This window comes from Bidens hawaiensis, unplaced genomic scaffold (assembly GCF_021521415.1).
Source record: "Bidens hawaiensis isolate Kalapana, Puna unplaced genomic scaffold, B.hawaiensis_p1.1 tig00015777_1, whole genome shotgun sequence".
Lineage (NCBI taxonomy): Eukaryota > Viridiplantae > Streptophyta > Magnoliopsida > Asterales > Asteraceae > Bidens > Bidens hawaiensis.
In genome coordinates this window covers 123,391-195,479 of record NW_027492410.1, presented here as the reverse complement: position 1 = coordinate 195,479, position 72,089 = coordinate 123,391, and the positions used below count along the sequence as shown (strand labels likewise).

Genomic DNA, 72,089 nt, shown 5'->3' with positions numbered 1-72,089 from the left:
TCCTTTGTGGAATCTTCATATTTTGGTGGAATCCTTAGTTACTTTTATATGCTACATGGGACCAAAGTGCTCTAGATCACATAATGTTACTCCTCACAAATTTACACACATTCTTAGCAGTCAGGTTAATATTTCAACTCATCTATAACTCCGCAGAAAAAAAAAACATGGGTTCTAAATTTTTTTTACTAGATTTACAATACTTAAGTAGATCCTTAAAGCCAATGAGCTTTAGCTCAACTAGCATTGGAGAAGAAGTAAAGGTTTTGGCTGGAGATTGTAAGGTCTCAAGTTCGAATCCAATCACAACCGAATTTTACCGTAGTGAAAGGGGTTTCTCTAAAACATAAGATAGTGAGCTTAGGTTACCTAGCTATGTCTGTGATCATGGACATATGGGTTCACCTTATACCATTGTGTTACCCCAAAAAAAGTTTTAAAAAAAGGGGGCAAATTGGAATAATAATCCAAACCTTTGTGTATTAGCCGATAGTATTCCCAACTTTAAAAATCACTACTAACGGTCCCAACTTTCAACTATTTATGTCTCAATGGACCTCCGTTAAAGTTGAGACCGCTAGCAGTAATTTTTAAAGTTCGAATTATTATCGGCCAATAGACAAAAGTTGGGATTATTTATTTCTCATTTGTCAAAAAAAAGTAGATCCCTCAAAAGTAGAGTTTCTTACCAAAACGGGTGAAGAGGAAAAAATATTTACCAAAATAGGTTAAGTTACTCTTTTCTCACTCTTACATTGCATTCTTGAGTTTTTTATTTAAGAGTCTGGAAAAGAAAAAATGAAAAAAAATTTCTTTTTTCATTCTTGAGTTTTTTCATTAAAAGAAAATAAAGAGAATTGAAAGAAAAGTTAAGATTTTTTTCCTCCAAAACTTTCCAACCAAATATGGTCTGATTCGGAAGAAAAGTTTATAGTCATGTATAATATTACTAATTTACCCTATTTTTCCTTCATAACTCACTAATAAGGACATGATTGTAAAGTTACAATTTTTTTTCCTATCTTTTCCTTTCTATCTAACTCAAGAACGTAATTAACACATTCTTTTCTATTCTTTTATTTTAACTCGATAATATCTTTTAAATATATAATTCTTTTTTCTTTCTTTCCTTATACAATCATATCATTTCTTTTCTTTGTATTATAAACCCGAGAATGCAGTGTTAACCAAGTGACTAAAAGTAATTCTCATTAAAAAAAATAAAAATGTTAAACATATTACATTAATAAAATTAAGTGGCTAGTATTTTTAAATGCCTTTACAAAAATATTGGTGATATCAGAATAAAAAAGAAAATAGCATTAGGTATTTAAAATATTTTTCCAAACTAGAAATTCTTAAATTAAATATTTGTAAAGTATTTTTAAATAAGTATATAAAATCTGTTTATCTTGTAACTAACGTAGATAGTATATTTGATTTTTTTATAAGCAGATGTCATATTATTTTTTTATATAAAGATATCAAATTATTGTTTTATATATATATATATATAGGGAGAGGATCAAGAGAAAACTCACTTTTAGAAAGAAAACTAAAAAACTCCTAAATAATTATTTTTAATTAAAAATAAAAAAATATTTTCAAAATTCTGTTTTAGCCATTATTCTTATATTTTCATATATTTCACTCGAAAAATATAAAAAAATAAAAATAAAATAAAAAAATAAAAAAAACCGGCTGTGCGATACCGTTGTATTACACATGTGTATTATTATGTATTTTTGAGTTTAATAGTGTTTTATTGCATATATTCAATATTTGTGTATTGTATATGTGTAGTAGTGTTGTATTATATGAAAAAAAACTAATAATAACATAAAAGTCGATGTGGTGCACATGTGCGTTAATGTTGTATTACACATACGTATTAATGTGTATTCGATGTGTGTATTAGTCTTATATTGCATATATACAATAGTGTGTATCAAATATGTGCAATAGTGTTGTATTCTATGCAATACAAACACTTTTGCATATATGCAATGCATATTATTACACATGCGCACTATACCGACGAGGTTACCGACAAGTTTTTTTTTTTGAACCAATAACAACATATAAGAATAATGAAAAATTTTTTTTAAAAAAAGTTAAAAATAATTTTTTAGAAGTTTTTAGGAGTTTTTAAGTTTTCTCTTTAAGAGGAGTTTTCACTAGAACCCACCCATATATATATATATATATATATATATATATGATCAGGATCATGTGAGAACTTTTTGGGAATTGAGAACTATGAGAACCATTTTGGACCACAAAAAAAACCAAAAATAAAAAAAAATCATAAAACAAAAAAATCACAAAAATAAAAAAAAGTAAAAAAACCAAAGTTCTTATTTATCATCGCGGTTTCTAAAAAAAAGCGTAAAAAAAATTCTCGGTTTAGCTAAATTATACATATACATATATGTATAATATGTACATATATGTATACACATGTTTTTTTTTATACACATATGTATAATTTAAGGTAAATGATAATGTACATATGTGTACATTACATAACTAGAGATTAAATGAAAGTATACATATGTGTATAGGTATAATACGAATTAAAAAGAAAAAAAAATTGGTTTTTTTTATTATACATATATGTATAATATGTACACACATGTTTTTTCCTATACACATATGTATAATTTAAGGTAAATGATAATGTACATATGTGTATATTACGTAACTAGAGATTAAATGAAAGTATATATATGTGTATAGGTATAATACGAATTAAAAAAAAGAAAAAATTTGGTTTTTTATTTTATTTTATTTTTTTTATGAAACCGGAATGAAATATAAGAATTTTGGTTTTTTTACTTTTTTAAAATTTTCGGTTTTGTTTGTTTTATAATTTTTTTAATATTTTTTTAGAGGGTTTTTTTAGTGGTTCAAAATGGTTTTCAAAGTTCTTAATTTGCCAATGGTTCTCTTAGGATCCTTACCCTATATATATATATATATATATATAAAGAAAAGGCATGTATATAGAGGGCTTTTTTTTTCTTTCTTGCCGTTCTAATGTAAAGTTTGCTGTTAAGAACAATATTTTCAAAATATAGTATTTTTTTTTTGGAACATAAGTTATACAAGTTGGGGTACTGCATCGGTAACTTCATGAATCAAACCGATACCAACCGAACAATATTGTTATCTGTATCGGTATTTTCAAAACCGGCATTGGTACTCGTCAATGTATCGACATCTTTTTGGACATATGCCGTTTTTATGATTGTGAGTTTTCCTAATTTCGTTATTTGTATTTAGAAAAATAAACATTTTTTTACATAAATATCCTGAAAATGTTTTTTCAAAAATAAAACCTAAATTTTAAAAATTTTGTTTAAATAATTTTTTAAATTCTTTGTTAGAAATGTTTATTTTAGTTATACGATTTGTCTATACTAAACAAAACAATTAAAATAAGAACTTATTTAAAAATTATCTAATACAATTATCTTTTGTCATAATTAAGAATTAATTAATTTATATATATATAAAGAAACTAATGTATTTTGAAAAAGTCGTTTATTTTTTTATTAAGAATTATTTTTTTTTCTTTTTTCAATAATGTAGGAGTGAGCAAAAAAGTAGTTTAACCTATTTTTTGTAAATACATTTTAAATTTTAAATCATCTATATTAGTAAATACTTTTTCTCTTCAATCTATTTTGATAAAAAACTCTCAAAAGTAAAGCAGATCCAGAGGATAGATTCACAAATATTTGGGATTCCTAAAAACATTTGGAGAATCTAATTTTTTTTATATTGGGTCATTTTCGGGAATACATGAATCGGCGAAATTCGACAATTATTATTTTTTTTGCTTAAGAACGTTTTATTTGTTTAAATTGTGTAAACATTGAACATTGTTAACTAAGAAATTTGATAATTTGATATTTTAAGTAAGTATATACCAATCATGTTTTCGAAGTTTGTGGCAAAATATACTACCCGTGTGGTGTGCTTGTTAACCACTTATTTGAAAACCAGTTGAGACCACATCATGGTGACACATCAATTCTGGTGTCTGGACCATGAAATGGTGTGGCTGTAATAGGTTCGATTGCCTTGGGACGGATGGTGATGGAAATGGAGGCGTTTCTTGTCTGTTTGTCTTTTAATGTGAACCTGAAATATATTTTAAATAAAAATATGATACAAGTTAATTACAACATGAGATAATGTTTGACAATTATACTCGAAACATTATTTGGTCGTTTATTTTGTGTGCACATGTAGCTACTTCTGGCAATCCAATCCCCATCACAATTTGCTGCCTTTTCTTATGGAGTAAATGAACTCTACATGAATAGGGTTGAGGATTGAATTTTAGAGGTTTGATGAAAGAAATTTTGTTACACTATTACGCGCTGTTGCATTAAACTATAAACTTAAGCGCATTAGATTTTATACTTTTGTCTGAAGTTGAACCCTTAAGCTCGTTGATGATCCTTTAAATACACCTAGATACCGTAAACCAAATAAGTACCCGATAATATCATTGTTACAAACTCTCCATAATAAAAGTTTCAAGAAATTCTCTCAAAGATCCCCTAAAAAAGTTATTTTACTTCAACCGATTAGTCCTCTAAATTCTTGGCTTTAAATTCGTTGCAACGATTATAATTTGTTGCAGTGGTTATGGTATAAATACCATAAAACCCTTAAACCCCGTTTCCACCATAGTCTCCTACACCTCCACACACACACACAACATCTCTTCCTTCTCTTGTTTCGGATTCAAGCAAGGAATAGAATTCAAGATTTCTTCGACTTTCCATATCAATAACAAGCATTAACATGGTGTAAGCTCATTCAAGGTTCAAGACAAGAAACGGTTCCATCTAAAGGTATGTTCTTAGCATAAAGGTTGTTCACATGACATTAGATTGCCATGAAAGTTTGTGAGCTAGTAGATCGGATGTCAAGGATTGATAAAGTTATGAACTTGATGCATTACGAGATTAGTGATAGGTTTTGGTTGAATGGGTAGGGTTCGGTTGCCAAAACTAAGCCCAAGGATATAAGCATTTTCAAAGACAAGCTAAAGAAGCTTAAAAACCAAGTTGAAACTTAGTATATGACTAATTGAGTAATGTGGGTTATGAAAGTTTTAGCTTGAACCAAGAATCGTTGAGGTGGGCTAGACCACAAGACATCTGCAAGATAATAGGCCTGAAAGCATGCGGAAGAACCATGTACTCGTAAGAGATGGGCTTATGCGGATGAGGCTTATACTCGCATGGATTGGGCTATGTGGATACGGGATTAAGCCCAGCTTGCGGATGGCATCATGCGGATACGAATAGAATCTGTTGGGCCAGGTCTTGCTATTAGTCTATGCGGATGAGCCCAAAGCGGTTAGTCCATGCGAATAGGCCCAAAGTGGTTAAGCCTATGCGGATGGAACCGTGTATTTGTAAGAGATAGGCTTATGCGGATGAGGCTTATACTCGCATGAATTGGGCTATTTGGATACGGGATCAAGCCCAGCTTGCGGATGGTATCATGCGGATACGAATAGAATCTGTTGGGCCAGGTCTTGCTATTAGTCTATGTGAGTGCACGGATTTGGTGTCCGCAGCTGTTCGAATAGGATAGGGGTTGTTTAGTCTTTATATTAATGTATAAAGGCACATTTGCTAAGGATGTTTAGCGAATGGGCCTCATTCGTTAAAGACTAGGCATATTCGTTAATGTAAGAGCTCATTCGTTACTACTGTGTAACGAATGGAGGCTCATTTGTTAAAGTAATGCCCATTCGCTAAGGATGTTTAGCGAATAGGAGGTCATTCGCTATGGGAAGCCTCATTCGTTAGTGATGTTAACGAATGAGGAGGACTGCCTATAAATAGGCCTTCCCTAGTGAATGTGCATAGAGATCTGTGCCATATTTATCCCCTGTAACGTTATCATGCCGGATTCTCTCCAGGCTTAATGTATCGATCTCCATTAATGTATTAACACGACTTAACGTATCGATTTGCGACTAGATTCCTGGCTCGTAAACGTTCTTATAACGTTTCTACAACTGGTATTAGAGCCGGCAGTTGCTCGTGATACGTGTTCTTCGTGTTCTTCTTGTATAATCGAATTTGGACCGAATTCGTTGATTGAATGATGGAATTGATTGATGATTCATGTTAATCATCAAAATCCGATCGTTCGTAAGGTATTTTGGAAGATTTATAGGTCGTTTGATCGAAATCTGCCATGGATAGCCATTGATGAAGTTTGAGAAAGCTTCTGGTTAATCTAAATTAACAAGGAATCGGTGTATTATTGATAAAATTGAATGTTAATTCAAGTTCCATATGCAAATCCGAGTCTTCATGATGAATCTGGGATGTTAATTTGATGTTTAGATGGAGTTTGAGTTTTCCGGCATAGAACTCGTTTTTCCGATGAAGATAACTGAATTTTCCGGCGAGGGTGCTATAGTAACTGCCTAACGACTCATTCGTTAATTTAAATGCTCATTCGTTACAAAGGTTTAACGAATGAGTTATTCGTAAAGGAGTTTAATGAATATGGATTACTTAACGAATGAGACCTCATCCGTGTATGTTCATACGAATGAGGATGATTAACATATGGAAGACATTCGTTACTAGTGTTAACGAATGAGGGTGTTAACGTATGTGGACATTCGTTAGTGGTTTTAATGTATAAGCTCATTCGTTAACGGGTTTAACGAATGAAGGTCAACATAACGAATGAGGATACCTGGATAACAAATGACCAGGATAATGTATGAGATTCTTAAAAAAAAAAGTATTTTCGGAAAATTTTCTTAAACGAAATTTTTCTGGGATATTTTAAATATGCGGGATACTCTTCTGGCAAAATTTGGTGATATATTTTCCGGCCGAGTTTTCACGCATATCGAGGGGCCGAGGGGGAGTAACCGCTTAAGTTAACGAGACGTTTATTGAATATATTTGAAGAATTGTTCAAGACCTTGCCTAATTTGTCAAGAAAAGGGGGAGATAAAACTTTCAAAGAGTTTAAACGATTGATATCTTTCCTACATTTGCAAGGATTTCTTGAAAAATTACTGCAATTCGGGTGGTAATATGTGATTGCAAAGCTATACGGATCTTGTTATTGGATTGAAGAATCTGATCGTTCGGGATTGATTAACGAAGGTTGGAACTCTGAATCATATGCCCAAAGCATTAGCGCATCCAAGCGTATTGGTTGACGAAGAGCTTCAAAGGAATATATTTTGGGATAGACGTTATCGAGAGAGTGAAGACCGTTATGAAAGATGTGGAATGATCAGGTTGTTCATGAAGATGTGTGACGAGGCTAAACGTAAACACATTTGTACTTTACTGGTGCGACAGATAGTCGATGACTTGTTGCTAATTGATTCGTTTGATTGAATCATATCATACGCCAGCTGGATTATCGAAATGATCACCTGGACATGCTTGTTTGAGTGGGAGATCTATACAAGTCGCTACAAGTTATTGGTTTGCTTACAAAGAGTTATATTTTGTCTGTTTGCTCAAGCCCGAGAATCATCAACCAAGGGGGAGGTTGGCTGTACGACTGATGATATGCAGTTAAAGTATTCACGGTTAAAGTATTGAACTTTAACGTACTCATCGTTAACGTATTCGTCGTTAAAGTATTGGACTCTAAAGTATTGAAGACTAAAGTATTGGATGCTAAAGTATAGGAAAGCATTCGACAGCTACGGAAAAGGGGGAGTCTGTAAGTGCACGGATTTGGTGTCCGCAGCTGTTCGAATAGGATAGGGGTTGTTTAGTCTTTATATTAATGTATAAAGGCACATTCGCTAAGGATGTTTAGCGAATGGGCCTCATTCGTTAAAGACTAGACATATTCGTTAATGTAAGAGCTCATTCGTTACTACTGTGTAACGAATGGAGGCTCATTCGTTAAAGTAATGCCCATTCGCTAAGGATGTTTAGCGAATATGAGGTCATTCGCTATGGGAAGCCTCATTCGTTAGTGATGTTAACGAATGAGGAGGACTGCCTATAAATAGGCCTTCCCTAGTGAATGTGCATAGAGATCTGTGCCATATTTATCCCCTGTAACGTTACCATGCCGGATTCTCTCCAGGCTTAATGTATCGATCTCCATTAATGTATTGAACACGACTTAACGTATCGATTTGCGACTAGATTCCTGGCTCGTAAACGTTCTTATAACGTTTCTACAGTCTATGCGGATGAGCCCAAAGCGGTTAGTCCATGCGAATAGGCCCAAAGTGGTTAAGCCTATGCGGATGCGAATATGTGGCCTATGCCCATGCGGATGCGAATAGGTGGGCTAAGCCCATGCAAATTCAAGCAGGAGTGTGGGCCTATCTCATGTTCTTATGGACTTAGGCCTTTTACGGCTAGGGTTTGGCCATGGACTGAGGCCCGTATGTTTATTAGATGAGTAGATGGGCCGATGCTAAACAAAGCCCAAATCATTAGAAACTTAGTTAGAGTTAACTAGGTTGAAGTCGCTATCCCTGTTAACTCAGTTAACTTTGTTAGTCCAGTTAAGCTAGTTAGCTAATTTGGTTAACTGATAACTTAAATGTTTAACGGTTAGTCGTGTTCAGTTGTAGAAAGGATCACTATCAACTCCAAGCGTAATGATGTGGCTTACACTATACATAAATTATATGAATATTTTCTACACTATAAACAGCCATTTGGTCTGTTTTATTTTTATATATATATATATATTCGTTTATGGTTCATATTTAAAGTTTGAAGCTTTAAATAGAGTATTTTATAATAAATTTGAGACCAATAAGCACTTTATTGTTAATTATATAAAAAGAAACAAATTTGTGAATATGATTAAATTGAACGTATTACTTTGATTTGAATGGTGATTTACTTGAATCTATTGGTGATTTATTTTAAGGTCATACGGAGGACACAAGTTATAAACTATTTGTCGTAAGGCGTGTTTAGACTCATGTGGGGACCACGTGGTGCACTGTAAAGAGCTCTCGGGGTTCAAGTACCGACACGATCTGGTTAGGGATGTGCTCTTTGATATATTCAGGCGGGTCGGAATTTCTGTTAAGAAAAAAGCACCTGTGAATTTCCTGACTGACCTGTTAGAAGGAAGATCATCTCTTCGACCGGCTGACATTTTGGTGTTTGGATGGATAGGAGGAAAACACGTGTGTGTGGATTTAACAGGGGTTTCCCCTTTGGTGGGCTTAGGGAGTAGTGGTTTCGCAGTCGGTCAAGCTGCATTAAAAGATGCTTCAGGCAAGATGGCAAAACATGAGAAGGCGCGTCTTGACAACCAACATGTATTTATTCTTTTTGCTTTTGACACTTTTGGTTTCCTCGTGCCTGAAGAAGCGGAGTTACTTACCCGTGTTTAGCGGGTCATGCATAGTAATGTTATGACTCCAAGATCAGCTAATGTAGTTTTTAAAATATTGGATTTTGCAATTCAAAAAGGGGTAGCGGCGCAGCTTGTTGCTGCTTGCCTTTTGTTTCGATGTAATCTAAACATTTGTGTCTAATACACATTAATATGCAGCCCGTTTGAGGAATTTTTTTACCCTACGGTCGTTAAAAAAATAAAATAATAAAAAAAAAGAACGCAAACAACTGGAGTCTGGCAATTAAATCTAGAGTGGAGGTGCTCGAACAAAGAGTTAAATGCTGCAATTTTTTTGGTGGTGATGGAAGATTTGGAGCATTAACCATTTAACCTTATTGTTTACTGTTCGGTTTACCTTTTGGATATTGTTTCTTTTATTTCCAGACGCCGCTATGATGAATTTTGCCACTGTTATGGATTTGTTTTCATTTCTTATTATGAGTAGCTAATTTGTTATACTATCTAGACGAGGATGATTGTTTATGACGTTTAATTAGCTTTTGGGTTTTTAACGGTTGTGTGATGTCTACTATTGAAATGCTGAGTTTTTATCAATTTAATCCGTGATATATTAATTACTAGGTTTTAGGCCCCCGTGTTACGGGGGGTTTATTTAGGTTTTTGTTTTTAATCTTTTCGCTATTTTTATATTTTGTAATGATTTGTTTTATTTTTTAACGTAACTTTGTTTTAATTTAATACGTATATAGTAGTTTGTTACGTTAGTTATACTTATTTAACGTTAGGGTTCTTTCAATTGAGATTTGTAGGTTTCTTAGATTTTTAACGAACCAACATAAACGAACACGAATATGCTGATTTTTATAAAACGAACAAACATGAACTCAAAAATTTGTCTTATGAAAAAGGGGTGGTTAATGTAGGTCGATGGTGGTTGATGCATGGGGTGGAGGTTGACGATGTTGGGTGGTAATCATAAGTAAACCGGTGATGGAGAGGATCGATTGGCACCGGTAAATATGTAGTTGAGAGAAATTATATTAAGGTTTGGTGTTAAAAGGGTTTCACAAATAACGAGATCTTATAACCCGTTTGTCACCGGTTTGGTGAGACCCATGACCCGCAAAAATTATTGTTTGATGACTACGAGGTTTCACAAATAATTGAGATGTTATAATCAATGATTATCCGGGTTTGGTGGGACCCATGACCAGCGAAAATTATTGTTTGATGATGAAAGGTTTTATAAATAAATGAGATGTTATAACCCGTTTAAGGATTATCCGGGTTTGGTAAGACCCATACCCGTGAATTCGGGTCAAACGCATATGAAGCCACCATTCAGGAATGAAGCAATTTGGTGACCTGAGAGGGGGTGGGGAGCAACCACATCACGACTCATAGGATTTTCATATAGATAATTATATATATATATATATATATATATATATATATATATAGATTATACTGGTTGCTTGTTCAAATCCCGTGTTTCTTGATTGAATGATCGTTTTCGTGTTAGTTAGGTCACCAAATAGATGGATTAATTGATGTTTACACTCTCCTTGAGTCTAGCCAATATGAGATATGCGGTCTATTTGTCTAGTTTTCTTTATCCGGTTAGGTGGTCTGTTACATGACCATTAATCTGTCCCTAGTTTGGTTTACATTTCCTGCTGCTTAGAGTTTTAGAATAGTTTAAACTTAGTTATCCCTATTATCCCGTTAGTTTCTAGGATCAACTTTAGCATGGTAGTTGTGACACTGAAACCGACTAAGTGATGTGCCATTAGGATGCCTTAGTAGACCTAACCCCCCGGTTTGCGTTATTTGACCCCTCAAGAGAGTTAGTGAGATTGACCATGTGATCTAGTTCACCATTCTCGTAGAGTCGTTAATATTAGAAACCCGATTTCACATATTCTGTTAGATTCATGAGGCTTGTTAAGTCACATCGGGATTCTGATCGAGTCTAGATGGTCGTTTATGATATTTGATAGTTCGTGTGTTAGTTTCCACTGTCCGTCTTGTTTTATTTATTATTTGTCATAAGTTTTTAACTAATTAAGTAATTTTCTAAATTAAAAGTAAAATCAATGTTCACTTGAGTCTTAGTAGAATTAGGTTTTTCTGTTTTAAAAATTTAGTTGTGAATTGCATTTTTTATAGTTATTTTATATATAACTTTTCGCACATCAAGTAACAGAATCTAAGTGAGTTTCTAATCCTATTTTCTTTTTAATGTTTTAGGGTTGTGTGCATATTCGTAAGAAAGTTAAAGAATATACTTAACTTTAATTAGTGCAGTATATTGCATGTTAAGTGATATATATAGACGTGAGTGGATTTATACAAAAATTTGAATAAAATATTCCACATAAATCGGGTTTTAAAAATAGGTTTTCACCTACAACTAAACCACACATGAAAAGTAAGTATACCTATCATTTGTAATAAAGTGTCGGCAAGAATTGAGTGCCAATCCATGGACACGGTAATTTTCTAATACTAGATCTTCGTAAATGATAAACCGAACAAGTAGATCAAAGTGAAGTTTTAAGCTAACTAAACTAGCATACAATAAAAGCCAGGCAAGTAAAAAGACAAGAAACACTCAATCTAATTAAAACTACCTACACATGAATCCACTTTACTAATATGATATAAAATGGCAATGATATGATAAAACATTATGAATCTAGACATAAATACTAGATTACAATCAAGGAACCTAATACTAGCAAATAATCATCATGATGGGTTTTCAATCAAGAGATCAACATAGACTAACTTGTTTGTTAAAAAAACAAATTCTCATAATCAAAGAAAAGTTAGCATGAACAACATTCTAACCACCTAAAATTACACTAAAATAGCCAAACTCATGAAATCAATACTAACTTATGAAACTTTAACTAGCAAGTTATGAAACTTTAACTAGCAAGTTATCACCAAGTCAAGAATCATAACAACACTCATCAATTTTCCAATACCAACTTATGAAACTTAAAAAAAAAGCCTCATATCTATTCTCAAAGCTTATCCTACTTTCTCCAAATTACCCTGAATTGACTCCGACCCCTGATGATTGGCCAAAAATATTTAAGATAGACTAGCTTTCAAGATATTTTGCAAAACTTTTAAAAACGACAAGGGTTGAACCATGGACTTACATACCACACAGTTCGGACTTACATGCCACATAGTTCGCACTTACATGCCTCTCATTCAAGGTGTTTAGGACTTACGACTGTCAGACTTATTGCCCCACCACAAGTAGTTCTAATATACACCCTTTTGTTTGCTAATTATCAAAATTTGTGCTGATATTAAACATTTGAGTTCTTTCGTAGTTTTTCTGCCTTTTCATTTCAATTTCATCATTTATGAGCTGTCTATTTCTGCCTTTTCTTTTGAATTTTCAACATTTAGGAACAAAGACAGTAAATATTTTTATGGTGACCAACCATTAACGGGCTTGCGTATGACTGGATAATCACATTTTTGCCTATCATTAGGAAATATGTATCTTGAAACATGCACATCCTTTCAAAGGATAAAACCACTTAATCTAGCAAATTTTAGTTTATATCGCATAGGTTCATACTAAACATGTAAAGCCTATCGAGCACATCAGATTCTAAGCTTATTGTTCTTTTTAGCTTACCATTAAGTCAATTTCTTATCATTTTCCAAAGGTCGTATCAATTTCTCAAAATTTTATAATTTTACTAAGACCCTCTAATCAGGAGAACATTCTTTTTGAGATGTTTTTTAATTTTCTTAAAAGATAAAAATATAAACTTAAAGGATAAAATATAAAATCTTTTTGGTAAGATAAAAACTCAGTTTTGTTTTTCTTTAAAGAAAAAGGAAAATCTTTTGGGTGAGTTCCATGAACACATTTTCTCCTTCTAAATTGGTGACTTATTTGAAAATATTTACAAATTTATATACAAAAAGATAGATATTTAATTTTAATCAAAACTGATCATTCCAAGCGATTCGACAAGATATTCGAATCGGGCACGATCGAAGGCTTTAGTGAAAAGATTTACAAAATTGTAATCAGTGTGGACTTCTTCAATATTGACAAGTTTTCTGTCATAACAGTCAAGAATGAAATGCATTTGGATGCAAATATGTTTTGTCTGTTGGACCGGGTTTTTGACAATACAAACTGCTGCATCGTTATCACACTTGATTGGGGTGTTAAAGAAATTCAAACCATAATCTAGCAGATGATGCTGGATACAAATCACTTATGAACAGTAGCTGGAGGCGATAATGTATTCAGTTTCAACAGTGGAGGTGGAAACGATGACCTGCTTCTTGCACTGCCAAGAGATCAAGCAATCATCCAAGAATTGACATTCTCCTATTGTTGACTTTCGATTTAAGTTGCAGCTCGCATAATCACTATCAGTGTAAGCATGTAGCATCAAAGGAGAATCTTTTGGATACCAAAGACCCAAATGAGGCTTTCCCTTGAGATACCAGAAGATACGTTTGGCAGCAGTTAAGTGTGACTCCTTAGGATCTAATTGATATCTCACAACCGACAAACATGGAACACTATGTCCGACCTGCTTGCTGTGAGATACATTAGGGAGCCAATCATAGACCTGTATTGGTGTTGATCGACTGACTTCCCCAATAGATCTGAAGCTAACACTATTCTTGTAGCAATCGGAGTGGAAAAGGAGTAGCATCCTTGAACCTAACCTTCTGAACAATTTCATGGACGTATTTTTCTTGATGAGTCAAAATCCCATCATTCTCCTATTAAACTTGTAAGCCAAGTAAGAATGCCGTCTCTCCTAAAGAACTCATTTCAAACCGATTCCGATTCCGCGTCACCTTTGAAACCTGTCTACACAAATCATCACTCATTGATCCGAAAATAATATCATCAACATACATTTGGACCAAGATCAGATCGTCACTGAATTGTTTGACAAAGATCAGTGTCTGATTAAGAACACCTCGCTTATATCCATATCAATAATGTTCTACTAAGGTAGCCTACCTAGCACGAGGTGCTTGGTAAAGACCATAGAGAGCTTTGTCAAGACGGTAGACATAGTCTGGACAATCAGGATCATCAATACCTGATGGTTGCTAGACATAAATCTCTTCCTTCACTATTCCATACAAGAAAGCAGTCTTCACATCCATCTGATACACTTTGAAGTTCATGTATGATGCATAAGCTAAGAAGATACGAATAGCTTCAAGCCTAGCCACGGGAGCATACACTTCATCATAAACAAGACCTTCACGTTGTGAAAACCCTTGTACCACTAATATTGCTTTATTTATTATAAACACACCCTTATCATCCTTCTTAGTTTTGAACACCCATTTAGTACCGTTTGGTCTCTTATTTTCCGGCTTCTTCACAAGTCTCCACAAAATTTAACTTCTTGAACTGTAGCAATTCTTCCTGCATAGCTTCAACCCAGGAGTTCTCCTTGAGAGCAACACAATGATCTTTAGGTTCAACATGAGAAATAAAACAAGCAAAAAGACATTTGTTAATAGTCCCAAACTTGCTCCTTGTTTGGACGCCGACAGACGGAGAACCAATGATTTTTTCAGTGGGGTGTGATCTGTGAATGCTCATCTGAGGAATCAGATCCACTTGTAGCTCAACGGTCAAGTTATCAATGGGGTGGGAAACTCTTGGGGTATTGGTCAGAATATTAGTGGCTTGTTGAATTTCTTCTGGTTGATTAACCACATGTTCTAAAGCAATAGGACCGTCCCAAAGGTCTTACATGAAGGGAACTACGATTGCTGGAATTGGACTAGAATCAGTAGTGTTTGAAGCATCATAGGGAACTTCATTTGCAACACCATCTTTAGCAGTGACAGGTGCCTCATTTTCAGCGGAAAGAGGTGTGGGTATCGATTCAACCACACTTGGCTCTAACTGAAAATCAACTACAGGCTTTGTGGGAGTTGGATCAATGTTGTCTGCGACATATAAGAATTCGAATCAAAATATTCTTCATTAAGAAATACATTGGTTGTATCTATAGCTTGAGAAACTGGATTAGCTACAACTAGTTGAGGAGCTACATGTAATACATTTCCAATTTGAGGACCACCAGACACATCAACACGACCCAAACTATCTACAAGAGCATGAATTAATGTAGACTAGGATACTATAGCTGAGGTTGGAGCAATAGTAACTGAAGGGGTAGTCAGAACACGAAACTAATTGAACAAGTAGTCATAATTGAACTTTCAATCTGAACTAGTGCCAGCATATGATTTTTTAGGATCTTGCCGGTCAACATTGAAAGATTCCACCATCATACCTGCCCTTTTGTTGTAAACCTGATAAGCGGTTTTGTTGGAAGCATATCCGACAAAATAACACCAATCTGCCTTTTCAGCAAACTTGGAACCTAAATAGGCATCTATGTGAAGCAGAGTGCATGGACATCCAAAAGTCTTGAAGTAGTTGACTTGCAGCTTGGTTTTGTAGTAGGCTTCATATGGATTCTTCTTCATATGCTTATTGAGTAACACATGCAACTGGACAAAGCATGATGTGTTGATTGCTTTGCCCCAGAAAAAGATCAGCAACTTTAAGTCTGATAACATTGTTCTTGTAGCTTCAATCAAAGTTCTGTTAGGTGTTTTAGCAAACTCATTTTGTTGTGGAGTGTATGGGGCACTGAATTGACGCTCAATTCCCTTGGAATGACAGAAGTCATTCATCATTTGGTTGTTGGATTCCTTTCCATTTTCACTTCTAATTCACTTGATTCTTTTGTCAGTCTGATTCTCAACGAGTATCATGAATATGATCAAGAATAGGGTAGTTTCATCTTTGGATTCTAAAAGAAAACTCCAGCTGAAACGTGAAAAATCATCAGTAACAACAAGACAATAGGATTTTCGGCCTATCGTCAATGGATGAACTGGTCCAAATAAATCCATGTGTAATAGTTGAAGAATGGAGTCTATAGAATTAACAGTTTTGGGTTTGTGAGGGAGTTTGTGTCATTTTCATTTAGAACATGAAATACATTATTCAATAGTTGAAAAGGTTTTAACAGGAAAACTCCTCACATGCTCACCTTTGACAAGTCTGTTCATATTCTAAAAGTTGACATGACCGAGACATCGATGCAAAAGTGATGAATCATTCTCAGAGGCCTTAGATATCAAACATGAGGCAGTTTGTCGTGAATGCGAACTTCTCATGTCTAGTATATAAGCATCATTATGCCTTCGAGTGTGCATCAGAATCCATTCCTCAGGGACTTTAAAACATTGTTTTAAGATAAAGTATTCATTTTCTGTGTACAAGGTAGAGTATTTCTTATCAAAAATTTGGGATACGTTGAGTAGATTGTGGTTGATTTGTTCAACGAGAGTGACATCTTCAAAAGTTAAAGTTCTGTTTGAGACCTTTCCTCTCTTTGTTATTTTCCCACCCATGTCGCCAGCGAAAGATACGGATCCGCCTTCGAACGGTTGAACGCCAAAAAGCAAGGATTCGTCTCCCGTCATATATCGGGTACAACCACTGTCTAAGTACCAAATAATGTTGACGGGCCTCCTTGACTGACCCTACACGCCATCAGTAATTATTCAGACATGGATTCCCAAGACAAAATTGTCTCGAAAAGGTTAACAACAAAATCTCCAAATTTTATTTTATTTCCTGAAAACATTTTACTTCTAGGTGAGTTATCACAAGAAGAGAAGTCATTAGGAACCCATGCAAAAACATGTTCCTTGTTTTTAACAACTTTGTAATTTGTTTTCTTTATTTTAAAAACACAATACTCTGATTTTCCCATCTTTAGATTCCTTTTCTTTTCTCTTTTTTGGTTCTCCAAAAAGGTTTTTTCTTTTTCTTATTTTTATTTACCTTAGATCTCGCATCCATTTCATTGGTTTCACTTTCAGTTTGATTAGTCCTTGACCTCAAGCTACTAGCAGTTGTTGATCAGGACTGATTAACTACTTTTGCATATCTTTTTGTTTCTTGAACCAGTCTTGCAAGGTGAGATGGATTTCCACACACAAAACAACATTTACTATTTTGAATGCCATAATACTCATCAAAATAATAAGATTGGTGATAGTGAGGATTATGTGATCTTTGAAAGAATGGATCATGATTGTGTTTGCATCCTGATTTCTGACCACGATCATCAAAAGCATTTGTGTAATAAGACTCAACATAATTTTGTTGTCTATGACCATAGTAGTTGTTATTAGTAAAGTTGTAAGATTGAGGATTCTTTATATGGTTAGTTGGCTGAGAAAATGATCTTTTGCTAGGTGAAACATATTTACTAGATATACTAGCTTGATTAACATTCTCAAATACTTTGTTTTTAGATTTATTATACTCATTCTTAGAACTTGATGATGAGCAACTTGGCATGTTCATATCAACATTCTCATTTAAATTTACAGAATTTTCAAGACAAGAATCATTAGCTAATTCAACACAATCACATCTAAAATAACATCAACATTTTCCTCTAAAATATCATGAGCAATGACAACATCAAAATTGTCACAATTAACATTAATATCCACAGATGAGTTTAATGTATTTTGCATGGAAACAGAATTATTATCAGTACAAACAGAGTTGACATTTGATTGTTTTGAATTCACATCACACTCAAAAGGTAAATTTAAAACTCCATTCGTATCACAAATCATGCGATCTACCAATGATTCCTTATCCGCTAAACAAGATGAACTATTTAGACTTACTGGTTCACTAATTGGATTAACAGTCATAGATACTCCAGGGACAAATATTTTAGGTTTTGATACATGACCAATTCCATAGAACATTTTGTCTTCTGGAGGAGTATTAAAACTTAAATGAGGTAGGGGTGTATAGTTATGATTAAATGGTGGTCGAACAACATCATATTCATAACCAAGACCCTTCTTTTTTTTTTGACTCCCATTTCTAAACCAATGATAACATTTAACTTATTAGATGTCATTTCAAACTTATCTATAGTTATCTTTGTTTTGGAAAGATCAAGCTCAAGTTCTTCAATTTTAGCATTTAAACTTGTTACTCGTTTTTTGTGAGAATAACATTGTAAATTTGCTTCAAATAACTTTAGATGTAAGTTTGCCATGCCATCATGATGAGTGTTAATTCTATTAGTAAACCTTTTTTCAGCTTTCATATACTGCTGATTTTGGTACCTAAGACCAACTAGTTCTTCTAACAATCTAGCATTATGGGCTCTATAGTTTTCTACTTTATCTATTCATAACTGTGAGTATAGGTGTGTATGTACCTTGGAAATGACTGGGTTTGCTTGGCTACTTCCTCTTGCAGCACTCGTCTCAGCTTCATAACCATTCACGAACGCCATCCTAGAAAAGTTCATAGGCAGCATTAGCTTACCCATTTGAGCCATCCAGTTAGGCTCAGAGGATTCCCCCAATTGTGTAAGCAGAGGCTTTCTATTAACTTTGGAGCTTCCTTGACCAATTCTTGGAATCCTTGGCCTGATGAACTGCTTTGGACAATTCTTTTTCCCCCAGTTCCAGAACCATTACTGTTGTCACCCTTAGTCACATCCATAATCTTCACGTCACCAGCAGGCTTTAATGGGTTTGTGCACTCCCTTGCAAAATGCCCGTTTCATTACAATTGTAACAATGAAGCTTGTCTTTGCCAAGCCCTATGTTGTTGTTTCTGCTAGTTGCACCGAATTATTGTTCTTCCCATATTTCTTGATGAAGTTTGTGGCTAGATGAACTGTTATAGACATTTGGTACTTGATATCCATCCTCTCAAGATCTTGTTCGTTAATATCAGGCAGGTCACCTTATATGAAGGATGGTGGTAGGAGGTTTCCTTTCAACGGTTCCTCATGAGATGCCATAAAGGCATGGAACAGTGAAATATGACAATCATCAACTTGAAGTGAGGATTTGGCTTGAACTGCATGAAGGATTGTTTACACCATGAGCTTTCAGAGCTTGGTTGACTGCTTGGTTTACCAAATCTTGAACAGAGTTTTGTGTTGTTGAATCTGATGCACCAGCAGATGAAATGAAGGCTTTGTTTGGTTCAGCTTGAGTTACAGATTGAACCCCCTTTACCCCATCAACAACATGAACAATCAGGCATGATTGAGTTAGAAAAGCTGTTCCAACCCCTAAACCTATGGACACACCGACTTGATTTAGAGAACTGATGTGGTTGTTCATGCGAAGCTTGTCATCCATCTCAAATGATCTGATGGTAGAAATTAAATCCATCAGAGTTGTTGTGCTCATATCCTTAGTTCTTTTGTGGTAGTTACGTTATTGTTCCAAGTATAAAGAAATGAGTTTAATAGCTTCTTGTTGACTTTAGACATCCCCCGAATAATACTGGCACTCCTCATTTTTGTATTCAAAGCTTCCAATATTCTAATGAGTGATGTACCCGTGTCGCCTTGGACACGATTAAACATATTGAATTCTCCGTTCAACATTTCTTTTCGACTGTCCCTCATATCCAAATTCCCTTCAAACTTCTCAACCAAGGCATCCCAAAGTGCCTTTGCAGTTGTGCATTCTCTGGTGCTTTGAGTGATTGTGGTGGATAAGCACATACTGAGATAATCATATGCCTTTTTATATTCAAGAAATCTTTGGAAATCAGTTTATGCGAGAGCTTTAGGGGGATCAGCAACTTCAACACCGTCAGTCACATTTACAGCTCTATGAGGTCCATTTATTATAGACCTGAACATCCCATAGTCGTTTGTTCTAATAAACTTTTTAAACCTCCATTTCCAATCTTTAAAGTTGCTCTCAAAGCTCAAGAGTCTAGATGCTTTGTTAGCGGTTTCGGCTTCATTTTCAAGCATCAAGAAGTTCTTCATCAAATTCTTTGAATCATAAGGCATCTTTAAAGTAATCAGAAATTACCAAATCAAAACAGTCTTGAAATCAGCGGAAAACTCTGAAATTTCTAAGTATGGTGAATTGCAATTGCAATAAACAGTAATGCGTTTGCGAAACAAATGCAATGTGATTCTAACAGTAGATGCGATTATGGAAGGATGCGATTATGGTGCGATTGCGAACTGTCAATGCGAATACTCAGATGCGATTGTAATTTCCTAATGCGATTTTGAATCCGAATGCGAATGAGATTGCTATCAAGTATCTAATGATACCAAATCGCAAAGAACATTGTTTAACACGAATCTTCACAAAAAACCGTTTTCAACAAGTATGAAGCACCAAATGACTAAATTAACCTGAAGTAATTTTACACACACTTTTAAACACTAAAACAAGACCAAAATCCAAGGTCGTAACCCAAGAACCTCAACAAAACACAACCACTAAAACCAATTAAGCTTCATTGATAAAATCAACCAACATGGCGTCAAAACATGTCAAAGTTCATGTTAACCTAAGTGATAAACAATTTTTAGCTAATCATGGTCCTAAACACAAATACAAACAGAAGATAAAACATAGACATGATGAAAAACAGAACCCTGAAATGGTGCTAAAGCCTTCAAGTCTCAAAAACCGGCACACTTGCCAACCAAATGATCAAACGGATCACAAAGATTGCTACTTTTTCCCATCTTTTGCATATAACAGTGGTTAGAAGTAATAGAAATTGATTTTTTTTCTTTGGAACCGTTTATTTCTTTAAATATATTAAGTTCTAGGGGTTTTCGTATATATGGATACGACCCATATGACATCATACGGCCGTATCACGGCTGCTTATTCAGGTGTCGTCGGTGTGTTTACGTGATCAACAAGTGTAGTCCACACGACACTTATTGTGTGGTTTTTCTTGAATTTTTGCTTTTTTTTCCATTCTTTACTCCATCTTGATCTTTTAGCCCCACTTGTCTTCCAAATAAACTTTCATTTAGTGTCATGCAAATTCACTAATCATGAATTTGCACACATTTCATAAAGTTGAGTTACCACTTGTTAACATGAGAATAATGAACAAAATCAATTTATTGCCTGGGCTTAACTTATGATTCCATATATCACAACTCAATACACGTCCAAGAGTCTAATACAATTATTCAGTCGATCCTAAAACACAATTAAGTAAATCAAAATCCTAGTTATGAGAAAGGGTTGTTATTCAAACATGTAGTGTTTACAGAAGGCAGTCATGGATGTAAGAAACCTTTCAACAATTCCGGACACACAAATATCTGAAATGAGAAGAATGCCATGATTACTCGTTCCAATCTTAAACCCATTGCTATTGTATTTATTCAAATATTGTATCTTGACGTTTTATAAGAGAGACTGAAGTGTGATTTTCTAGGTTTTTGAGATCTGTTTTATATCCACATGGAGAAAATCCAGGAATAAAAATTTGAGATATGAAAAAACTGCAACGGACTTGCGTATAAGCAACAAACCCCACCCTAGTTCATGATGCACATAATTAATACACGATTCAGTCATACCCTGTATATCCCACCCATAGCTAAGCTACTGGTAGGGTCTGGGGAATGTGAGATGTAGGCAAACTTTACTTCTATCCCTGAGTATCGTCATTTTAATGTATAATAAGAACAATAATAAAAAAATAGTCATTCTTATATCAACAACTCATAAGGTGAAGTGCTAGAACATACTAGATCCTAATAAGGGGAGATTATTGGGTTTGTGGAGGCGCATTCTCCAGTTTTGGTCTTGGTTTAATGAAGATAGGAGACCAGTTATTGTCTGGATATCAAAGACAATGAGGCCTTGTGGGCCGATCCTTATTCTTATTTGGGGTTGTTTATGTTTTTTTTTTCTTTTTTTCCAAAGTTAGATATCCTGGTTGTCAAATAAAAAATGTTAACGGAATACGATAATTGACTTTTTCCAAAGTTATAGGGATATACATCATACCTTTTTTATGAAAAATAAAAATTTGATTTCATATTAATGTCTGATTTAGAATATAATGATATAAAATAATAAGATATATTATTTGCTATGTCCTTAAAACAAGGAGAAATGAAGATTACCTTTTAGAAAAAAAAAACAGGTCTTTGCTAACATTAAAACAATAACAATTATTTTAAATCAAATGGGGAAAAAAAATTAGACGCACCAAAAGATCATAGAAACTAAACAAAAGGACAGGAAAAAATGTTAGCCATGTTTGTTTGATGTTACAGTTTTGGGGGCAGAATAATCAGAGAAATATCCAAACAAACAACAAAGAAGAAGAAGATTCTTTCCCCCTTTTTTCAGATGGTCGAAAAGAGGTTCTTCCTCTGAGATCATCTTGAAAAGGGCGGCAAAATAATAATTCATATTTCTTGATTCTTTCTCAAGAATTCATTTCATTTCTATTATCATTTTCCTATTTCAATGATATGAACAATCATCATCATCATCTTCTTCTTCTTCTTGTTTACATTCTATGGTGTACTTTATTTGCACAAACATTTCTTCCTGAAAAGATTGTTTTATAATTCATTTTAGCCCCATAAGATAGCAAACCAATAAAAAACATACAATTTATTGTTCCTTTGGCCTTAATTTTTGGTAAGCTTTATTGGTACTTGGTTATATTTGATTCATCCACTTTTTAATCCCATGCTTAATCTTTTAAGACCAAATCTTTCCTAGATTTTTTTGAATAATTGATTATTCAGAAGAAAGTTTGTCACAAAAGAAAGCTGGCTCATCCGGATAGCCTGCGGTACAAAGGCGGGGTGTTGGCAGAAAAAACTGCTGCATCCAGCGTCACAAGATTTAATTATAAGTGCAATGGGGGGTAGATGGAAGACAAATAAAATTCGATATTCTCTATTCTTGATTTTGATTCTTGCTATAGTTCATGGGTGTTCTTCGCTTAATCTTGAAGGTAAATTTATCTTTGTTTTCAGAAATGAATTTCTTTTGTTTTTGGCGACTGGGATTTGTTTGTTTTAATTGCTATGATGAACTAAAATTGTACGATTGGCATTATTAGATTTTCAAGCAGGAGTTTCTCATGATCCAAATGGGGCGCTTAAAAGCTGGAATGTAGATGACCATGATCCGTTCTCGTGGTCTCATGTTCACTGTGTTTTCGGTCGTGTTCATGATCTGTAATTCCTTCATATATCATCTTTGATTATATGCGATATTCATTAGGTGTTTTATATTTTTATAAGGATCATGTATTAAATTAAACATGTTTTGATGTACTTGTATATTTTTCTTGAAGTGATCTAAAAGGACTATCTTTGGAAGGAGTACTTGCTCCTGAGTTAGGCAATCTCATTCACTTGAGACGACTGTGAGTGTCTAACAATGAAACGATTATGTTAATATTGGATTTTGAAATTTAAAATGTAAGGATTCATTTGAGGATTTTAGCAAATTTCCTATGTTGTGTTACATTGATTTTCAGTGTTCTCTCTCACAACCATTTCTCTGGAGCTATTCCCAAAGAGCTTGGTGAACTCAAGATGTTGGAGATACTGGATTTAAGGGATAATCAATTGATTGGAAATATTCCACCAGAGATAAGAAAATTGCAGTCACTAAACTTTTTGTAAGTGGTTTAGTTTTAGTTGATGTTTTAATTGATTTTAAAAACACGTCTTATGTGCGGCGAGGCGACTGAGGCTGAATAAAACGCATCAGCTGAGGTGACGTGCAGAGTTTCCACAAGAGGTTGAGTATAATGTCGTAGGCGCCCATAAGTGCTTTTAGTTATATTTGACTCAAGTGTAAATCAAAATCCTTTAAATTTAAAAATTGTTGGTTTATATAATTGTTAAAAAGACCCAAAAGAAGAATTGCTGTTCAAAATGTTTAGCAAAATCATACAATGATCACAAATTTTGTAATGATATCTTTGTGATTAGAAGTCAGAAGATCACAACTGTTGTGTTTGAAGATAGCTTTTACTTTTTTTTTGTTTATGGCATACCTGATTTTCATTGCATTTCATTCAGATATAATTTGTGGTCATGTTTATTACTTGAGTGATCTTTGAATGGTTTATGGAGAATTCACATGTATATAATTGGATTATGGGTTTGGCTAGATCTTTCAAGAGTGTAAATTTCACTTGCCTTCCATTAAGTGAGGGATTTTTGACTTTTGAGGTCAAATCTATTATTCTCAAGACTCCAAATTAATATGGATTTTATAGAAAATTATCAACAAGATTTTTTTTTATCTGCACTTGCAATATTTTTCAATATGGTTATCAATTATTCTGGAAAATATATAGAGTTCCGGATAAAATTGAAGTTGAGAAACATGTTCATTTGACTTCAGTTATTTCTGCCAATTCCAGGCTGCTTTATGACAATGACCTTGAAGGAAATCTCCCCGTAAAAGTCGAGAACCTCAATTTCCTGTACAAGTTTCTTTTTGTGCCAAACTTTTCATTCAGTGTTAAAGATGTTATTGGATTTATAAACAAGAAACTTGGGCGATGGTTAGAGGATTTTTTTTTTTTTTAATTTATAGGCTAAGTTTGCAACTTATAAATATTAACTGATGATGTTTTACTTATTGCAGCATCTGGCAAGGCAATTTTAATCACATTAGGAATGAAGATTCCACTCTAAACCCATTTAAAGAAACTACTCTTAGTTATCTCAAACCATTTCAACTGTAAGCGAAAGAACCAAATTTTATACCTCAACTGTTATGATTTTTTTAACAATTTTTTCTGTTTCTACCATTCAGGTTCAGCAAGGGCATATCACACAATTCTTATGTTGATGAAGACATAGTCCAAAATCTACACATAGATAGAAGCTTTATAAACCGTAAATTAGTCGAACAGCCTGAAAATATGTTGTCTAGATCTTTTCCTTCCATCAGAATCGAAATCAATAAACTCAAAGATGCTGACGCTCCATCATCTGATGATACTGACTCGGATTCTAGTGGTGTAGTTCATGTTAATACAAACACGTGGTTGATTATGGTTGGAGTGTCTTGTGGAGTTTTTTTTCTATTTAGTGCTATAGCTCTATGTTTCATGATTAGAAATCCAGTTGTAAAGACTATGGCTCCATGGAAGTCTGCTCTTAGTGGACAATTGCAGAAAGCATTTGTTACTGGTAATTTTCATTACTACTAATTGATATGCAAGTCTTATGTTCAGTGAGTAGTTATGCATATTTCTTAACTTTTCTCATAACTGGAGACAACAAAAACACATCCAAACATTATCTCATTTAGCCTGTATAAATGTACCTGATTATAGATTCTGATTATTTAATGTCACCTAATCGCTTTCAAAACAACATCTAAACTGCCCGAGTGGAAACAGATTTGGGAGAGGTAGAAACAGCATGTGAGGATTTCAGCAATATTATAGATACAATTGATGGTTGTGTGCTATTTAAAGGCATATTACCAAATGGAGTTGAAATATGTGTTGCTTCGACCACAATTACTACACTCAAAGATTGGTCAAAACGTGCAGATGCCGTGTTCCACAAAAAGGTTTTTTGTTTTTTCCCCTAATTTTATTCATACTGTATGTAAAGAAGTATCATTTAAGCTAACTTTCTTATATTCTTGTAGATTGAAATGTTATCACGCGTGAACCACAAGAACTTTGTTAATCTAATTGGTTATTGTGCGGAGCAGCAACCCTTTGTTAGAATGATGGTGTTTGAGTACGGCCCAGCCGGCACACTCTCAGAGCATCTTCACGGTAATCTTGACATTGCATGTAGTATAAACAAGTGGAGAATTCATTACTGTTGAAGTGATAATTTAAAGTCTGAGTTTTGTCTTTATTATTCAAGTTATGTAGTTATCTTATTAATTAAGTCGTTAGTATGTTTATCAATTAGGATTGTAATCTGCTATATATAAGGCAGATCCGTTTTTGAAATCAGATTATCTTTACTGCTGATCAAGGATAAGAATTATTATGGGAGTTGCACATGAAACATGTTTTTTTATTTATTGACAGTTCATGAACTCGAGCATCTTGACTGGAGATCAAGGATAAGAATTATTATGGGAGTTGCATATTGTCTCCAGTGCATGCATGACTTGGATCCTTCGGTGGTGCACAAGCATCTGGATCCAAACATGATCTATCTAACCGATGATTATGCCGCCAAAGTAACTACTAAATAATCAGTTTCTAATTATAGTTTTTATCATTTAAACTGGAAATGAAAAACTTCCACCTTATTAGATTGCAGATTTGAATTTTCTGGAAAGAGTTTTACCCAAAAGCAAAGAAATCAAAGTCAAATGAGTCTTTACATTCACCACACAATGATACGGAGACAGATATATACCATTTTGGTGTTTTATTGCTTGAAATCATAACTGGGAAGCACCAAACTCCGGACAAATTAGAACCTCTTGTAACTTGGGTAAGTTGATAAAGCCATCTTCCTAATCAAATTTTATAGTTTCTCATGTTGCTGAGTATTAATTAACGGTGGTTTCGAATTTTCTTTTCCCACAGGCAGAACAATTTTTGAAGAAGAAAGAAAACATCAGTCATATTATTGATCCAACTTTAAAGTCTTTCAAGCAGAATGAACTAGAAATTGTGTGTGAAGTGATTCAAGAATGTATAAAAAAGGATGGTAGCCAAAGACCAAGAATAAATGAAATAATTCCAAAACTTAGGGAAGTGCTTAGGGTTTCACCTGAGCAAGGAATCCCTAGACTGTCTCCTCTATGGTGGGCTGAACTAGAGCTTTTATCTATAAAAGAAGGAACAACTTAAAACTAATGTAACTTAGATATATTTTTTGATTCAGTTTTTGGTTGATTTTCCTCTGATCTATAATTGGATATAGAGGCAACACACAATTTAGAAACTTGCAGGGAACAAAAATCTAGGCCTCGAGCTCGTTTATATAACTAGCATTAAGTTGCTCTTTTGTGAGTATGATAGTGGATTCAAATCCTTGAAAATGCAAGATTTGTGAATTTTAGGTGAAAATAAATTGTGGTTCTACCAAAAAGTAGTAATAAGTTATGCTTTTTAGCAAGTTTTTACGCTTTAATTAGCTTTGTAGTTAAAATGCTTTTAAAAAAGCAGTAAAATGACTAATTAATAACACAAGGGTTGTGGTAGCCTCTTAGGCTAAGAGGCATACACCCCTCAACACCATTCTCCTTACTCGTCACGTCTACACCATGCTAGTTTTCTCCCCATCATTCAATATCAATCTTCACACCCTTCAACCAATGCATAGCTTATACTCTATTTCCTCATTCTTCATTTTCTAATTTTTTTTATTAATACAATTTTTATACTTAAAATATATCTTTAAAACTATAATATTTAAAAAATAAATTAAAATGCATAAATTTAAACAATGAAAATGATTACGTTAATTAAAAAAATAAAAATCATAAACTAAAAATCTAAGAAAAAAAAAACTAATAAAAAAGTAAACATAAATAAATAAAAAATAAATCTAAAAACTTATAAATTTATGTTATATTTTTAGCTAATTTTTCGTTTCATTGTCAATGTGAAGTCGAGCTTTTCTCCGTGAATAAGAGATCGAAATCTTTCCGCTCGGCCTCGTCTCTCCGCTCGGTCTTCATTAAACGGATTTTTTCCCGTTCGATCTCGACTGCCTCATCACTTATTTTTGGCCTCATTTTTATTCTCTCAATTTGCAACTGTCTAAAACTTGCAGAATCATATAAAAACCATTTTCGGGTCGTCGTTGAAGAGGATCTTGGTCCCTTTCTCTTTGCCTTGTCCCTCCCAATCGAACGTTCCGGTTTAACCAGATCGCCATCGCTAAACTCCATATTAAGAACTTGGTTACAATGTGCATCCGAACCACTCGTGCTAAACTCTCTACTTCCGGACTAATAATTTTCATTATCATGGTAAAAGATATGTTTACAATGTTACAATAGAATACATAAGTCAACCTACATATAACCAAGTACGTTAGAACCCGTGTACTACACGGGCTGGTTCATAAAATTGATAAAAATAAACAATCCCAACTTGGCTTGATTGACCAAATTACTTTAAATTACACATGATATATGGTACTCATGCCATAGTCCCCAATGACCAATAATGTGATCTAAATTCTAAATATATGCAAGTAAACTACCATTATCCAAAAAACACAAAAAGGCCAAATAATTCATAAATCTATAATTTCATTTCATCTCATAGAATGAAATTACATATTACATTACATAGAATCATGAAAATTATCAAAGTTAATAACAGTTTTTCTCTTTTTCTACAACTTACTTTTGTACTTTCAATGCTCCGTTCACAAAAAATACCCATTTCTATGTCATTGCATGCAGATGGTATTGCCTTTCAATCCCAAAAAAGAGAAGAAAATCAATAACAAATTTACCATTCTTTCCAGATTATGAATGTAGAGAACAACAATAAGTCAAAAACCTAAACATGACCGTCTAATTTTGTAATTTTCATCACGACATATCCATTTCTATGTCAACTTCTGCATCAACAGTTGGATGGAAAGATCGCATACCTTGTTCTTTACATAAACTACATATGTGGAGAAATTCTGTAAGGTAATACAGAATATTTATAAAATTAGTAGCAAAATTCAAATGTTAAATGGTCAGTCAACAAAAAAGTTAAGCCTAAACAAATTGATGTATTTTATTAAAGTGGTCCGTTTTTTACCCGAACCCATTTTAACCGAAACTCATTTTTCTAAGAAACCATATTGACCCTAACCAAATTAATTTTTTTAAAACGACCCATTTTGATATGAACCCATTTTGATAGTAACTCATTTTGCTAAGAAACCACATACGAAATCTGCAACTTTGACCCGTTTAACATTTTAGTCAAACTTATTCCTTATTCTTAATGTTGACCTTCATTTAAGATATCTTTTTCAATAATATTAAATTATGTTATCATTGAAACTGATAATTTCCTGAAATCAATTTGCTTTTTTTTGCTTCAAACATCCAAATATCCCCCATTGGCCATTGCAGTTAAAAAACTTTCTAGACCACACGTTTGACTATCGACCATTGTTGATAAATTAAAAACACACCGCTACTAAATAACTTGACTTTAATTATAAGAAAATGATAAAAGGGTGGATTTAGTAGTAAAAAGTATAATAACTTAAAAAACAAAATATGACATTATCAGAGTAATCTTACTTTAAAGTTGAGATATTTGCAGAAAATTAACTGGAATATTTTCAACTCCTACAAATCCTTTAAATTGGGAAGCTGATGTATAATACAGAAATATAATTATCAAGTTAAATAAATACATAATTTAAAAATTGCATGTAATAGATAAACAATTATGTTGCACTTTATTTATTTGTTTGTACAATAAAGTAAGAAACTTACCAATAACAACGAAAGATAGCCAAATTGCAACAACTCATCTTGCTCCATATAATATAATTATTGACTTGTTTTCAACTACATCCTACATCCCACTATGTTCAACAAATCATCATGATATAAACACAACCAAAATTACCAGAAGAAAAATATGACACTCATACCTGGCAATTTCAGTTTACGCATTCTTGCTTCTCGTCTACAAGCTTCACACACATTTATTAATAAATTATATATGACTTTTATTCTCTGCAATACGAATGTTAGTTATGTCAAGTATAAATAATTAAAAAAAAAAGTATACAAATTCAAATTAAACAAAAAGTTAAATAAAAAGTAAACTGTTAACTTTTTGACAAAATATATATCAAAACATGTACCTCAAATGATCACTCGTAGTAAATTTCAGAAATCTTCAATGGGTTTTCTGTATACCAAATATAAAATACTAAATTAAATTGTTCTAACCAAAATAATAGTTGTTTAATTTTCAAAATCAACAAAAAAATTTCTAACATCCGTTCAGTTGCTAAATGTTATGCACTTAATAATGTTCACTAATAGTCAATATTATTGTTGTTTTAGCTTAAATGGATAATTAATTAATCACCAATAAAGAACTCATTTTTCAAATGATGCTAAGATTTTTTACATTTTCAATAGCAAAGCATTTAGAGATAAACAGAACATATATGTATACACACATGAATATAATATTGTTACACAACTGGAGAAATAAAGAAAAGACACAAATATATGATGTTTTGAAAATTAATCAGAATAGAACCCGATTAAAACTTATACAAAAATTAGTATTATATGGCATATAGCCCTAAAAATAGTTACCTCTAAAATCTAAATCTAAACTATTAATAAAGTGATGTCATTTGAGTGAATCATCTCTTAGACATGGCAATTAGGGTTCGTAATGTAAATTAAAAAATCAATAGATTTAGGATGTGTGAACAACAAATCGATTTAGGATTAACTGGACTGTTGAATAGAAATTGATTTAATTCGTTAAATCGAATATCATAAAGAACATAAGGAAGCAACATAAACAAAATACCTGAACGCGGCCGAAGACGTTGATGAAATCAGGAAGTCTATTGAAATCGATGATGGTTGATAACACGATTGACTTAATGGGCTCTGAAATGTGACCAAAACACATCATCAATGTATCTTGGATGACAATTGAGATCGATTTTATGAGAGAGTAGGGTTGGATCGATGACCGACAGCGAGTTTTAGGGTTGGATCGATGATTCACCAAATACATATTTGCAATGAGGCTGCGTTTAGGGTTTTTGCTAAAGAGTAAAAAAAGAGATCTGCGTTTAGGGTTTTGTAATACAATGAGGCTGCAACAATAAACAACTATTTTCATTTTGAAAAGAAATTAAAATAATGAAAAAAACAGGTAATGCCATGGGGCAGTTTGAAGAATCCTGGTTAAATATAAAAAAGAAAACTTGTTTAAAATACACTCTTTTACTAGATAGGTTAGGTAGATTTGGTATTTGAAAGAAAAGTTGGTGCATGAAGGTTCAAAATGCCCAACTTGTCGAGTAGGGTATGAAAGTGTTGTGTCCCCAATGGTTTGGCCAGGATATACGCAATTTGTATTTTCATGGAAATTTCCATTGGCTGTATGTCCCTTGATTCGACTCGTTCTAAACAAAATAACAATCTATCCAACATGTTTGTTGCGTTCATGAAACACATGATTATTGGCAATGTGGCGGGCCGCTTGATTGTTGCAAAACAATTGTATGGGTTCGGTACTAAGCATGTTAAGTTCTATTAACAACCATCTTACTCACAAGATTTCATTTACCATGGATCCTATTGCCTGGTACTCGGCTTCTGCAGAAGAACGGGAAACCACTAACTGTTTCTTTGGATTTTTGGATATAGGAGCGCCTCCCTAAAGCAAAATATATATGGTTCTTGATCTTCTGAGATTGGCGCCACTTTCTTTGGTATGTCGCGCCTAAATGACCTTGTCTAGGGTCACTCACAAGCTGACTAAGGGCATTTATGGCATAAGCAATCTCAGGATGGGTGGCATGTAGGTAAATAAGTTTACCTATTAAACGTCGGTATTGGTTGACATCTACACATGGGTTGTTTTCCCGTTTATCCAATTTCAAATTCTGCTCCATAGGGAAATAACTAGGATGACATCCCATCATTCCACTTTCTTCAAGAATGTCAAGTGTGTATTTACGTTGGCATAACACCATCCCTTGTTTAGTTCGTGCCACTTCAGTGCCAAGGAAGAATTTTAAGGGGCATAGGTCTTTAATGCTGAATTGTTTGTCAAGGAATCTGTTTGTTGCATAAATTTTATCTAAATTATTTCCCACAATAATAACATCGTCCACGTAGATTAACGCAACAATGAATGTGTGTTGTTCTGTAAACAAAAGAAGTGAGGGGCCGGCTTTTGATTGTTTGAAACTTAGGTTTTGTAGAGAAGTAGTGAACTTGTGTTACCAATTTCTTTATGCTTGCTTAAGTACATAGAGTGACACTTAGAGTATGCAAACACGATCATCAGTGGGTTTCTTGAATCATTGAGGAATCTTCAGGTAAACGTCTTCTTACAAGTCTCCATGAAGAAATGCATTGTTGACAACTAACTGATGAATATGCTATTCTATTTTAACTGCAACTGCAAGAAGGGTTCGAACAGTAACCAACTTTGCAAACGAAGGTGTCATGGAAATCCAGCCCTTCCATTTGTGTGAAGCTACAAGACGGGCCTTGTATCTCTTTATTTCTCTATTCGGCTTGAATTTTATTTGAATATCCATTTTGAATCTATGGCATGTTTCCCTTCTGGAAGTTTTTCAAGGGTTCAAGTTTTGTTTGTTTTGAGAGCTTGGATCTCTTGCTTAATGGCTTATACCCACTTGAGGTCCTGTATGGCTTGCTTAAAATGTTTAGGATCATTATTTGAAGTAATGGCCGCCGAAAGAGCTTTATGAGTGTTACTTTTTGGTGTTAAGGCTCATTCATAAGTAGAAGATGCATAAAGCTTTAACAATGTAGTCGTATAATACCATATTATCGTGTAGAGAAAGTCCAAAGCTTTATACGAAACACCAAAAAGTAAAGTAGAATACTTAGGTCTTAACCCTCATATCGGTATTAATACACGCAGAGAGGATCCAAGACTTAAACAAAAGTAAAGAAAAAATTAAGCTGAATTTTTTGCAAAATAAAACAAAAAACTAAGTTGAATTTTTTTGCAAAAAGAACAGATACACACACAACAATCTTTTAACCTTTTTATTTTTAAAGCAGATATTAACTAAGCTTTAAGATGTTAATCCACTTGATTTGATTGGTTTTATGTTTATATTACATAATTTTTCTTACTTGTTTGTTTAAAGGCCTACCAACACAACACACTGATACATTTAATGACTCAGCCTTTTTGCTTACTTCTTACTAGACTTGAGACCAGATGATCAGTGTACTATCATCTTTCTTTTTTGCTTCAAAAACTCATTTTGAGGATCATTTTTAATGTTTTTGATTTTTTAGGCGAAGATGGATTTTTTAGGCACCAACTTACTGCTTACCTTGTTACTTGAAGTCGAAGATGGATTTTTTAGGCACCAATGTATAAAATAACAGTCATTTTTTATATCGTATAAATCGAGCTTTTTCAAGCTCGAGTTGAGCCCAAGCCTTAAAAAAGATCGTTCAGTTCGAGCCCCTGAACGAGCCTATATGCGAAGCTCGTTTAGGCTTAACGAGACTCGTAATTTTTTTTGGTTTTTACCTTTTTTGGACTTGTATGTATTAATTTCACATTACATAACCGAGCTCAAAGAGGAGTGTTAGCTCGTTTAAGGTACTACCCTAGATCGAGCTGAGCTTAGGCTTGTTCAAGGTTTTACCAAAATATATAAAAGTAATGAAAAACATATATAAATTAGTTATTATATAGTAAACAAGCCGGCCCAAGCTTGGAAAGCAATTCGTGAGCTGAACTCAAGCTTTATAAAAGAAGCTCAAACGAGCTGACCTCAATCTCGAGCTTTGTTAGTCATACTGAGCCTAGGTCGAGTTTAGTCGAACTCAGGCTCTGGTCAGCTTGTTTACACCCCCTAACTAGGATCATGAACTTTTTTTTTTAATATATTTGAATATTATAATAAAGATGCGCCTAGATGTATTAAAAACCAAACTTACTTACCTCAAGAGTAAGGGCATATAAATATGACTCAATGTCATCTTGTTTAGGGAAGTGATCGGTACCATACCGGTACCGATTTTCCCAATCCTGAAATATGAAAACATTTGGTGTCGGTACCGGTTTTTCTATATGGTACCGATCTACATATGCAGCTCACTGTAATGGATTTTGCATCAAACAAAATTTCAAGTTTGTGTACTAATGGCCATTTGAATCCATGATCTGTGATAATGTTAGGTGTAAAATGAAATTTGCAGCCATATTTTAGGAACACATGAACCATGTCAACTAATCAGAAAGGTAATAAATTAAATTTGCAGCCACAAAACATTTGTACCATAAGACAACACAACTAGTGACAAAGGGCGTAACAGTAATTTGCAGCCACAAGAAATTTACACAATATGAAGACTGTTAAGACTAAGAATCGATACCCATATGGGCATTAGTACAAAAAGAAAATAGTGAAGAGTAAGCAAGTATATAATATATGTTACCTTATCGTTGGAGCTAGTTCTTAGCATTCAAGCTGATTCACAACATCCAAACCATGTATAGAACAGGCCACTGCCTCAACAGCCTTAGAAACAACTGAATTGATTCTACCAAATATAAGTTTTTAATGTTTAAAAAAATGACATAAATTAATTTTCAAATTTTGAGTTGACCAATACCCACCGATTCATTGTGTGCGTGGTTAAAACACACAGGTGGCCATAATAAATATATAATTATGCCAATCCTTCAATTTATTATTAAAGTAAGGTTTACAAACATGACATTATCTCTTCAAGCATTTCATCGGACAGTTGGTGTGCATCTCCAAGTTACCAAACAAGACAAATTTAAAGGTGTTGGAAATGAAAAAAATACCTTGTGAATCATAATTTCCTCAGTTGCTAATGATCTTCAAATACATACATGCTCAAGAAGACATTTTGATTCAATTATTTTCTCCTATGATATTAACCTAATTTCCATAATGATCGTTAAAAACTCTTCAGCCCCCATTCCCCCGCATCATTCATTATCAGAGCACATGAACATTTTTCTTCAAATAAAATGTTATAATAGTTATTAACTGTTAAAGATGAAGATTGATTTGGTTACAAAAGAATTATGTGGGAATAAGAATTAGTTGGAGGGAATGTTAGTGAATCCCAAAATAAATAATTTTATGGAGGGAATTCGATCAAATTTTAGAGGGAATTTCATAACTTTGATAATCAGTGATTATTGCTTAAGTATTAGTAAACCGATTTTGTTTTAGTAATTTAGATATAAATCGCATATATGATTTGAGGAGAAATATTAGGCTAGAAACCACTACATCCTAAAATGAAAATCGTCTCCCCTGATTTCTATCATATTTTTTTTATTTAAAAAAATTTGTATAAATAAAAAAGATCGGCTAGAGCTTGTTTATTAAACGAGCGTTAATAAAAGCTCGAGCATACTTAAGTTTGGACCGATTCGAGCATACTTAATAGATAATAAACGGCCTGAGCCCAAGCTAGACAAACCACTCGTGAACCAAGCTCGATCATTAGATAACAAGCTCCCTTAAATTAAAACAAACCAAGCTCAGGTTCGGCTCATCTCTTTTACACGCTTAGTTATATATACTTATGTTCGCATGACAATGATTATTGTAAATTAACTATCATTTACTATGATCAACCATTATTTTGTTTTAATTAACTTTGTTTGACCATTAATTCCTATTATTGATTATGTTTAACCTTAAATTTGTACTAAGACATATGGCAAACAGATTTATATAAGTCATTACGGATTATAAGTCATCTTGGGTCTTAATGAACATAACATGTAAATGAATGACTAAATATTATGACAATGACAATGACCTATAGAATTATTTGTTTACAAATAATCGTTTTGATTTAACAAGTATTACCTAATTTTACCACTGATCATACTGTCAAGGTTGCAAAAGTCGCTAGACGGATTCTAGGCAGCTGACTGGAGAGTTGAGTGTACCTAGAGTACTCGGGTATGGAAAATATGAAGAAAAATAATTTTGGATATTATTTATATATGTAAGATATCATAAGTTTAATAAAATGTAAAACAAAATAGGGGAATATCAATATAAAAAAGAAAAATACATTTTTAAATAATAAATTATGGTGTAAAATGGCTAATCATTAATTAAAAAAATGACATTTGTTCTCTAAAATATAGAAATCCAAATTACGTTTTATTTTTTCAAGTCAAAATCGGCCCATGTTCACCAACTATATGTGAATCAGGCTGAGGTTGACCACCTTTGATCGATTGTTAGTAACTAGACCGAGTTAAAGAAACTCGCATCGGCGACGTACCTTGTAACGAGTATTCGGCCTTGTACACCTACGTTGACAACATTGGTCACTCTGCTGACGGTCACTTGGAGTCTTAATGGGCCATATAGACATATACACACCATTTTACTACGACTAACTATAATCGGCCATGATCACTATGATTGCCCATTATATAACCTACATTGACTATCTTTGACCATTAAGCATATATTGTCAATAGACTTAATACACTTTTTGATCATGAATTGACTATCGTGGCTATCAGTTATATAATTAACTCTATGGTTCCTAGGTAGAGGTGTACAAAACCATATTGTTTACAAAACAAACCGGTTTTAAAACCAAACATGTTTGGTTTTAGCATATTCCAAACGGTTTGGGTCAAACCGATTCGGTTTGAAAAATGGTTTAAACATAGAAGTAGCCAAACTGATCTGGACCGGTTCGTATCGGTTTTAAACCGATTTTAACCGGTTTAAGACAAAAAACTAGTTTTAAAACCGGTTTGACTGAAAAATACCCAACCCGCTATATGAAGTCGCGGCTTGGTTCGGTTTGGGAGCCAGTTTTAGAAACGAACCGGTTCGGTAGTTTCCGGTTAACCGGTTCCAAACTGGGTTTTTTAACACCTCCGGTCCTAGGTAACCTGTTTAATTCATGTAATACTTGAAATAAGAATCAAATAAAATAGTAATCAATATCATTATGATATTAAACATAACTAATATTGAATTTGAGTTTTTATATATAAAAAAGTTGAATGAAATTAATATTTTAAATTGAATCTTTAGAATGGATAAAGGTTAAAAATTATGATTGATATACTAACATAAAAGTTTGGAGTGAAGTCTTTCAAACCATTTTTGAGCACGTCTACTTTTCAGTTTGATCGATAGCTTCAACGAAGAAGACGCAAAAAGAAATCAACCGTCAAACAGCCGCCCCTTTTGATTCTACCCTTCATTAGTTAGTTCTTCAATTAGTTCTGTTATCAATGCTACCAGGTATCAATCAAGCATCCTTAAAAGATAGCTGATATAAACTTAAAGATTATAGATTTCTTTTTTGTAGTTTTATATCAAATACTTAAAAAGATTAGAATAATTAAGTTTTTTCCTTGGTTACAAAAGGTATAAAGGGGCTTTGATTATGATACTTTGATCCTGGTCAGCTTAATTTCAAGTTATATATGGGTTATTGTTTCAAGTTTTTTTTGACTCGTAATCATGTTAAAAAATTTCCATGGCACTTTCCGATAGTGTCATATAAAAATGAGCAAAATTAATGTTAAAGCGCTGCTCAAGTGATGTTAAAACATACATAATTTATGTATGTTTTAACATCACTTGTGCTTACATACATAATTTATGTAAGTTGCATTCAGGAGTGTCTATTCCCAAAAGAAGGAGATCTTCAAATTCAGACATTGATGAGAAGTCTCTCACTCAGGCACATCGTTATGTATTATTCAATGTTGAGTCGGTTACAGCTTTTCGAGATTAAGATAATTTATGTTTGTTATTAGATACTATTTCTCTTAACTCATCTATCACAAAACTATAGTAATTTGAATTTTCTTTAAAGGGAACACAAACGGATAATCAAAGGACAGTACCATTCTCGTCGGTTACCAGATTATGAAATGAACAAGATTCATGCCCAGTAGTTTGCTGATTGGTTCAAGAAAAGGGTAATCTAAATTAAATATTGAATATATTTTAATGTGTTATTTGGGATCTTAATGTAATGGCTAATATAAACTATGTTGTAGATTGCACGTATGGAAGAGCAAGGTGATGAAGTAACTGAAGATCTAAAATGGCTTGCTCGTGGTCCACTTAGAAGTGTGAAACGATACTCCGGATACCTTGTTAAGGGTTATCGTTTTCATACAAAAAAGCGAGAGAAATCACTAACAACCCAAAACAGTGGTGTTGTTGTTACTGTAGAAGGTGAAAACTATGCTAGTAGTCGAGATAGAAGGCCTGTTCAAGCTGTTATTAACTACTATGGTAAATTGAATGATATTATTGAGTTAAACTACTCGGGTCAAATACGAGTAGTTTTGTTCAAATGTGATTGGGTTGATATCACTAGGGGCTGCAAGATAGATAATTGCGTAACATTGGTAAATTTCTCATACAAGGCATATACGGGGGTTAAGTTAACTGATGATCCATTTGTATTGGCAGCACAAGTTGATAAGGTGTTCTTTGCCACTGATCCCAAGCAAAAAGATTGGGAGGTTGTGAGACATGTAAAAGTAAGAGATGTTTTTAACATGGGAAGTGTTGATCAAATTGGTCCTTATTCGAATGATATCCCATTTTATGTGCCTAACTTGCATACGATTGGGGATGATGGTGAAGATGGCATAGACATTACACCATATATGGAACATGAAGAAGATGTTGAAGAAGCCGATGACAACGACTTAATGCTTTTTTGATTACTTATTAATTATATGTCGAAAACCTTGCTGTAGTTTCTTTTTCAAAGTTTAATATTACATGGTAACTATTGACAATTTTATATTATACAACTATTAAATAGCAAATTGCAGCTGTCTAACACATGGGAGCATGCCGAATAACTATTAAATGCAGGTGTTTATACATCATATAGTTATACAAGTTAGTTTTGTTCATTTATATTATTTATAAAATGGTTACGGGCAGTTTTAGTTTCGCTCAGGTTCACTTCTCTACAATGTTTTCATAATCAGATCGGACAGCGAACCGAACGGGCAACCGGTTCGACCAGCTGAACCGATCGGACCAACCGAACAACTTTTGCCTCAAATATGCCTGTTAGGGCTGAAAAAAGTTTTTTTTTTCTTTTAAATTTAGTTTTTTATAGTAAATCGGTTCAACCGGCCCGGTTGAACAATTTGGACCAGCCGGTGTGATCTGGTCTCAACAACATTGCTTCTCTCTCTCTCAATTTATTTTTACATGGAATTAGTAAAAGTCAAACTTTGACTTTGGTGGATATGAGAAATAGTCAACCTCTTTTTAGCCAGTCTAGTTATAAAATATATGCCCAGATTAATGATACCATACACTGATGATGTTTGAGAAAGTTCATAATCTGTAACATCATATTTTATGTGTAAAAAATTTATTTTTATGTATCATGGCTTACTATGGAACTAAGGGCAATCATAGTCACTTAAGTGAGCAGGGGCCGTTTTGGAATAGGAAAAATATAGTTGTGTATTGGTATGGGTGGTTTGTACATGTTTGGGCTGGACCGACTAATGTGATTTACAATTGTATTGTGGAATTTTCTTAGGCTCGTCTCACCTCAACCGCGAAGTCTCAAAGTCAAACTCTAAACTCTGTTGCATAAGTTTCATATGCATTTGTGTATACGGCCTTTGCCCGTAGGTATGTCCGCAGGAAATTCATTTTCATAGAGTGGCTAGTTGGATCCAGTTATTGGAAGAATACACCAATTGACATATTTACCCCTGAAAAAATTCTGCAAGGCTACTTTCAAAAGCGGGATTATGGGACTTGTGTTGCTGCATAATTAATAATCTGTCCTATTAACTTTAAAAAGTCAGCTGTGCATTTGACTCTTATATTTATAACTAGTGGTATTTACTTGTACGATTAAGTAGCGTTAAATAGACGACAAAGTATTGCTGGAGCATTACATATTTATAGTCCCAACATCTAGATCTGTAAAACGCATGTGCTTCATTGTTGTTGTAAAAGATAGACTTGGGGTTATTTGTGTTGCTGCTGGCGTCGGTTCACTGTTGTGTTTCACAATGAGAAGTTAATAAAATTTCATATTTTTCATTAGGTTAGTCTTTAGTAACTGATGGGTTTTGTGGAACTTGTCTTGAAAAGTGTATGTAATGGACGTAAAGACTGCTTTCTTGTACGGGAAAGTAAAAGAAGAAATCTACGTCAGTCAACCTCCAGGCTTTGAAGATCCAAGTCATCCTGATTGCGTTTACCGACTTGACAAAGCAGTTTATGGTCTTCACCAAGCACCTTGTGCATGGTATGCCACACTGGCCGATCATTTAGTGAAGAACGGATACAAGAGAGGAATCGTCGATCAAACTCTCTGTGTCAAGAAGGTCAAGGGTGATCTGATTCTCGTTCAAGTGTATGTTGATGACAAATCTTCGGGTCCACGAATGAAAATCTGTGCAAGGAGTTCTCTGAGATTATGTAGAAGCGATTTGAGATGAGTTCCTTGGGGGAGATGACTTTCTTCCTGGGCTTACAAGTTGAACCAAAGAAGGATGGGACTTTGATTCACCAAGAAAAGTACGTTCATGACATTATTCAGAAATTTGGATTCAAGGACTCAATAGCTTACATGACACCAATCGCTACGCGACCTGTTCTCGCTCCTGATCCATCAGGAAACACTAGTCGATCAACACCTCTATAGGTCAATGATTTGTTCTCTGATGTATCTCACTGCAAGCAGACCGGACATCATGTTCCCTGTTTTTCAGTGTGCTAGATATCAGTCAGACCCGAGAGAATCCCACATGACGGCTGTCAAGCGTATTTTCATATATTTGAAGGGAAGACCACGTTTGGGTCTTTGGTATCCAAAGGAATCTCCCTTAGAACTTCATGCTTACACCGACAGTGATTATGGGGGATGCAACTTGGACAGAAAATCAACATCGGGTGGATGTCAATTCCTGGGAGATCGGTTGATCTCATGGCAGTGCAAGAAACAAGTCACCATGTCCACCTCCACAGTAGAAGCCGAGTACATTGCCACACCCAGCTGCTGTTCTCAAGTGATATGGATCCAGCATCAGCTGCTGGATTACGGTTTGAATTTCTATGGATCGACGATCAAATATGATAATGAGGCGGCCGTTGCTATTGTTAAAAACCCGGTCCAGCACTCAAAGACTAAGCACATTGACATCCGAATACACTTTATTCGTGATTGTTATGATCGTAAGCTTGTCGATATAAAAAAGGTCCATACTGACTTTAACTTTGCAGATCTCTTTACCAGAACTTTTAGTCGTGCCCGATTTTTGTTTCTCGTTGAGTCATTGGGCATGATTTCTTTTGAGTAAATTTTATCTTTAGATTTTAAAATTGTAAATATTTTTCAAATATGTCACAATTTTAGAGGTAGAAAATGAGTTAACTTTAAACTCACCAAAAAGATTTTCAATTTACTTTAAGAAAACCAAAAATCGAGTCACTTGACTTAACAAAAAGATTTTATTTTGCACATAATATTAATTTCATCTTTATTCCTATTTAAGTAAAATTTCAGAAAATTCAAAAAGAATTATCCCGTTTAGAGGGAGCTCCTGTTTAGAGGGAGTCGGACATTTAAAATTTTCAATTAAGAATTTGATCCGACCCTTTGGAAAGTGATAGTACATTGGTATGTAATGATCCTAGCGCATGAAAAGAGTAGATCAAAAGTCTACAAGGTCATTCATCAATGTGCAGATAGACTTGACAAACAAGTAAGTGTTGGGTGATATAAACTTAAACTCTTGCCGTTGTTAGTGGCTATACATTTAAGAACCGGTTGCATGATTCCGTTAAGGTCATATCAATGAAGGATGAAATGTAATTACACATGTCATACCCAATCCTCTCTTTACCTTATCACAGTCGTCATATGAAATTTGTGTCAATCTTTAATTTTTCTTGAGTCAAGAAAAGAAAAGAAAAGAAAAGAAAAAGAAAAATAGTCAAGAAAAGAAAAAGAAAAATCAAGAAAAAAAAAGTCGAAAATGATTCAGTCATTTAGGATTTTAATTCTGCGTTATTTCTTTATTTATTTTGATTCAAGCCTTCGGCTTGGACTTTCTCTGTTTGTAGTCATACAAGATCTGATTGTTAAGGCCCTGAATCTTCTGCTTTATTTTAACTTTTCTAGATCAAGTCAAGTGTGCAAAGCATAAAATGTCAAGTGTACAAAGTACAAAGCGTCAAGTATGTTAATAAGAGTACTGTGATCAACTAAGAAAGGTTTAAGTCAAGTTGAGGTGATATGTTAACACAAAGTAAGCCCGAGATATGATGGAATGAGTAACATGACTAATTAAGCGGGGAACACATAAGCATCGTGCCTAATTGAACCTCAAATGTATCACGTTAACTCCAAAACACTTGTCAAGTTAAACAGGTGGATAATATCTGTAGTTGATGATGAAGTTGTGTCAAAATAATATCAAAATGGAAACGCGATCTAGGGCTTTGCAAATCAATATGATTCCATGTTGCGATCGTTCTTTGCAATTTAATCAAAGAAAAGATCTATGTAAATTAATTCAATATTATTATTAATTTAGAAGGGATATTTTTTAAATTTTATTTTATTTTATTTTGTTTTGATTTTATTTTCTAAAATATTAAGTACTTGTAGAGTTTAATATTTTAAGTTTTATTTTTAATTTTTACTTTATTTTATTTTATCTTAATTTTTATTTTTATTTTATTTTAATCTTATTTTTATTTTATTTTAAAGTATAATTTTATTTTTATTTTTATTTTTTATGTTAAAGATATCGTCAGTGCAAAGGTTAACAGTAACGGATCGAGAAAAGAAAATTAAAAAAATAATAATAGTAATAAACAAGTGCCTGGATTCGGTGAGTAAATGTTTTTCAGGTTTGAATACTCGTGATGTTTAGGTGAATACTCGTGATGTTTTGACCTTATCGCGAGATAGGCTGACCCTATATATATGGGTCACTAAAATCACTTTCACTATTCACCAAATACTTTTCATCTACTCTCTCTCTTCTCTCTCACTTTTATCCTTCCAAACCCTAATCTCTTTTCCAATTTTTTTTAAAGATCCGGCCTATCCTTATCAACTATGCCGTTGAATCCAGATCCAACACCCTCGGTATAACTTCAATAACACCTTGATTCCTCCGTTCATCTTATTCTCTAGGTTCACGGAGATCGAGGCAACGGTTCATATGAACCGTCGGCTGGATCTTAGATCAGATCTTCAAATTTGTGGTGTTTTCATGTTTGGAAGCTGATATTAGGACATTAGATCTATGTTTATCATCATCATTAGTTAGTTTTAGGTTTGTTTGTGTACAGTTTGTAGTTATAGGTTAGTTCGAAGGTTTTGGGGTCCAATTGACCATGTAAACCAAAGGGGTGTTGAACCAAACTCTCCAGAAACCAAATTCGTGTATAGGCGACACCAAGGGAAGAAAAAGGAAACAAAAACAGGCCTAGTATAACTTTTTTGCATAAGGTTGTTTTTTGCTTCGATTCGCATGCCCTTGCGTAGCGAAATGATTTTCTGTTTCGCTTCGCATGCCCATGCGAAGCGAAACTGGACCTCATGCGAAATTCTTGCACTTAGAAAAATTTTCAGAATTTAAGACTACTTCCTACTAGACTGTTTTGGACTATTTGACTGTTTGAACTCTTGGACTGTTTTGGACTTAATCTCTGTACATATTGGACTTAGTAGCTTATTAATTGACCAAAATTAACTTATTAACTTATTAAATCTAAAATGTACATAATTAATTTACTACAAGTAATTAATTTAATTAAGTAATATGTAATATTTAAGGCCTTTGTATATAACTTATTTTGTTTTATGTTTATTCTAATGATGATTCTCATGATCTTATGGTCTAATTTCAGGGTCACAATCTGTTTTATGCTTTCGGGTTACCAAAGGCTAAGGCAGATAAAGTGTTCACATCTATGGTCAAGGGGCTTAAGCAATCACCCCTTGCACATGCAGTCACAGCCAACCCAGCTATTTATTACAAGTGGGTTTTGGATTTCTGGGATTTTGCCAAGATTGCTGATGATTCTCTGTATTTTACCACAAAGGTTGTTGGGAAGGAATTAACAATTACGGAAGGAGATATCAGAAGGGTGTTAAAGATTGCTGATGAGCCTGATTACGCTTATGAGAAGGGTGATAGGACGAAGTTGGAGGATTTTGTGACAAGCATGGGATACAATACGGAATGGAGGAGTTTGGAGCTCCCACCATATTGGACATTTCTTTTCCACATCGTGACTCACTGCTTTGCAAACATACTTGGAGGGTAAGATAGTATGAGAGTGGATTGGGTTCGTATTATGTTCGCGTTAACAAGAAGGGAGGAGTTCAACTACTCTCGGAGGATATTCTTGTGTATGTTAGGAAATATCAGAAGTGAGGCAACCTAGCTCAAGTACCCGAGATTCATGCAGATGCTGATTGATGACCTGATTCTAGATGTTCCAAGACCAGGGTCAAAGAAAGCCAAAGACAAGAAGTCCCTTCCCGAACCCTATCATGTTAATGAGATAAAGTTGTCAATTTTTGGTGTTTTGCTGAGCACCAAGGGGAAGGGATACCAGTATGTGGGACCAAGGCCGGGTCTGAAGTTTGGATTGTTTGAAGAAACAGAGTCTGCTGGGGATGAGGCTTCTGTTGAAAGTGGAGAGATGGTCGATTCTGAGCCCGAGGTTGAAGCTGAACAAGTATCATCTGATGAACCAGCTGAGGGCAGAACGAAGGGAAAACATGATTTGAAGAGGAAGGCTACTGACAAGCCTTCTGTTAGTAGTGCTTTGGGCAAGGAGAAGGTCGTTGTTGAAGAGGAGGAAGAAGAGGAAGACCAGCCGCCTCTAAAGCGTCTGAGGAAACTAGGAGACTCCAAAGCTTGTTGTCAAGCTTCCCTCTCAAGGTAAACCCTCTGACCTTCCTGTAGTTACCAAGGAAACCTTAGCCCAAGTACTCAAAGACCTAGACGTAGCCAAAATCCAAATCCCAACCTATAGGAAACCCAAATCGAGAAAGAAAGCAAAAGTCAAGAAAACCAAAACTATGCTCCACGACTCACCAGATTCTTCTCCCGAACCCTCACCAACTGACCAACCTATATCAACCTTCCTACCCAAAATACCTGAATCCCCACCTCAATCACAACCACAACCAACCACTCCCCCTGAACAAATTCAAGCCGAAACATTACCATCCACACCACCTACCCAGCAGAACCATCCCAAACCATTACATCACCCACTCAACCTGTCACCGAACCCCCAACCACCTCAATATTCACATCATCTGTATTTAGCTCACCAATCCAAACCACGAGCCTATGGAGCCAAACTGTTATATCCTCACCACCTGCCAAAAAACCAACACCACCCACCACTACAACTTCACCAATCCTTACCCGATCCATTACCCTACCTTTGCAAGCAACCTCACCACCCATAGTATCCATCACACCACCATCTACTATCATTTCACCCAAATCCATTGCCCGAGGGAAGTCTTTAACACCTCCATTATACGCCAATCCTATCCTCGATAGGATCGTCGCACTGGAGGCTTCAAACGCTAAAAGGGCAGAACAAGAGATTGGGCTTCTTCGCTTTATCAAGGATATGAAACAGAAGGAGATTGCGGATGAGAAGGAGAAGGCAGAGTTGAAAGCAAGGGTCCAAGTTCTGGAGGAGGAGAAGGTGGTGAACGAGGCTCAAATGGAAAATGAAAGATTGCTGATCAACACACTTCACACCAGAGTCCATAATCAACAATTGTTGCTGAACAACGAAGCCTCTCAAAACGCTAATCTGAGGGACGACCACTCTAGGCTTGTTGACAGAGTGGCTACACTTGAGAGAAACCTACCATCTGCAAGTGCTCTCAGATCAAGTCTCAACAAGAAGATTGAGGATGCAACCAGGAGATGGAATGTTGAGAAGGAGGCTACAAACTCTAGAGTCTCGAGTTTAGAGAATCAGCTAGCATCATCTGCCTCCCTCGATACACTCATAGCTGAAAATGCAACACTCAAAACTGAGATGGAGGCCATTCAAGTAAAAGTGAAGGAGCATGATCGTCTCAATGAGCTTCAACTAAGAACAAATGAAGAGTTGGTGAGCAAGTATCAAGCGGCCTCAGACCTTATGGGTATTCATGAGGATGACTTTCATGGTCTGGAGGATCGACTTGATGCAGTTTTTCAGAGTTGGAGAAGGTATGGTGTGACTTCTCAGGTTGGTGGATCCCAACCCACCGCAGGTCCGAGTGTGGCCTTGCGAGCTGAAAGGGTTGTGGCGTCTGAGGGTGAGGCAACTGTTGGTCGTTTGGTACAACAGGGTGGCCAAGCCACTAGTGGGGTAAGTACTAGCTTAGGTCCTGAACAACAAGCAAAACCTCAGGTTCAAGCTGGTGGTGAAGACGAAGATGATGATGGTGATGACGAAGATGATAATGAAGATGATGATGATGAAGAAGACGATAACGTTGACATCGTCCATGATAGTTTTGATGATGATGATGGTGATGGTGATGAAGGTGGAAATGGAGGAGATGGAGGGGCCGGGGGTAGCAGGAGGTGGAGGTGGAGTTAACACTCAATCACCTCCAAACACTCAACAAGATGTTCAAGACCCTGCTGCTCACGACTCGGCCGACAAAGTCAGGTAGCACGACTCGGAGATTGACAATATGTATAAAGATTTGTTTCCTGATGATTTTGCAGGTGTTATGGATGATTTTATTGAAGCAGGAATGAACTTGGAGCAAATTATTGAACAGAATACGAAAGAGGCAGTAGAAGAAGAGTACCTCAACTACTCGCCAAATCCAAACACACCTCCAGCTCAAGTTCAAGCTTCTGAAGCTCTTTTCATCATGTCTTCGCATGTACCCGCAGTAGCATTCAAGTAATGCCCTTTGATTTCACCTGTTTCAGCTTGTGATTTATAAATAGCTTCGGCACAAAATAAGAAACGGTCTCTCCAACGCATAAATGGTTGGGAGTTCACCAATGTTTGCGTTACTCAAGCCGACATTCTCGCTTCCGCTTCGTCCACTACCGCTCGCGCGGGTGCTTCACTCTAAGGCGGAACGCTCCCCTTAACGACCAATGGCTAACGATGGCTCTGATGGGCGGTTTTGCTAGAATAGGTAATAATGAAATCACTGTTTTAGTAAATGATGCAGAGAAAAGTAGTGACATCGATCCACAAGAAGCTCAGCAAACTCTTGAAATAGCGGAAGATGCTTTGAGAAAAGCTGAAGGAAAGAGACAAACAATTAGCTCCTGCAACAGATCTCGTCTCCAATCCAGCCGCCAACGTGACACAAGCAACACTGCCTCAGAAAAGAAAGACTCACATTGTGTCAAGTCGTGCGTGTGCCAGCTTACTCAACTACCCTTATCATGATGATTCGCTGATTGTTTATGTGAAGTATGATAAGAGGAACAGTGTTTGGGCCATCAGAAGATATAGCGGTGACCTCATTTATCTCGACCACCACCAACTGAAGACATTACAAGAGATTAATCTCAACTACTTCAAAAAAGCTGTGGGTCGAGGAGAATACGATGATACTCTGGAAGGATGGGTAAAGACCCGTCTGCATCATCAATAAAAGGTGAAATATAAAGATTTTGAAGTGAATAAGGGTCGCCAGTTCAAGAACTCACGAGAGATCGACCCAACTACCAGAGAGCCCCGAACTATGTGGAGATACAAGGCGCCTAAAGACTATCATGAGATTTATCACGGCGAGCCTTATCTTCGCAACACTCTCCGAGATTTCATTGGTTGGGAGTTTGATAATACAACCGGTGAGGCTGTCATTCACTTCAGTGACATGCACGAGATAAGAGTGTTTGATGAGCATGAGCTAATGGGATTTCATATTGAAGATGTAAAGAAGCTCTACAACTCACCGCTTGGGACCGTCGAGGATTTGGGTCATAGTTGAAGCCTTCAACAAGTTCGTTCAAAGACTTGTTGAACTTCCACTATCCGAGGACGAATGCTTGGTCTACGACACCGACGGGTTCCAATACTAAAGACTAGAGGGAGATTGTTAGGTCCCATTTTGTTATAATTAGTCTTTTGTATTGTATATCTATGTTTTGGGCTTTAGAAGTTTGTTTTGTGCATCTAGGCCCAAGGGAAATGGCCCAAGGGAAATAATGTAAAGAAGCCCATTAGGCATGTGATGTGATATGTTTCTCATGCATGCTTCTCTATAAATAGAGAAGCATGCCAAGAGAGAAGTTGTTGATTGAAAACAGAAATCCTTTTTGCAAAAATTATCTAACACACATATCCTTTCTTTCTCTCACTTTCTCTCCTCTCTCACTAAACCCGAACATAAACTCAAGATCTGAGACCTCTTTGGTTGCTTAGTGTGATTTCCGCTAGTACTAAGTTAGGTTGATCTAAGAACGTTGTTAGATCCACTCGTCACGGGACCTACACTTTCTAATCCGAAAACCCACTTGTTACACTTGAACACACTTTGTTTTGCGACACCCCAGAAACACTAAAACAAGACCAAAATCCAAGGGGTGATCCAAGAACCTCAACTAGTATGGCCAATAGTTCTGATACCAATTGTAGATCCTAAAGAAGGGATCAAACAACTATGTTCTTGGATCAATCTCAACAACTAGCTAGTGGAAATCACTAGTGTTGAACCGAGATCTTGGATCTTATGGTGTTTGGTTTATTTCCGGTTATAGCAAAGAAAACGAGAGTAGAGAGAGTTGGTGAAAAGTATGGATAAGACATGTCAAAGGTTGTTGTGCGCATGAAAGGATACACTATATATAGTGCATCTCCATGCGCATGTCCTTCATTATGTTCAGCCTAATGGGCTTACGATTACAAGGCCTCGCGCCCAAACATACATAAACAAATCGAAAGCTAGTTAATTACATCGTGAATAGTACAAAATAATACAAAAGACTATATAACAAAACGGGTCCCTAATTAGGCTTTTTAAAGAGTTAATTTTACATTTTAATTATTTTATCAAAGTAACATATTTATGAAGCAGTGAAGTTACTAATCAATAACAAGATGCACATAAAATTAGAGTAGAAGAAAAATGTGTTTTGACTTTAAGATTTCATGGAATTGGTTGAGCACCTAAAACTTGACTAACTAATTAAACATTTATCTTCCTGTCAAACATTTTAAAACATCATTCATTACCAGAAGGTCTATATCCCTACAATTTTATATTTCAAAGACATTTTATAATCTCGTGCTAATCGTCGTTTTTCATAAACAAATTCTTAAAAATCATTAAATATTATTAAAAGTTATATTAAACTCATAATTTTCTTTTATTGGAAAAGAATGTAACTATTTTAAAAAAAGGAATATAGAGTATAACCTACGTAGTGACAATTTTGGTGGCATTTTATATAAGAAACAAAGAGAGTGGTCTGCATCACAATTACTACTAAAATAATAAAAAGTGTTGACTATAATAACTATATTAAAAATCACACTCATCTTTTTCAAGTTTTTATAGCAACCCCACTTGATTGAACAAGTTCACATAAAGCCTCCAACGCCAAAAAAAAAATGGCCCCCCTCGCCCAGTTATTATTATTATTATTATTATTATTATTATTATTATTATTTCTAGGTCTGGCATCTTTTTAAAAATAATATTCAATCCTTTGAAGAGAACAATTTATGTCGGAGTTGAAGGAAAAAACAAGCTGAGTCGCTAGCCTTTTTGAATAGCAAGACTAAGTCTTTTAAAAATTGCATTGATATATATTTTTTGTGATAACATTACTATGCATGAAGCAACTTTTAACGCATTTTGACCTAACAAGAAAGACACTCCAAACCCACAAGAGAGGAAACCTTTATAATATTTGCACATGCGCGTTTTCCACCCATCCATTTAAAGACCAAAATGTTCCTTTTAAACTAATATATACTTGGGATGAACATCAATTCTTTTAGCTTGAAGCGACTTTAAGAAAGTAAGTAATATCTGCCAGGCTTAAATGATAGTCCTTCTCTAAGGCGGGTGGGCATGAACGGCTTCACCTCGGCATTGCTAATTGTTTGACCGGCCAATTTCTAACACAAGCGACCCTCCTTCCCATGGTCTCTTGTTGCTGCTTCCATGTAAGATGACAATTACTATGCGATTCAAAAAGGAGTAGCGGCGCAGCTTGTTGCCCGCTTGTCTTCTATTTCGATGTAATCCAATAAAGAAAAGGTTAAACTGCAATTTAATTATATAAAATCTCAAATAGAAAAGGCAACAAAATATGAAAAAAAAAGGTGTTTAATTTGAATATTACTAAATTAACAAAAAACAAGTCTTAATTAGATGGTCAAACTCTTAATGTCCAAACACCTACTTAGGTTTAACTCGGTTTTAGTTTTATCTTCGGAATATGATACCCTTCAAAGAATGGAGTATATCCAAAACACATGCAATGATTAATGGGCATTGGACTAAATCTTGGATAAGAATGTTTTAAACCTTATCTTTAATAGAAGTCTCCTTTCAGAAGGAAAATCATGCCCGTGAATATAAGTTAGCTTGATGGCATAGCCGCATAGCTGTTTCAAATAATTAAGAGCGACGTGTTCGATAGATATTTTGAGACAACGAGAATCTTGTTTTATAAGAATTTAATCTGGTTTGAGTTTATGTTATTGACAATGTATTCAAGTTTTATGACTTGTAATCAGTTCATATGCTTGACATATATATGTGATTGCAGTAGAATTTCCAGTTTTATAATTATTCAGTAGGAACTAGGAAGCTACCAAAATTGGAATGTTGGTGTCAACAGGGTGGCTCATGGGACAGTAATAACAAGTTATGGCTTTAAACTCACACTTAATTAAGGCCCCCAAATTCATAAAAAAACATTATATATAGATATATTATAATGGATAAAGTAAACTTAAAGTATTGTATTGGTTGGTAGCAGGCTTTGTTGTTAATAAAGTATAGGTTATGGGAATTATTTTTTTCCTTAACAATTGTTATGAAAAGACGACAAAATCTTGTTTCAATTTAAACCTCCACATTCGTTGAGTCAGTTCTGAGTGCCTATAGACCTTTTTTAAAGAGATTTATTTCAATCTCTACATACAACACTGGTTCTGTCATCAACCATCACCATGCATGGAGAGTTGACTTTTTATGGTTCCATTGACAAGATTCTTTTAAGAGTTATTTCTTTATTAATTATTTTTGAAATCCTTAACTAGAATATGTATTTCAGTGTTAGTGTTATGTGTTTTTGTGGGACTAATATTCTATATTATTATTAAGATTATTTTTCAGTTTTCTTATAGTCGGTTTATTACGTACTCAGTATGTTTATTTTGTACAGTAAATACTCATTGGGTAAGTTCATTTGGGCCCATGAAATGAAAAGCTAGGAAAAAATGGAGACCCTATAAAAGGGCTACTTTAACATATTTCTGCTAACAACTCACTTTTCACTTTCTCTCTTCACAAAACTTCATTTTTTTTCTTTCTTTTTGTTTTGGCATAACTAAGATCCGAGATCAGAGTGTTGTTAGTGATTTCCGCTAACTAACAACACGGATTATCCGAGTAAAGTTGTGAGATCCATTAAACAGGACCTACAATTGGTATAAGAGATTCGGCTCAACTTTTTGGGGTTTTCGGGTCTCCCACTTCTGATTTTGATTGAGTTTTTATTGGATTTGAGCTTGGTTTTTTTTTGTCACTACTTTTAGACAATTTTAGACCTAGATCTGCTCGATTTCTTTCAGTGTTCTTGAGTGAATAGTGTTGGTTGAACAAGACCAATGAACAGTGTCCTTGAACAGTACCCCCCTGAACAGTAATCGCATGAACATCGAATCGCATGAACAATGATTCGCAAGAACAGTAATCACATTGTGAGCAGTAATCGCATTGTGAACAGTAATCGCATGAACATTGACTCGCAGTGAACAGTAACTCGCAAAAAAAATTTAAAATGTCGTTTGTTCAAGACGTTAGCCAAAGTGGTAAAGAAAATAAAAGTAAGAAAATCTAGGATATTCCCAAGGTATACACACTTATTCTCTAAACTATGTGTTGATAAAGTAGAAAACTATAGAGCCCATAATGCTAAGATGTCTAATGAATTTATCGGTCTTAGATACCAAAATCAGGAATATAAAAAGGCTGAAAAGATATTTACTACTAGAATTAACACTCATCATGATGACATGGAAAACTTACATCGAAAGCTATTTGAAGCAAATTTACAAGTTGATTCTCAAAAAAAAAAAAAAAAAAAAACCGAATAACTAGTTAAAATGTTAAAATTGAAGAACTCGAGTTAGAACATGCTGAGAGAAAAATAACTATAAAAAAGTTTGAAATGGCTTCTGATAAGTTGAATGGTATTATTAGTTCACAAATGGGGGTTAAACAAAAGAGGGGTATTGGATATGATTATGATGTAGTTCCACCATCACATATTGATAAATATACATCCTTACCCTACTTTAGTTTCAACGCCTACCCATAAGACGAAATGTTCTATGGAATTAGAATTGGTCATGCACCAAAGCCTAAGATATTCGTCCCTAAAGTACCTTTGATTGTTGGTCCAATTAGTGAATCAGTACTTACTGATAGTAGTTCATCTTGTACAGCAGGCGGTTTAGCAAAATAGGAATCTTTAGGGAGATGGCATGAGTTGTGGTAAAAATGCCGTTTTAAATTCACCTTTTAAGTGTGACGTGAATTCAAAACAATCTAATTCCAACTCTATCTATACTGAAAATAATTCCGTTTCCATGCAAAATACATTAAACTCATCTTCGGATAAAATGTTAATTTCGACAATGATGATGTTGGCATTGCTCATGATATCTTGGATGAAAATATTGATGTTATTTCAGATGTTGATTGTGTTAACATAACTAATGAATCTTGTGATCAAAATTGTAAGGCCCCAAACCCGGGAACCTTAATAACAGTTGGATTACACTTGAACACAGCATAATTATCAGAGTTTACAAAAACCTTCATAGAATGTTATTACATTCACATAATACTTTCTATCTAAAACAACTATTTGGATACCAACATCGTGTGGATAGCCCTGCGTGCACTCCAAGCTCCATTTCTTTCCGTAATCAACTACCTGCATGCATACTAAAATTCAGCTATGCTGAGTGAGTTCTAGTTTTAATAGGCAACAAGTCATACTTACTTCGTACGTTCGTATCCAAAGATACACATACAATTCTTAACCTGTCCACATTCAGATATTCATATAAACTTTATTAACATTCTACCACATGTATATAAATTTAGTTCATTCACGATTAACACTTACCTTAACCTACCAAGAGTATGTACATACTCCGTCGTTTATACCAATATTCAAGGTCATGAACATGTACGATGTCCACTGTCGTTACCTGTGTTCACAATTCATGGTACGTACAAGGTTCGCGGCCCTACCTTATACCATCATACATTAACAGCACATATAAGGTCCACCGTCCTTCCCTTTGTTTTCAACTATATCATAGCACGTACGTGGTCCGCGGTCCTTCCCTATGCTACCACATTACATTTACAGCACGTATAAGGTTTGCAGTCCTTTCCTATGCTGACACCTATATCATAGCATGTACGAGGTTCTTAGTCCTTGTTTACATTTACAGCACGTATAAGGTTTGCAGTCCTATCCTATGCTGACACTTATATCTACAACACGTATAAGGTCCACAATCCTTATCTGTGTTGACATCTATCATCTATATCACGTATAAGGTGCACGGTCCTTAACTACGCTATAACATATCACGTCTGTGTCCAACAGAAGTTAAAGGAATTTGCCATCCTAACTTACTATGTTAGAAGTAGAGCCCGCATACCGTACATACACATGCTTACACGTACCGCATATATAATAAATATATATATAACATGCCAACATAAATAATTTGATAGGTGCACATTCTACATGCCAAATATAGTACTAATCAAGAAATATAAATATTAATTACCACATTGAGTATGCACACAGCCCCGAAAACATAAACAGAGAAAGGGGCTAGAACTCACCTGGGTACTGTTTCTTTTTGAATTGACAGTAACACCTTTCATCAGCTAGGCACGACTAACTATATATCAATTATAAGTATAGATTAACTATCATTCTATTTAAATAATACTACCGTAGTTAATGAACTAGTTTAACTTAGCTAACGGATTTACTGTTTAGAATCGGGTCGCATTCGCATGCCCACGAATCACATTCTAGGGTCATGAACGAATCACATCGCATGGCTAGTAACGAATCGCATCTCATGGTCATGAACGAATTGCATCGCATGGCTAGGAACGAATCTCATTTTCAAATGCATTTTCAAACGAATCTCATTTCAACGAATCTCATTTTTAAACAAGTCTCATTTTCAAATGAATCTCACCCGATAACTCTTTTATCCCCAAGTTTATGTTTTCCTACATGTTAGGGTCCGATTTACTACCCTACCAATTTTCATGACAAACCAACTTCGTATACCTGTCCTTTTCACGAACTGAACACTACTCGTTTTACCCGAATGGAACCAACAAACTCATTTACTCACAAGTTCATTACTTTATCAATAATCGTGACTCGATCTATCATCCTACCAAGTTTCATGCAAATCTGTACACGAAAAAGTAAACCAATTTAACAAAAATGTACCTCTGAGGTTTATGTTTGAAATCACTCGAATAGCCCATAACCATATCAAACGAGCTCCGACTTAGGCGATTCAAGTGTCCACAGAACCTCCTCGCCAAGATCTGCTAATCCCTATGCTCTCCATTACCGGAAACGGTCGTTACAGCCGCTGGAAAAGCTGAACAGTAACCGGAAAACTTCATTTTTCACTATTACAGTTTCCATGATAAAAACCGGAGTTCCCGACCTCTGATCGTAGATCCGACTAGTGGAAATCTTCATTTTATGCTCTGAACACTCCGTTAAAATTTGATACCGATCCGACGGTTAGATATCCAGGAATCTTTGGGTCTTTGTGGGTTGCTCACTCAAAAATGGGATTTTGGAAAAGAAGGGAGGAGTGAGTGTGTTTTCTTGAGGTGTAGTTGAAAGATGGATGAAATGAGATCTAGGGTTTATGAAAGGGTTTATATACTCCTTGGCTCATGGGCTAAGTCTAATTTTTTTCTCTAAGTCCATATTTATTACAAGTCCATAATTATTAAAGCTCACTTTCAACTTTAATAAAACCATACCAAGTCCATATTTATTTTTTATCGAACAATAGGATGTTACAAGTCTACCCACCTTATAAGAGGTTTCGTCCTCGAAACCTGCTTAATCCTTGTAAAAGGAATACTTCCTGTATTCACTTATCTTTTGCACACACATTCACTTGTAAGTGACCCACCTTTATCTCCTTATGTTAATTTTCTTATGCCTAATCTCACTGTCATCGAACATTGTTCATTTGTTTTAGCTGTCCACGGTAGCTGGTCCATGAAGTCTTCGATGATACGCTTCCTTATCCATACTTAGAAGGTATACATCATTTCCTTAATGTAGGTTCCCTGGACGGATCACACGAGATATCCCGATATACACAGGTGCGGAATCCCTGTGTAGATCGTTACGGACGTAGAACACAAACACACGAACACACGAATACGATACGAACAAACTCACGTTATATTAATAACTCAACACGTGATTCTTACAGACTCTCGACCTCACGTCACTTGACTCACTGGTTTACACGAACTCGAACAACTACAAAACCATAATCCGTAACCTATATAAATACACGACAACTTCGCCTCAGGCGAAGTTGTCCATAACTTCGCTTGTTCAACAAGTTCGCCTAGGCGAACTTGTCAACAACTTCGCTTGGTTAACAAGTTCGCCTAAGCGAACTTGTCAACAACTTCGCTTTAAACAAACAAATACATAAACAATATTACAGACTCGATTACAGACATTAGACATATGAACTACTGACATTTATGCACCAACAGACTCCCCCTTGGTAGTAGCTTCATATCTTGATCTTTCAGCTCTTGTCTCGTAATCCAGTATCTTCACGCGTGCACTCCTTCTCTAACACACACCGACACAACTCGTTGATACTTTCTTGCTTCGTCCTTCCAAGCTGGAATATAAAAGATTTTCTTCTCGTTAAGCACCTTCAGATCAGCTTGCGATAAGTTAACAAGATGCATCGGATCGTAAACTCTAAGAATCTCTTGTTCATCCTCATCTTCCATCACTGCCTCCGCTGTCTCACAATCAACGAACCACCACTTTAGGTCTTTGAGCACATCCTTGGGCATAAGCTTCATCGGTACTTCTTTAAGGCACCGGATTGGTTTATACTTCATAACCATCCAAGGCTTTCCATCAGCTCTCAAACCTCTATCCTTGTCTTCAACAAGTTTCCCTTTCTGTGGTTTCAACAGCTCAAACTTCTTTTCCTTTATGCTCTCTTTCCATACAATTTTCCCTATGACTCTAGCCATATTATCGTCACTTCGATTGATCAACCCCAATCTGGCTAAGTCTTTAACCTCACACTCAGGCAGTGTGTTTAACGATCTCAGCATTCTTCTAAGGTACTGAATTCCATCATATCGTTTAATCACGAAGAGCCGTAACTGCTCATCATAAATCCAGCATATAATCCCTTTCTTTGCTTCAGCATAGCCCTAATATTGTAACTCTTTTTGAACATGGTAGGGACTGCCGGTTTCTTTGTTTTGACGAACCATTGAGCGTATCCTTCCTTCCACCTCGGCTGCTCTTCCCATTCAGTATCTTCAACTGCCGTCTGATCACCCATATCGGCTTTCTCAACCTCTGGAATGTCATGTTCGACATTTTCCTCTACTATCTCTCCTTCCTCAATCTCACTCTCAATCTCAATCTGCTCACCGATCTTCTCAATCACATCACTCGGCAGCACATCTTCATCAAACAACACATCGTCGCTGAACATATCATCGTCAAGTTCCCTCAACGCATCAATCACGTCATCATCAACCAACACTACATCATCACCACCAGCTGCGTCGGCAGACTCCCCCTCAGCTGTGGAAGTACCAAGAGCTTGAGAAGTTCTTGGCAGCTCACCACCTGCATCTTTCGATGCATTGGGATCATCGTCTCGGTCATTTCTTCTTTTCGTCCTTAGCTCGTCGCCCCTACAGCTCATCTCCCCCTGAGATGCAAAGAACTCCTTCAAGGCATCTATAATTTTCCCATGCTCAACCAGGAGGGATGACTGTAGTTGATTTGCTTCTACTAGGCGTTGAATAGTCTTCGATTGCTCTACCACGATCCGCTCTAGTGAAGCTATTCTCTCTGAGTCTGACATAGGCATAGGCGAGACATTAGAAGCAGGCGTAACCGCAGGTGGTACCTTACCTGATAACCCTGCAGTAGTGACGACCGTTGACTCTACAAATCGTGCAGCTACCACCGACTGAGTAAGCGTTGGAGGTGGTAGAGACACAATCTCCGGAGTCAACGTCTGGATGGTAGTGGTAGATGGAATGCCAGCAGATGATGTAGCCACCACGGGAACATCCGCAGCGCTTGTACTTGTGACCTGTACAGAAGAAGGAACGATAGACATACCAGACAGTGCGGCCGGAGCAAAACGTACCATCCTTGAAGTCTCTCCAGCTCCCATCCCTGCACCTGTCCTTTCCCGTCTTGATCGTCTTATCAGCTTATGTATATCTTCTTCCTCTTCTGACTCGTCATCATCCTCCGTTCTCTTTCTCTTCCCAACCGTTCTCTCTCGAGACACCATCAACCGTCTCCCCTCATTCATGATCTCATCCAAATCTGAGTCAGCCATCGACGTTGCTGCTCTAGTAACACTCACACCCGAACCCTGTGCAGCAGAGACCTGCACCTCTTCAACTTGATCCATATCGAAATAACCTTGACCTCCAAAGACAGCATCAAGATCTATATCCTCTGCAGCCGACACAACAGGCACAGCAGATGTAGCTTGAGTTGCTCTTGCCTGTCGCGGTTGAGGATCTCTGAACTCGTCCCCACCAGCAGGAACATACTCTGGGTTGATTAAAAACCCAAACAGTGGAGTATGCCTTGGACGACGTTCAGGGTTGCTCCTCGCACTCGAAGTACGGCATTGAGCAAAGATACGTTTGCTCACAGATTCCACGTATCTTATCGGTCGTCTCTGAGGTAGATTCGGAGCCACATGGTTCAATATCATCTGGATGAAACGTGGATACATAATGAACCGCTCCCGAGCCAACGCCCTTCTCTGTCTGTCAATCTCGTAAAAGACCATCTGACTAAAACTATAGCGTTTATTGTAAGTCAGTGCAGTCATTGCGGACTCCATGGTCGCACCCATACCGTCAGTGCCCGCCTTCCTTCCTGACATGCAAACTATCATGACGTGCATAAGGAAGCGTCACTGATCAAGTAGAAAACCCTTCCTTCTCTGTGAATCGCCTAATGGACCAGAATAGCCCATTCGGAGAAACGCTCCATCACGAAACGGAGCCACAAACTCAGTTGGGTCGTCCCTCGTCTCTTCTCCAAACTGTAACACCACCCGAATCTGTTCAGAATTGAACTGAACCTGTTGATTGTTCACAGTCGCTCGCATGACCGGGGGCTCAACACGACAGTCGTATTCTACCGTCTGCCAAAAGTCTTCGATATTTGGTAAGGATATCGGCAGAGTGTTCGTGATGGCATGAAAAATCCTCGAGCGTATGAGGAAAGTGATAATCTCGCGGTAATCCTCAACGCCGCTCGCTTCCGGGTCAAGGGTGATGTACATATTGTGACCCGGGAAAAATTGACGTTGGTTATCACCATCGTCTCCTCCTGCACCTCCAGCACCAGCTACTGCTGCCATATCTGCAACAAACGAACCAAGTTAGATAAATGGTAATGAATAACACAAGTTCGCTGGTTACCATGAGCGAAGTTGTGATAAACTCTGTAGAGGCGAAGTTAAAGGTGAGGCGAAGTTGGGAACAACTTCGCTTCAGCTTTAAGTTCGTCTAATGAATATTAATTATAAATGATCCAGGCAAAGTTAATGGTAACTTCGCCTCATCACAACATCGCCTCAGGCGAAGTTAATGACAACTTCGCCTCAGGCGAAGATAAGCCTCAGGCGAAGTTACGGATAACTTCGCCTAAACCTTAAGTTCGCCTGAATCTGAATCGGCGACAGTAAGGTTAATGCAAACATCGAAAATCTGATGTTTCGGCTAGTTTAGACGATTAAGGACCCTTAAACCAAGCTTTTTAAGGACATGTTGACGATCAGTATGGTTATTAACACGTAACAGCAAGTTTTGAAAGACCGATTTGAAGGTCCGACGGTTCGAGGTTCATAATCGGGTCGAAACGACCACTGTTTATCATTGATGAACAATGAATATACGATGTAATGGGATCACGAACCTTGAAACGTAACGGAAACTGGGAAATAAGAACAAGTAAACTGAATAAAGATAAGTTCGCCGGATAATCAAGTAAGTTAGCTGTTTTTTGAAAAGTGATGAACAGTTTGACGATTGAATATCCTTATATAGGGTCTGGGTTATACAGGCGAAGTTACGGATAACTTCGCCTAGGCGAAGTTATTCACAACTTCGCCTGTTTAACAACATCGCCTATATTTACCAAATCAAACCTTATAATTTGAACATTTTTCAATTAACTCTTTAAAACTTCCCTTTAAGAAATAAATGACATGATCAATTCTAAGTAACCAGTTAAAAAATCATAAAACTATCTAAGTACAAAAACTTTAAAGTTTAAAGTATAAGGGATCAAATTTCAGTCTAGTTAGGGACTACCACGTTTTAGAAAAGATCCAAACAGGAATCATACTAATTTCGTGACTGTCACATAGATCCGTGTTTAGCTGTATTATGACATATAGAGACAGGTTGTAAGCAGGTATAACTTAAAGTGGTTTTCATCGTTTCTGTGATACGAGTTAGTTTCGATTAAGTCTCAAAATTTAAGTGGGCAACAACTCAGAGATTTTGATGCCTCCTATCTATCCTCAAAGCGTATTTGGCTTTCCCCAAGTCACCCCGAATTGACTTCGACCCATAGTGTCTGATTAAGTTGTAAGTATTCTTGATCTGCTTCCCGTTGTTCTCTCTTACTCAATGATTGTGAAGTCTTGATTTTGTCATCTCTAATATGTTTCAATAACTCCAATTTTTTTTTTTTTTTTAATAAACATAGACTTCAAGGTAGAAATTAACTGCAAGTCCCGAATCTGGATTACTGCAGTATCTTGAGACGCTATCTTCACGGGAATCAGAACACACATGGGCTCGTGTATGACTGGGTAATCGCTTTTCTGCCTATAATTCGGAAAGATATATATGAAGACATGCAAAACTCTTAAGAAGTTTCCACGTAAAATCAAGTAGTTTTAGTTTGTATCACGTCTACTTTTACGCACCATAAAAAGTTACCATGACATACAATGACTGTCCTAAAGCCTTTTAAGCCTAATAACTTCACTAGTTAAGCACACAGAATTAGTATATCTATCATTTTCCAAGGTTGGATCAATTTTCTGTTAAACATAACTAACGAACTTCTTACGAAGTAACAGACTTGAAAAATAATTTCATTTCCCCTTTTCTTTCAAAATTTTAACATTAATCGCCCCGACCAAAACAAAGTCTTCAGGTAAACGGCTATCCCGAAGATCCAATGGATCAGCTGGACCGACCACATACTAGTATGTGTCCTTCTAACTAAGTATGATCGACTAATTTTAAGCGAAAGAATGAAAAACTCATCATAAACCGCCCCGGTTACTATCAGTAATCTGGTTAATGGCTAACCTCAAAATCTACAAGTTGAAAATGAGGACCAAAACATATCCGAAGACAAGTCCTTCAAACTGATGTAACCGACATATTTTTAAGCGATTAGTGACGTTTTTTTTTTATTTTTTAAATATCACAAGAAAAGCATGGTTACTCGGGATTGATCATCCCATTCAGTTCAATAAGGTTTTGAAATCTGGATTTGTCAAACGCTTTAGTATATAAATCAGCGAAATTATCAAGCGTATCCACCTTTTCAAGCACAATCAATTCTTCTCAGCACAATCCCGTATAAAATGATGACGTATGTCAATATGTTTAGTTTTACTATGTTTCACGGGATTGTTAGTTACTGAGATAGCAGCTGTGTTATCAATGCAAATAGGAGTAAGTAAGAAATTCAGACCATAGTCGCGCAACTGTTGTTGAATCCAAAGAACCTGAGAGCAGCAGTTGGATGCTGCCATGTATTCTGCCTCACAGGTTAAAATTGCGACTGAAGTCTGCTTCTTGCACTGCCACGACACCAATCTGCCACCAAGAAACTGACATCCTCCAGTTGTTGACTTCCGACTCTGATTGCACCCTCCATAATCAGAATCTGTGTAAGCGACTAGCTCCAAGTCTCCTCCTCTTGGGTACCACAACCCCAACTTTGGCTTGCCCTTGAGATACCGCAGTATCCTCTTTGCACCTTTCAAATGAGATTCTTTTGGATTTGCCTGAAAACGTGCACAAAGACAAACAGCAAACATTATATCAGGCCTAGATGCAGTTAAGTACATTAAAGAACCTATTATTGCCCGATATTGAGTTGGGTCCACATCTGCATCACCGTCTACTTCAGCACCCAATTTGTGATTGACGCAGATTGGAGTATCATATGGAGAACTGTCCTCCATCTTGAAGCGCTTGAGCACATCATGAACATACTTCGTCTGATGAATGAACATCCCGTCCTTCTTCTGATCAACCTGCAATCCTAGAAAGAAAGTTAGTTCACCCATAGCACTCATTTCAAACCTTTTTTTCATGACGGCTTCAAAATCTTGACACATGGAGACTTTTGATGCAGCAAATATAATGTCATCCACGTAGACTTGTACCAGCAGGAAGTCGCTTCCATCTCTTTTGAAGAACAACGTGCTATCAATTTTCCCTCTTTCAAAACCATTCTCGAGCAAGTAATCTGATAAAGTTGAATACCAGGCACGAGGTGCCTGATGTAATCCATACAACGCCTTGCTCAACCTGTACACATGATCTGGAAAGTCTGGGTCAGGAAAACCCGGAGGTTGCTCAACATACACAACCTCATCAACTTTCCCATTCAAAAACGCACTCTTCACATCTAGCTGAAACACCTTCATCTTTTCATAAGCAGCAAACGCTAAAAACAATCTTATGGCTTCCAACCTGGCGACAGGAGCGAACACTTCGTTATAATCAATCCCCTCTTGTTGATTAAAACCTTTAACGACTAGCCTCGCCTTGTTTCTTATAATAATCCCCTTATCATCTCTCTTGCACTTAAACACCCATTTTGTGCCTATCGCATGCACATTCTTTGGTTTTTCAACCAAAGTCCAAACTTCCAACTTCTCGAATTGAACCAACTCTTCTTGCATGGCTTCGACCCACGAGCTGTCCTTTAAAGCCATTTGATAATTCTTCGGTTCAATCTGGCTTATAAAGCAGGTGTACAGGCATTCATTGATTATTCCTGTCTCCTTAATGCTTGTATAAACACAGGTGTGTTCATTCAAGCTACTTCTCGTTTGTACACCTGAGGACACATCACCAATCACATTATCCAAAGGGTGATCTTTATGAATTCTCGTGGTCGGAAAAGAACCGACATGCAAATTATCTTCCAAATTAGAAGAGATCTCATCAATGGTTGTTTCATGCTGAGAGTGAAAAGGATTGATAAATTCTTCTTCAGCTGAGGCAGCAGGGGTACCGATAGTGTTTGATGAGGAAGGTTGACATTTATCAATCAGCTGTCTTTGCAATAGATTTTCTTCCTCATCAAGTATCATCTTCGTCGCTACTCTTTCTTCTTCTTCAGAAATTTCCAAATCCGGTATGTTAAACGACTTAAAAAGCTTAACATAGTCGAAAAGCTCAGCAGGTCCATTGCTAGGTTTTGGCGGTTGGTAACTTGTGATGTCGGTGTTACACACCACCTCCACCTTGCAGGTCGAAGTATTGAAGACACGTCTGTTGGGAGTACCTACAACATAACAGACTAAGATTCCTTCATCGGCTACTTCGCCAAATTTAGAATTTGTCTTCTAGATCGAACAAGGGGACCCGAATGGTTCAAGACCACTCAAGTTGGGCTTCCTTCCATGCATAAGCTCGTAACACGTTTTACCAAGTCTCTTAACAGTTAACACTCTATTCAGAACATAGCAGGCTGTAGCAACTGCTTCAGCCCAGAACATCACAGGAAGCTTCGAATCTGCCAGCATAGTTCTGGCTCCTTCAATCAAAGTTCGGTTCTTCCTTTCAGCCACTCCATTCTGTTGCAGAGTATACGGAGCGCTGTATTGGTGTTCAATTCCTTTCTGAAGACAGAAGATCTCCATCTCAAAGTTCTTGAACTCCGTTCCATTGTCACTCCTGATGAACTTAACTGTTTTACCCATGACGTTCTCAACTTTGGTAATCAAATTCTTCACCATTTGAGCCGTCTCATCTTTCGATTTTAGAAAATATACCCACGAATATCGCGAGTAGTCATCAGTGATCACCAAGCAGTAAGAAGTACCTCCTAGACTTTTTGTATTCACGGGACCGAAGAGATCCATGTGAAGCAGTTCTAGAGTACTGGCAATAGAGTTGACCTTCTTGGTGAGATGGGATTTCTTGTGTTGCTTTCCCTTCTTGCATGCTATACATTTGTCTTCAAAGTTAAAACTTTTCAAGGGAACGCCCATCACAAGTCCATTCCTGACAATGTGGTTCATCTTCCGAAGATGAATGTGCCCCATCCTCCTGTGCCACAGTTCGGATTCCGATTCGCTTGCTTTCGTCATTAAACATGATTCTTCCGTGGCCATTTCAGTAGACCTCATATCCATCACATAAGTATTTGTATCACGTGGAGCTTTCATCACTATCCACTCGTCTGGTATCTGAAAACCAGGCTTCAACACGATCGCCTCATTCTTCGTGAAATGAACAGTGTACTCCTTATCACAAATCTGCGACACACTCAGCAGATTGTGCTTCAACTCTTCTACAAAGTTCACATTCTCAAGAGTCATTTTTCCATTGGACACCGTTCCTCTTCCAGTAATTCTGCCTCCACTTTCACCGGCAAAGCTAACTCTCGCTCCTTGAACAGGTTTTAAGTCATGCAACAAGTATTTGTTACCCGTCATGTGCCGGGAACAGCCGCTATCTACAATCCAAAGACTGTGGGCAGCCCTGTTCAACTGTTCCTGCACAATAAAGCAAAGGATTAGAATCTAGGGACCCAAGACCAATTGGTCTTGGATCTATACATCCCGTACTTCTGCTTTCCAAAGTTAGCATCTGGATAATTCCTGTCAGTCCTATTAGGAAATCTCCTTGGAAATTGAGTGTGAGGCCTTCCAAACCTATGTGTATTGAAAGTATTATATCTTACGGTTTGGTTATTAGCATTGTTAAACTGAGGTTTGTTTATGTGAAAACCTGAATTAGTTACATTTCGGAACTTTGAAGGGTTTTCATTTTTAACAGTATTAAAATTACCATTAGGCTTATGCCCAGTTTTAATAGGCCTCACACCTCTGAATTTCGGCGTCAGAGGGCAATCTGCAACAAGATGTCCTAACTTATTACACCTAAAACAACACCTATGCTCCATTTTCTTTTCAAAGGTTGTTTTGGATGTCGAGGCTGTGTTACCGGCCGTTCGTCTCACATAAGGTGGGACGTACGGGTTGAGTGGAGTACTCTTTTTATAAGTTTTATCTTTTTCTCCACCAGTGGGTAACACTACCTTCTCTTTTGTCTTACCCGATTTGGACATCTTATCCGAATCTGATGAGATTGGACTCGTAACAGAAATTTTCACACTTGAAACAGGCGAACTCGTTTCGCCACTACTAACACTTGGTTCTTTACTCGTAACCTTGATTGGAACTGTCTGAGGAACTTCAAAATCAACAGATTTCTGAACACTAGGGTTAAAAGTGTAATTGTGGTTATAAGGTGGTGGAACCTCGTGATAACCAATTCCTCCCCTCTTTGTAGAGGTACCTTGATCACTAACAAGGTGATCAAGAATAGCTGAGGAATTTCTGAACTGTTCAAGTTTTCGGTTCAGTTCCACCACTTTCACCTGGTGGTCAGCAATCTGCTTTTCTCGTTCAGCAATCAGTTTAGTCTTTTCTTCTAAAACCTCATAACTTAGATCAATTACTTCAATTTTTTCAGCAAGTTTTGTTTTTAAGCTTTTAACATCTTTTTCACACGCTTTTATTTTAACTTTGTAACTGTTTTCTCTTGCTTTCATAAAGTGATGATCTTCTTTAAGAGTTTTAAATTCAGCATCTAAACGAACATACTGATCAGTTATGGTAGCAAGTTGCTCAGACAAATTCTCACATTTAGTACACATAGGTTTAGAACTTACCTCGGAGAGTTGATCCTTGTTATCTGCCATGAAAGCTTTTTCCTTACCAGTAGCTTTCTCATCTCCGGTAATCTTCTCACATTCTTCATTCTCAACCTTAGCCATATTTGCCTGCTCACTAGTTTCATTCGAATGCAGGTTCCAGTTGTATTCACCTGCTTCTCTGGACATCATGGCATTGACTTCTTTACTACTCCCAGTGTTCTGTGCAGACCGGCCATGACCACGTTCAACTCGCTCGTTTCTGCACTCTTTGGCAAAGTGCCCGTTTTGTTGACAGTTATAGCACCTCACCTTAGACTTGTCGAACCCTGGCCTGCCACCAACAAACTTTCTCCCCGTCTTTCTCATAAACTTCTTCACTCTCCTCACTATCATGGCCATCTGCCATTGTAAATCCATTTCCTCCAGATCATCAGCATCGATCTGGTCATAGTCTTCATCCAGCATCGCTGGATCAACAACCTTTCCTTGAATATAGTTTTCATATGAAGCAATAAACGAAGCATAGAGGCCAAACTGCTCTTCAGCAGATTTGACGCTCATTGGCATCTTAGAGTAATTATTGCTTGAGGAACTTGAAGATCCACTACTCTTGCTTGCTGTCTGTTGAGTACCACTTGATCCACCCGCAACAAAGCAAACATCCCCATTTGAGTTTACTGACACATGCCCCTCCTGTGAAGACTTGGCACCCGACTCGCTCTTCGAGTAGTAGGCGGCAGAATCAGTCTTTGAACTTGAATTGGAGTTTACTTTAGCACCGTACATGCCTGGATCTTGAACCTGATCCATAGATGTTTCTTTTCTTACCATATTAAGCTCAAAAGTTCTGAGCTTGTTGACAGTGGTTTCAAGATCATAAGTAGGGAAGTCCTTGTCTTCCCTCATCAGTACAGTATACATCTCCCATTTTGGTGGGAGGGCATCGAGAAGCTTTTCCACAATCTCTTCTTCTCGGTAGGAAATGGAGTAGTTACTCAATTCAGTCATTAGATGATAATATCAAGTGATAATATCATCAAGAGATTCGTTCTTCAAGTACTTAAAGACTGAAAATTGAGTTTTGAGCAACTTTATCTTTGAAGCCCGAATACCTATATTCCCTTCAAATCTGTTCTCAAGAGCTTCCCAAAGCTCTCTAGCTGATGTATACTTTCTGAACGTATGGAGGATCTCCTGTGGAAGAGCCATTGTGATTGCAGCATGAGCCTTGCTTTCGGCTTCATACATCTTTTTCTCCTCCTCTTCCATTTTACTGTATTTCTTGATTTGGTCTCGACCCTCATACTCCATGACTGGTGGAATATATCCATCTTGGATGCATACCCACATTTTCGCATCCTGGTACTTAACGTATTGTATGAACCGATCATTCCACGCGACAAAATCGGTTCCCTTCAGCAACCTTCGGGCCTTTGTAGCTGACCCCGCTTCAACTTCCATCTTTACAAGCTCCGAAATGTTGATCGACGACATCCTTCTTGAAGACTAAGAAACCCGAAAAATTCTGAGTAGGCGAAGTTTAAAAAAAATTTCCTCTGAACAGTACTGTAGGCGAAGTTAAGAATAACTTCGCTTAAGTAATAACTTCGCTGGATCTTTCTTAAATTCGCGTGACTGGGCGAAGTTGAGAATAACTTCGCTTAGGGTAAGCGAACTTAGAAAGTAGGCGAACTTGAAAAAAATTTGCTGAGCTAGGCGAACTTGATGAGAACTTCGCTGAGTTAGGCGAAGTTGAGGAGGTAGGCGAAGTTATAAATAACTTCGCTTCTCCTTATATCTTCGCTGAAACCCTACGTATCCTGACGGCAACTTCGCCTGATGAACAGCAACTTCGCCTGACGAACTCAAACTTTCTGCAGATCTGAAAATCGGATTTTAACGAGGTTTTTGATAGTTTAAAGGCTTGAACACACTAGTAGGAGGCTAGAATGAGCAAAAACACCAAAAACTTGTCCCGCGAAAAGTCGAAACGGGACGAATTCTACACCCGCGTGAATATCCCGAACCACACAATCGAGCAAAAGCTCTGATACCAGTTGTAGGTTCCCTGGACGGATCACACGAGATATCCCGATATACACAGGTGCGGAATCCCTGTGTAGATCGTTACGGACGTAGAACACAAACACACGAACACACGAATACGATACGAACAAACTCACGTTATATTAATAACTCAACACGTGATTCTTACAGACTCTCGACCTCACGTCACTTGACTCACTGGTTTACACGAACTCGAACAACTACAAAACCATAATCCGTAACCTATATAAATACACGACAACTTCGCCTCAGGCGAAGTTGTCCATAACTTCGCTTGTTCAACAAGTTCGCCTAGGCGAACTTGTCAACAACTTCGCTTGGTTAACAAGTTCGCCTAAGCGAACTTGTCAACAACTTCGCTTTAAACAAACAAATACATAAACAATATTACAGACTCGATTACAGACATTAGACATATGAACTACTGACATTTATGCACCAACACTTAAGCATGCTTTTCTTTCTTGTCCTTCAAATAGAAATATTACATTTACACTTAAAACACTTAGCACTGAATGACCCTTCTGTCCAATTACAACTTTTAGCAAATATACTAATTTGCAATGTGTTTTCAAAACATATTAATTCCATAAAAGGAAACCTTTCCAATTTCTCCTTAAGGGTTACTTCTTAAAATTCATTTGCCAATTCCTTAAGATAGAACACCACTTGTAATTCTTGAGCACAACTGTTACGCAACTTGAGAAAGAACTCCTTAAATCACCATTTAATCCTTCTTACATTTTTAGCTCTTTACTAATACATAAGGTTCATGAGTTGTTAATGTCAATTGTAGCTTGATCATGAAGTCAATGCTGATAGATCTTCATATTCTTGATTACTCAAGTCTCATCTTGTTCTATGAATCCATTGTTGGCTGCAGTTTCCCTCCCGGGTTGGTCGACACTCTTTAACATTCCCAATGTTAGCTCACCTTTCCTCATTGCCTTCAACTGATAGAGTCTTACTGTTATCATTCATCACTTCATTGCATACTTCCAAAGAAGACGTCTAGTTGGCTTTCGTACGACCTCCTCGTTTTTGTCCTCTTTCACCACCCAATGATGCACTTCTTAAAAGAAACACAAAGGCTATCACTCCAGGAATTATTTAGTACAAGACTTGTAAGGTAAGCAGTTAATGACAGTGACCAGTTGTAATTAACTAATCACGTTGCTCCCCTTGTCCTACATACTTCCCTTTGTGATCACACTTGTGCTAGATTCTACAACTTACTTGCATTAATCATACAATCATACTAAAAACATTCATAAAAACCTTATCTCTAGCAATTAAGCTAGCATTCACAACAATCTATATCAAAACGTACATACATTCTATCATACAAAATAAATCGTGTACTTTAACACATATTTTCATTCGTACTATGACATACATTCTTATATTCAAATCAATTATATTCTTTACTACTCGCGAGCTTGCTTGAGTGGCATACTACTAGTCACATTGGCTTACATTCTTCGGTCCCATTCTCTATTTGAGTCTAAGCATTAAGAATACTTAAATCTCTCAAACTCATGCTCTGATACCAACTTGTAAGGCCCTGAATGCGGGAACCTTACTAAAAGTTGGATTTACACTTGAACACAACTTTATTATCAGAGTTTACAAAAACTTTCTCAGAATGCTATTACATTTAGATAATACTTTCTTTATAAAACGACTCTTTGGATACCAACACCATGTAGATAGCTCTACGTGCATTTCAAGCTCCATTTCTTTCTGTAATCAACTAACAGCGCGCATACTAAAAGTCAGCTATGCTGAGTAAACTTTAGTTTTGACAGGAAACAAGTCATACTTACACATCCATACGTTCGTATCCAAAGATAAAAATACAATTCTTAACCTGTCCACATTCATATATTCATAAAAACTTTATTAACATTCCACCAAACTTATATATATTTAGCACATTCACGTTCAACACTTACCTTAACCTACCAAAAGTATGTAGTACATAGTCCGCCGTCTATACCTATGCTCCAGGTCATGAACACGCACAAGGTCCGCAATCCTTACCTGTGTTCATTATTCATGGTACGTACAAGGTCTGCGGTTGATATAACGTTTAATATATATAAATCCCATGTACATTTTATTTAATATTTTTTTAGTTTTGTTGGGTTTTATGTAAGATTTGTATACTACTAACATATTTGTGTATTTTAGGTTCAGGGACACGATCGTGGCTAAAAAGGGCGAAAAACAAGCTAAAACGAAGAACCGGTCGAAGCAAGAAGAGAACCGGTCCAACCGGCAAACGAACCTGGACCAAAATAATCTGGCCACGCTGCGCGACCAAATAAGGAGATTTGGTAGCATGGTGCGACCAAATTTCCCGCACCGTGGGACCAAGTAGGGGAGTTTTGGTAGCGGAGCGACCAACCTAATTTCTGGAATATTCCGGGTTTTGAGCCTTAATCACTATATAAACACCCCTATACTTAACCCTAAGCGTACCCTGCGAACCAGAGTCAAATTTGAGTTTCTCGGAGCTTAGGATTGCATATTTTGGCGGGTTTGAAGGCAAGGAATCAGCCGGTGAAGTGCTCTTCGATCAAGAACGAAAACTACGGGTTTTATTACCTATTTTCTTCCGTTTACATTATTTTTCACCATGAATTCCTTTATAATTATTTCGTTTGATTTTATAATGATTGGCCAAACTTTATAGACTGCCTAGGCTTGTGATGAACTTTTGTTGTTGTTTGATTTTGACTTGGGATTTATTTATCTTTATGGTTTTATGAACTAGTAAAATGTTTAATTATAGTGAGTTGATGCATATGTGTGCTTAGGGTTGTTTGTTGAGTTTTATTATTCCATAGTTTCCTTGATTATTGTTTTTCATATGATAAGTTGCTATTAGGTCATCTACTTTGTGTTTTTGACTATCTTATGATTGATTTCGAATATGATCATAGGAATAATATTATTTAATCAAATAAACCAAGGTGTGCTAAATAGCTGTAAGGTGCTAGGTTATTGGTAGGTCTTTGTTGATCAGGATTGCTAGATTTAGTTCTTCGTAAGGAGTCCATCTAGGTTTGATTGATTAACTTTGTCTATCGAGTCAACTGAATTTATTAGACTGCCTTTGATTTCCACGCTGTAAGGTAGGATTTCGTATAAAGGAACTAGTCCATAATTAATTAGGTGACCATAAGGAAACTTGATTCTTAAAACCGGTGTGAGTTAAAACTTATTAGAAACCCATAGGTGTCTTCTTGAGAAGGGTCAGGGGTCCTGTTCGGGTTTTCTTTTAAGCGTTTATATTGCGATCCCAATTCCATAACTAAATATTTTCCTGGCTCCTTGACAACTGAAACTTAGGGGATTCTAGCCTAGGTTGTTTCTTATAATCATCTAATTAAAATCAACTTAATTGTCTTTCGTTTAAATTACTTGTTTTTATTATTTAGTTTATAAAGATAGTTTAAATTTAGTATTTTAAATAAAAACCCCCTTAAAAAAAATATAAATAAATAATCGTGTCTGTAGTCGAGTCTAATTAACTAGTTAATCGTAATTAAAAGAGTCTTGTGGGTTCGATATCCGTACTTACTTAGCTGTACTAGAGTCGACCGGTTCACTTGCCGGTTAGTAGTTTTAGTTAATTTAAGAGTCAAGAATTTATTACTTAGTGTCTGGAGTAGTGTGTTTTTATATAACTACTTTTAACATATCAAGTTTTTGGCGTTGTTGCCGGGGACTCTTGGCGATTGCATTATTAGCTTTGATTAAATTTATTTGCTACATACGTGCTACTTATTTTGTTTTGTTTTGTCTTTGAGTTGGAGGAGTCTAATTAATTTAGTTTAATTTTAAGTTTAGTTTATTTTATTTATATTTTAGTTTTATTTTAGTGTTTGCATATAGTCTACCGATTTGGTCTTGCGTGTCTTTCAGGTTTATGCCATATCTTCGTTGGCAAGGACCACTTCCGTTAAAGTTCGGAGCCAGTTCATCATCACCAATCACCATAGATTCTCCACCGAAATCATCACCACACTGTTCACAGCCGTCGAGTCCCAGAATCATTCCCAATAATCAAATGGCCGACAACAACCGAACCGTTTACCAACAAGCATTCGAGGGTTTCACCGAAGGCCACTCGCCCATCATCACCCCCGCAATCGATAACCCTAACTAGTGGCAAATTCCTTCCTACATCATGGCCAATCTCACCCAACATAGCCTTTTCCATGGCCTTGAAGATGAAGACACCTATATCTACAACACGAACGTATAAGTTCCGCAGTCCTATCCAATGCTGATACCTATATCTACAACACGTATAAAGTCAACAGTCCTTATCTACGTTGGCGTCTTCCATCTATATCACGTATAAGGTCCACGGTCCTTAACTACACTATCACATACAACGTCTATATCCAATAAACGTTAGAGGGATTTGTCATCCTAACTTACTATGTTAGACGTAGAGCCCGCCTACCATACATACACCTTCTTGCACGTACCACATATATAATAAATATATATAACGTAC

The 72,089-nt window shown here is 36.0% G+C and overlaps 1 pseudogene across 1 annotated transcript; it reads left to right on the top strand.

Annotated features, from left to right (window-relative positions):
* Positions 1-23,116: 23,116 nt before the first annotated feature.
* On the top strand, positions 23,117-27,182 carry LOC143549789 (protein MALE DISCOVERER 2-like; annotated as a pseudogene). Its single transcript, XR_013138200.1, has 12 exons — positions 23,117-23,233; positions 23,327-23,459; positions 23,579-23,650; positions 23,765-23,908; positions 24,662-24,805; positions 24,889-24,984; positions 25,060-25,439; positions 25,643-25,827; positions 25,909-26,041; positions 26,306-26,460; positions 26,537-26,720; positions 26,816-27,182. The product of XR_013138200.1 is annotated as a protein MALE DISCOVERER 2-like (transcript).
* The last annotated feature ends 44,907 nt before the right edge of the window (positions 27,183-72,089 follow it).